Source organism: Notothenia rossii (genome assembly GCF_949606895.1).
Source record: "Notothenia rossii genome assembly, chromosome: 2".
Taxonomy (NCBI): domain Eukaryota; kingdom Metazoa; phylum Chordata; class Actinopteri; order Perciformes; family Nototheniidae; genus Notothenia; species Notothenia rossii.
The window spans coordinates 37,084,819-37,144,152 of NC_136904.1; the positions used below are offsets into that span (position 1 = coordinate 37,084,819).

Below are 59,334 nucleotides of genomic sequence, written 5' to 3' on the forward strand. Positions count from 1 at the left end.
TCCGGCGATCCACTAGCACCCCCCCCCCCCCCGAGGTGGTTTTGAAATGCTCCCGATTTCTGAGGTCTCGAGGTTGGCAAGTATGCACCTACAGCCGGAGGCTATCAAGCTAGCTAACAAGCTAGTAGGCTGGTCACCCGGCTCCCACTCTGCACAAGGCTGTCAGCCCCTCCTACAATTCTCCGCCGGAAACCACTGGAATTATGATATGCTGTGGATTATCCTTCTGATTTTACCTGGACTCACACCGCTCCTTCTTCCACGGTCATTCGGCTCCTGGTCTCTGCTGCCCGGGTCCCCAGCATTAGCTAGCTCCGTGCTAGCGCCACTTCACCGGATTATGCCACCGCTCTACTCCCTGTCAGATCTCCACTCCTTTAATAACCGCCTGCCTCCGGACTGCATGGACATCCTCGCAGATAATGAAATACGTCCTCCACACAGATGCTCTGGCCGTAAGTTTTTCTTTCATTCCACGTCTCCACACTCCATCCCGTCCATTCGGTCCTGTCGCACGTCCACACTATGCAATCCAACCCGGTATCACGGCAAGACGTGAACATGTGACGATTTACCATGCTGGGAGACGTGAAGATGTCACGATTTCGTCCCTTCAAACGTGACAGTTACACGGTATTGTTAACCCATGTTAACCAGTGGAGAAATAACCGGAAATGCCAAGCAAATGCTACCCCGACGTAATGATTTATTTTGTAATAGTCACACTTGATTACGCCGATTTTTTTGTTGCTCCAGCTGGTCGAAACCTCTTTTAGCAGAAACAAAGGCTACATTAATGTATTAAATCGATGTTAATCCATGCATGTGGATCAGAGCCTAGAAGAGTTACGACATCTCCGTTCACTCCAATGGACCAGTTTTTTACAGCAATGGCGGATCGTAGAGCCTGTAGTGCAGAGAGACGGGAGTCGGAGGTGGGGTATCGGAGGTACAAGCTAGACTTTTATTTAGCATCTGAAAACACATGTAAACAACTTCATGCCCGGGAAGCGAAGACCGGCGGAAACAGGAAGTCTGGTTCGCTAAAATGTCTATGCAGAACAATACCCCAACCCATAGATCCGTGGGTGAATAATGTCAATCACCACACAAGCCCCCCCCAGTATTCACCCACAGTCAAAATCCTCGTGCCTGGGAGGAAGTACCACCTGACCCCGGCACGTACCGACCACAGGGGCCGAGGATGGCGGGGCCGCAGGCTAGGGCGGGGACGCAAACGAGGGCGAGGGCATCTCCACAGGGGGCAGGCCATGGGAGGGCGGCCCCGACGTGGGGGCAGAGCCAACTCCAACGGCCCGGAAACGTCCACGTGAGCAGGCTTAATCCGATCAACGGACACAGTCTCAGGCCTGCCACCAGCGTCCACCACCAGGCTCTTGTCCCCGTGATGTATGACCCTGAACGGACCGTCGTAAGGGGACCGCAGGGGACCGGGGTGGGTGTTGTGGCAAATAAAAATCTGCCCACCGTAATCCGGGGGACACCCGGAAAGCTGGGTTGCTGTGCTGCGACATGGGGACGGGCGCGAATGTCCCGGCGGTCTCCAGCAGGGAGGAGCGCTGCCCGGCAGCAGACCAGGGCACAGTGGCGGTGGGAATGAATTCCCCGGGGACCCGTAGCGTCTGGCCATAGACGAGCTCCGCAGGTCTTCTTTGGGGGCACACCTGAGGCAGAGCATAACCCACGGGAGCTTATCCACCCAGTTGCTGTCTGTCAGGCCGGCACGCAGTGACGCCTTCATGGACCGGTGAAAACGCTCAAACAATCCGTTAGTCTGGGCGTGATATGCGGTGGTGCGGTGCAGCTTGACCCCCAAACCCACAGCAACAGCGTTCCACAGCTCCGAGGTGAACTGAGAACCGCGGTCAGAGGAGAGGTCAGACGGGGTCCCAAAGCGCGCCACCCACGTGCAGATGAAAGTGCGGGCGGCGTCAGAAGCGGACGTCGAGGCGACGGGAACGGCCTCGGGCCAGCAATTCATCCTGTCCACCATCGTAAACAGGTAGGTGACACCGTGAGAGGGGGGAAGCGGACCCACAAGGTCGATATTGACATGGTCAAACCTCCTCTCAGGAACCGCAAAAAGTTCAAAAGGGGCCCTAGTATGGCGGTGGACTTTGGCCCGTTGACAGGCCACGCACGAGTTGACCCAGGACCTCACGTCCTTCTTAAGCCCCTGCCACACGAACTTCTGCGAGAACAACTTCACGGACGGCTTCCTACCGGGGTGGGAAAGATTGTGAACCGCCTCAAAAACGGGTCGGCGCCAGACCGCAGGGATCGAGGCATGCAGAAGGTAAGTGGCTTGTGATCCACGAACGCTGCAAACTGCCGGCCTTCCAGCAGGAAACGGAAGTGGCGAACCGCCAAATAGAGACCAAGGAGTTCTCTGTCGAAAGCGCTGTACTTGCGCTCCCTGGGAGTCAACTGGCGGATGAAAAAGGCAAGCAGTTGCCAGGCGCCATCAACCCATTGTTCATGCACCACGCCCACTGCGTAGTCTGACGCGTCGGTGGTGAAAGCAATGGGGGCCCTGTGTGACGGGTGAGCCAACATGGCGGCTTCGCTCAGTGCGGCTTTGGTGGCGTTGAAAGCGACCTCCCTTTCAGCCGTCCAGTCTATGGCCTGGCAGGGGGACTTGTCCTTGAGGGCCTCGTACAGCGGGCGCATGGTGTGGGCCGCCCGGCGGATGAACCAGTGATAAAACTTCACCATCCCGAGGAACTTTCGGAGCGCCCGAGCTGTAGGCCAGTGATTCTCAAATGGGGGTACGCGGACCCCTAGGGGTACGTTGGGGTACTGCAGGGGGTACGTGAGTTAAAAAAAAGGTTAATTCAAAACAATACCATGCATGTTTACAAAAAGAATCTTAGTACAATAAGTGAAATAGAAAACACATTTGTATAAAAAATATTTCTAGAACCACCAAGGGGGTCCTCATATAAACATGTCAAATTTGTGTATTGTATTTTATAGTTTTTCATAATATATCATTTTGTTCATTGGTTTGTTAAATATATATATTACTTCAATTGAAAAACTCCTTGGAAAAATCATATCTGTTCTTTTTTTTCATGCACAAAGATGAAAAAATCCTTAGTTTGTTGTAATTCATGCAAATATTCGCGCTGATGGAACATCACTATATTGTAATTATGCATATAGGCTTTTTCTATCAAAAATGTTGGGGTCGGTCAGGGGGTACTCGGCTGAGAAAATGTTTCAAAGGGGGTACATTACTGAAAAAAGTTAAAGAAGCACTGCTGTAGGCAGTCGTGGAAAGGCAGACACGGCCTCCACTTTCGACGGGAGGGGGGCGGCCCCATCCTTGCTGATGAGGTGCCGGATGGAGGACAACCCGAACTGACACTTCGCCGGGTTGATAATCAGGCCGTGTTGGTTGAGCCTCGCACGAAGGACCCGGAGATGTGCCTGGTGAACTCCAACTTGGCGACTGCCAGCATGTCAAGGTTGAGCCACCGGGCCCTAGCGTAGACAGGGGGGCCTTCAGTGTCAATGTGGTGCTCTACCCCGTGTTTGGTAGAGGCAGCGGAAAAGGTGGGCTGCGTCAAGTCGGGAAACTCACTGAGAAGGTGCTGGAACTTGTCGCCCTGTGAGAGTGAGCTGGAGAGCCCGCTGAATAAGGCCTCGCCGCGGGTACACGTGAACGAGGCAAACGTCCACCAGGCGGCTGTTCTTGACGTCCACCAGCAGTCCGTGAGCGCACAGGAAGTCTGCGCCGAGGAGGGCGAAGGAGATGTCAGCCGTGACGAAATCCCACTTAAACCGCTGACCCTCGAAGCACAGGTCCACTGTCTTTGTGCCATAGGTGCGAATAGGGGTGTCGTTAGCGGACGTTAAAGGTGGGCCTTCAAGTCGGGAAACTCACTGAGAAGGTGCTGGAACTTGTCGCCCTGTGAGAGTGAGCTGGAGAGCCCGCTGAATAAGGCCTCGCCGCGGGTACACGTGAACGAGGCAAACGTCAGCGTGTCCACCAGGCGGCTGTTCTTGACGTCCACCAGCAGTCCGTGAGTGCACAGGAAGTCTGCGCCGAGGAGGGCGAAGGAGATGTCAGCCGTGACGAAATCCCACTTAAACCGCTGACCCTCGAAGCACAGGTCCACTGTCTTTGTGCCATAGGTGCGAATAGGGGTGTCGTTAGCGGACGTTAAAGGTGGGCCGTGGCCTCCACCGGCGGCGTCCTCCACGGTAGCCGGCAGGACGCTCCGCTGGGCTCCTGTGTCACAAAGGAGTCTGCGACCAGAGGTGAACAGAAGCCGGTTGGATGTGCCCACGCTCGCGGCCACTACCGAGCACAGGCCTTGGCGTTTCCCGTTACCTTGTAGGTTTAGGGGGGACGGCACATCTTCGCTTTCTCCCCGTAGCGTGCATGGTAATAACACAGGCCAGGGCTGGAGTTGCGACAGTATTATTATTATTAATTAATCGCACTTTTATTTTGATAGTAATAAGATCGGGACTCTTATTTTGAAGGAACTTTTACGGTTAAATCGGTTTACTGATAAAGATTTAGCCCCAGAAAGCACATGGCTACTTAGCATGCAAAATGACGTCATTCTGCTTGTTAAGTAGCCATGTGCTTTCGTGTTATCGGCTGAATCTTTATGTATTGATTAGATCACGTTACTCTGATGATAGTGTTCAAGACAGCCATGTCTGAACTCGATCCTTAGAGAAATGTGTTACGGAGCCTTCTCCTCAATATTGTTTCCACATAATGAGCATTTTGCGCTGCTCTTTTCCAATGTGGAAGCAGAATGTGTGAAAGCAAGTCGCTTTGGATAAAAGCGTCAGCTAAATGCAATGTAATGTAATGTAATGTAATGTAATGAAAGCATACAGCAAGATGAAGATGCAGGGTGTGTCTCTAGACATCTCTAGACTGGAATAGCGGGGCCCAGTCCGTGAACTCGCCTCACAGGTTCACATGCCAGGATAGAGGACATCAGACTCCAGAGAAAACTTGCTCGAGTCCGAGTCCAAGTCAGATCGTCAATGTACAAGTCGAGTCCGAGTCATCATGGGGGGGAAAATTCACGAGTCCGAGCCCAAGTCAGAGCATCAATGTACAAGTCGAGTCCGAGTCATCGTGGGGGGGAAAATTCCCGAGTCCGAGACCGAGTCCAAGTCAGCGTACGCAATAATTCACTAGTCCAAGTCGGAGTCGCGTCAATCAGTGCGCGAGTCCGAGTCGAGTCACGAGTCCCGAAAATCGGCACTCGAGTCCGAATCGATTCCGAGTCCAGGACTCGAGTACTCCATCTCTGCCGTCCCCCGAAGCCAAACCCCTCCTTTCTCTCCGACCTCTCTGACATTCTTACTCAGCTTTCTGCCATATCCCCATCTGTTCTCCTCTTAGGTGATTTTAACATTCATGTTGACGACCCGACCTGCAAATATGCCTCTGAATTTATGGAAACCCTTCACTGCTGCAACTTCTCTCAACACATCAACTTCCCAACACACAGCCGTGGTCACATCCTGGACTTGGTCTGCTCCACTGGTCTCACCATCCATCATCTGTCCAGCCTCAATCTCCACATCTCTGATGACCTGGCCATCATCATGGACATCAACATCCCCATCCCCGCCCAAAAGCAAAAACGCACAATAACCTACAGAAATCTGAAATCCGTCTCACCTTCAGCAATCACTGCCTCCATTACCTGCAAGATGTCTGTCCCCCCCCCCCCAACTTTCTGAAAACCCATCTGAACTTGTGGACTATTATAACAGCACCCTCTCCTTCTGTCTCAATTAACTGGCCCCCACAAAAAAAAAAAAAAACTCTTTCATACACTCCGCCCCCTGTTATACCCCCGAACTCCGCCAAATGAAATCAAGGAAACGTCAACTTGAACGCCAACACAAGAAAACCACACTTACAGTCCATCTTCAAATCTACAAAGACTATCTCCAACAGTACAGTAACACACTCAAATCAGCCTGGTCTAATCACTACTCACAACTAATTCAGTCTGGCTCCAGCAACCCGAAGCGTCTGTTCCCACCATCAGCAAACTTCTCAAACCCTGTGACAACGCCACCTCATCCTTCACCACCGAACAGTGCAACTCCTTCCTCTCGTTTTTCCAAACCAAAATCACCAACATTTACAGCAAACTGACACCCTCATCAGCACCCCCCACCTCCCCCCCTTCACCTCACAGCCCCTGTCCCACTTCTCCCCTGTGACCCCTGTGCAACTGTCCGACTTCATGACTGGAATTAACTCCACCTGCACACTTGACCCAATGCCCTCCAAATGTGTTAAAGAGAGCCTCCCTGCCATCTCCCAACTCATCGCCACCAAAATTAACTCCTCCCTCAGATCTGGATCACTTCCCCCCCTCTCTCAAACTGGCTGCTGTCAGACCCATTCTCAAAAGACCTGGGCCGTCTGTCTCCTATCCTCGAGACTTAGTCCCGCCCACAGGAGATGCGAGCGGAGGAGCCGAGGAGAGAGGAGGGGAAGCAGCAGGCGGTTAGAGAAATGAGAACTCCTCTCCTCTGAGCGGTCATTTTAAAGAGACGTCCATTAATGATGACAGGAGGCACAGCAGCCCTCTGTCTGATGGACAAATGTGTTCATGACGACTTATATATTTACTTTGATTCATTCACAGTGCGCTATAATGAGACCAGTGTTTGGACCAGACCCGGCGTCATGGGCGGGCCCCATGGGGCCGGGCCCGCCCATCCAGGATTTGGGCCCGCCCATCCAGGATTTGGGCCTGCAGTTTTAATCAGGGCTGAATACAACATTTTAATTGTTTTATTATTATGTTTATGGTTGTTATTTGTAGGGCTCTGTCCTAATATTTATTTTAGTTTTAAACTATGTTGAAAGATTAGTTTAATATCATTTTTTGTATTTTGCTATGAAATTCTGAATGAAAGGCTGCGAGCGAGACTGGTTTTTCGCTGGGTTGAGTCCTGTGGGTGTTTGAGTGAGATGCGGCACATCAGCCTGTCAGTTTACTCTTGCTAGGTTAGTTTGGCTATTATCATTTATATTTATCTGCAACAATGGATATCAGGAAGTGGTTCATGAAAGGAATATGGCAACTCAGCGCCAGATGCAGGCACATTAGAAGAAATCAGTTACGTTACCAACGAGCTAGCAAGCCAGCCAGGGACAAGGGAGGCTGGCAATCAATTATATTTTGAAGAGAAATTGACTCTCAAGCCGGCTCTCTCACAAACTCCGGCTCTGTGCGCAAGCAGACCGCTGCACACGCTATCTGCCTCGCTCAATCTCTCTCTCTCTCTCCCTTTCTCTCCATCGCTCAACCTCACTCCACTCTGTGTGCGCTCCTCAAGTTTGCCTGCGTGTTTGCCCAAGTTGGCACAGCGTTACAAATGTGCCACAAAACCAACCAATGGATGTAGCCTATAATAAGACCGTCAACAGCCTTATGGCAACCTAAAACCCCTCTGTTTCCATAACAACAATTCACGATCCCCCCCCCGTTGACAATTCAGATTTCCCGGGAAATGTAAGTTTTGGGGTGGGCCCGCCCTGGTAAGTCAAATGCCCGCCCAGAGACGTATGTCTGCCGCCAGGTCCGGTTGGGACTAACGCGTTACTGTAACGCAACTAATTTTGCGTTACTGGTTACCTATTCCCATTAAGTAACGCTGTTCTAGTTACTGTGATTTAAATGGGTGCGTTACTACGTTACATTATGTGATGGAACTGAACCGAATCTCCCTGCGGATTTAACAGGCGAATACAGTGATGTCCTCTCACAGCACCATGGAAAAGTGAAAGTAACCAGAGAGGAGTGATGATTGGTTAACGCGGGGTAACATTTCAGGGTAAGCCAATCAGAGACAGAGTTGGGCGGGTCTTGCCTTATGGAGAAAATACACACACACAAACACTTGCTAATGCTAACACACACACACACACACACACACACACACACACACACACACACACACACACACACACACACACACACACACACACACACACACACACACACACACACACACACACACACACACACACACACACACACGGCAACGCTCACCACCAGCACACACACACACACAATGGCAGATGCAAGTATCAGCGAGAGCAGCAGCGCATTTGCAACTTGGAAATATAACCACTATTTTCAATTTGTGGGGATAAGGACTAGGGATGTAACGATACCAAAAACTCACGGTACGATAATATCGCGATAACAAGTCCACGGTACGGTATTTATCGCGATATTGAATAATAAATGGAAGAAAAAAAAAATCATAATTTTTTTTTTTTCAATAAAACATTTTTTTATTCGGAAAATATTTCTTTATTACATAATACATCTGATTTTTACAGCCTTTTTGTAGGATAGCAGTATTTTAAAGTGTCAAAAACAAAGTGACAGTAACAGACTGGAACAAGAAAACCAGTGTTTTTGTACCTACTGGTACTACCCAACAAAGTAAGCATTTTCTTTATGCCACTGCATCTCACAAATAAACAAGGACATTTAATAATCAGACCCTGCAATAAAATAAATCAAGTTTCACTTTAGTTTTTCAAGTAACTCAACTCAAACTCACTAGTCACTCACTCAGTATCATCAGACAGGTTTTTAGGAATATGAGAATGTCCACATTTCCAGGTATTTATAAGCTGGGGTGTTTGGGCATTTACAATATCCCCTGCTCTGGAAACAACTCTCTCGCTTGGTACTGATGTTGCTGGGACACCAGTGGTCGCGTTAACCGAATATTTTATTTAACAATGACGGAAAAATCTGAAAGCAGTCTGTCATTTTGACAGATTAGAACAAACTCGGAACAGCGCCAACGTTTCCCCGCAGCGAGGCTCTGGTGTTATGCCGTGTTATGCATGCCCTCCAAAAGGAAATGATATAGTTCCCAAACCGTACTTTGCCGTACAGATCAATACATGTCTGGGAGGTTTTGCTTCACGCTGTGCGCGGTGCATGCACACACGGCATAACACCGCCCCCCCCCCCCCCCCCCGTTGACAGTTCACGAGCATGCTCTATCGTGAACTGTTCAGACCCGACGGGTAATAAGGGATTATGACGGATATTTTACGATCCTGTCTGTCAAAATGACGGACAGCGAAAAAGTCTAACGCCAGGCTTATTGACATGGCGAGATATAACTATATGGTTGGTACTTGTCAATGTCTCTAGGTGTGTAAATGTAGCCCTGTAAATACGATGTCCTTTTGTGTTATCTGTTGTTTTATTTTCATGTTGTAACCTACTTGCTGCCATGTTGGACAGGTCTCTCTTGAAAAAGAGATCGATGATCTCAATGGGACCACCTGGTTAAATAAAGGTTTAAAAAAAAAAAAGAGTTTAAAAAAAAAAATATTTTTTTTAAAAATTATTATTTTTTAAAAATCGCGGTAGATTTTGTCAGTCTCACGACGGTATTGGGAAATTTATTTACCGCGATACCGCGATATTCGGTATATCGTTACATCCCTAATAAGGACGCAAAAAAGCTTACGGTAAAATGTAAACTGTGTGCAGGACAGAAAGCATTGTCCACATCGAATAACAGCAATGCCAATCTCCTGAAGCACCTAACTAATGTACATGGGGCTATAAAACTAGTCGCCACAAAGACCCCACTGTTTCAACCAATGTCTAAACATATATTTTGTGTTTTATTGTTCCACTACATTTCGTAATGATAATTGCTACAATGATGGGGAGTTGTCTTTTCTCTTACTGTGCCACAGAACAACACAACAACTTGTATTTTTATTGTTATTATTTTTAAAGTAAAGTAACTTGTTACTAGTTACTTTTATAAGTTAGTAGCTAATAAAGTAACTAGTTACTTTATGAGAGCAGTAACTATAACTATTACTAGTTACTTTTTAAAAGTAACTTGCCCAACACTGAATGAGACAATGACAGGCTACAGATGCAGACACACACACACACACATATATATATATATATTTATATAAATATATACCATTTCAGAATCAAACAAGTATGAGAGCACTCTCATAATAACGTAACACTATCAGAGACTGGATATATCCCCCCCCTCCTCTCTGGTCACTACAATGAGGAAAATAAATTACAGGCCAAAAGTTGTATTTACAAGTATTAAAAGTAAGTAAGTAGAGGACACCAAAGCAACTGAGACCTGTCTGTCCGCTGCATCTACGCACACACTGTACCACACACACCTACACCTCCTAAAACATAATCAGGATACAGCCGTTGTGTATTTTATTATGTGAAGCACTAAATGGTTTTAGAAAAATATCGACTCTTTGTTTGTAGACATCTACTAAACTACAGCAAATAAAGAGAGTAGGCCTGTTATACTGAGTGATATATATTATACACACTGCCCTGCTTTCTGCACGGACCTCAAAGCTGTGCTCTCTGTAAACATCACATCGCCATAAAAGCAGTTAATACAATAATATCCAGGGGATGCATGCAGAGCTGTCATTGGCTGAGATAAGTCCAGCCGTGCGTCACGACCATAGGTCACGACTCTTTGAAACATCTCTGTTCTGTTGCCGGAAATGCATCCGTGAAGGACCCATCAGTGTATCCTCGATTATAGCTCCTCCAGAGAGCCTCCTCGACGCTCGATCCTCGGTCCTCGAAGTGCATTTAGAGAAATGAGATGTCCTTCAACATGGCGCGCTGAAATTCATTTCCGGTTCACTACCGGAGGACCGAGGATTCGAGGAGTCAAGGAGGGCAAATCTTTGAAATTAGACACGGCCCTGGACTCACACCTGACATCATGTCTAACTTCCGGCCCATCTCAAATCTCCCCTTTCTGTCAAAAATACTTGAACGTGTCATTGCCTCACAACTTAAATCACACCTCAGCTCCAATGACCTCTTTGAGCCTTTTCAATCCGGTTTCCGATCAAAACACAGCACAGAAACAGCTCTTCTGAAAATCACAAACGACCTCCTCCTCTCCTCTGACTCCGGCAACAGAAATAAAAGCATGGACATCCTGAACATCCTCATCCTCGTCGACCTCACCGCATCATTCGACACCATCAACCACACCATCCTGCTGTCCCTCCTCGAATCATCACTCAACATCACCGACACTGTATTCTCCTGTCTGAAATCCTACCTCACCGACAGAATTCAGTTTATCAACATCAACAACTGCACCTCCTCCACTGCTCCTCTGTCCCAAGGCGTCCCCCAGGGTTCAGTGATTGGCCCCCTCCTCTTCATCCTCTACATGCTCCCCCTTGGCAAAATCATTCGTCGCCACAACCTTCAATTTCACTGCTACGCCGATGACATCCAAATGTATATCTCAACAAAAACAATCACCCCCACAACACACTCCACTCTCACCAACTGTCTCTCAGAAATAAAAGCATGGATGCAAACAAACTATCTCCAACTGAACAGTGCCAAATCAGACATCATCATCATCGGCCCCCCATCCCGTACCAAAGCCATCCAGAATTTCAACTTCACCATTGACAGCCACACTCTATCTCCCCCCCCCTCACATCCGCAACCTCGGAGTCATCTTCAACGGTCAGCTCAAATTCAACCACCACATAAATCACATCACCAGGACTGCCTTTTTCCACCTCAAAAACATTGCCCGTCTCCGTCCATCACTCTCCTCCTCTGCTGCTGAAACCTTGAATCATGCATTCATCATATCATGACTCGACTACTGCAATAGCATCCTCTATCTATGGCATACCATCCAACCTCCTCAATATCCAGAACTCTGCTGCCCGCCTCCTCACCCACACCCGCTCCTGAGACTACATCACTCCCGTCCTCCAGAACCTCCACTGGCTCCCCGTTCGTCAAAGAATCAACTTCAAAGTCCTCCTGATTACTCACAAAGCCCTCAACAACCAGCCCCCCCCTATACCTCACAGACCTGCTGCACCACCACACCCCTTCCCACTGCCTCTGCTCATAAGAAGACAACCTCTTATACATCCCCACCCGAATCCAGCACCGGACCTGGGGGGACAGAGCCTTCTCCGTCGCTGCCCCCTCCCTCTGGAACTCACTCCCACAACCCATCAGAGACTGCACTGACCTCACCACCTTCAAAAAACTCACCTCTTCAATATGGCTTTTAATTTGTGATTGTTTTTGTATTATTTGACTTTAACTTTAACTATATATTTATTTGTTGTTCTTTTCTTTTTACTATATCTGTAAAGCGTCTTTGAGCACCTGTAAAAGCGCTTACAAAATACATCTATTATTATTATTATCTTTACTGGCCACAATCATGGTGAAATGCTTCTGGATGCCATTGAAAGAAGAAGTGGTCAAATGTTGCGATTAGCATTTCCAGAAAGTGCACAAAAAGCCACTATTGGGAAAACACTACCCTGTTAGAATTCACACTTTATGTATGTCAGTGCATTGTAAACAGTTTACTATATCAAAGTATTCTAATAGAGTCAGCAAAGGTTAAGGCAAGTGTAATTATAAAGAACATTTCAAAAATGGACTTCAAAGTGCCTTGCCAGAATGATTAGAAGCACCAAGACAAAGGGTTAAATCAACACATTGGAGAATGACATTTAAATGCAATTAAATCAACTGTTGAAAAGACAAAAGAATAGAAATCAAACAAGCTAGACAGAAAAAGACAAAAATAGAAAAGGCCAGGAATAAAATACAAGAATAAGAGTTACAGAATAGCACTTTGTAAGAAATTAATAATTATAGGAGTTAATAAAGGGCAGCAGCAAATAGTATAATTATTGGATTTTATAAAAGACAGTAGCAAATAGTAACGTATTCAGTCTTAAAAGAAGTGAGAGTTGCAGTAATCAAGTCTACTGAAGATAAATGCAGGAACAAATTTTCCAATTACTGCTGAGACTTCCCTTAATCCTCGACTGACCCGAGACTACTCCTAGATTTCTGGCTCTTTGTTTTGAACATTGCCAATTGAAGCTGTGCACTTACTTTTAATTGTTCCGCCTTGTTTAAAAAAACAATTAACTGAGTTTTATCTTTGTTTAATTGTAGAAGATTCAGTATAGGAATATAGTACTTGCAAGAACATTTCCCCTAGGATTTGTAAACCCTGTAATTGTAGCTTTGTGACCTGCTTTGGTCAGAAAGTTATCTCTATAGATATTCCATATCTATGGTATCTTTTTCTCAGAGCACAACTTGTCATGGCACTGCCATCCAGAATGTACTATTCTGAGACAATATGGGGTTGCAATGGAATTTGTTGACTTTCTAACAGCTACATGGCATGTTAAAATGCTATTCTGACTATCATCAACAGTTTTTTAAACATTGAGCAGTTTCTCTATATGGAACCCGAAGTTTGAGTCCTGACACTTGTCAATTTTTACTTACAGTTAGACTTTCAGATAGAGGTTTTAGTGAAAAGAAAGTACCTGCTATTGAACTGTTTCACTCCACTGAGAGATCTTTAAATGGTATAATATACTCCATAAATGTAGTACATACAAGAGTGTGTGACTACCAGGGAACTTGGTGATTTCAGTCTTTGTAGACCATGTACATGCACAAAAACCATTATAACACATTATACAGGAAAGGGAAAACCCCCCTAAAGCATGATAGGATCTCTTAAATATACAGTACTGGACTGACATTTGAAATTGGGAGCGATTTCAGACACAGCCAAGTTGGTATAATTGATATACACTCTTGTTGAGTTTGCCTGTAATATACCAAAAGTATCTTCCTTATATTTATAATAGAGTCTACAGTTATGTCCTTGTGAAGGCGTTAGGCATGCAGAGATTGGGCTGCCAATGGCCAAATGAAACAAAGCTGCTATCTTACCCAATTAGCTGGTAGGCCATTCCAGCCCAGTTCTTCTGTAAATGTGACACAGGTCCAAACACCAGGACAGTAACATGAGCTGTCCAATGACTGCTTAGCTTGAAGGGCTGCAGTCTTGGCTTTGAATGTGCCAAACAGAGCGGGGCTCCTCTAGGGGTGTGTGTGTGTGGGGCCAAGTACCTCTGTTTACCAGGCACTCTGCCTTCAGAAACAGCCTCGTCTTCACCTCGGAACAACGGGAGACATGACAGCCATACGGTCCCTCTGTAGCTAGCTAATTGTGTGCAACGTGCCTGTGGAGTACCCCAAATCCCCCCACCCTTTCGCCCCTCTCCTTCACGGCTGTTGATGATAATAGGAGGAGACGTGGTCTTATGTGTGCAATGGGTCAATGGTCAGAAATAACAATAGCCATTTAGCTATAGTTTGATTCCCTATAAGTTGTTTTCTTCTTCTCAGATGGCACACAGCAGCTACAGAACATAATGGTATTGTCCAATATTCAGGTCTGAAATAACCCAATGCTACAACTGGTAATTTTATAAAAATATTTTAAGAAGATTTCATGTGCTTTGGTTTGATCGATTTGAGCCAATCTCTTTTGACAATGCATTTTATTGATTTAGTTATTTTTCATGCAAAAATGGCAGAGCTTTTATTTAGCTTAGCCTCTCAAATAGGGAGTGTCCAAATGTATATTTTAAATATAAAATTAAAGTGAATATCATTTGGTTTTGGGACTTATACAACAAGACAATTAAAGGCATACAGTAGCTTGGAGATTGAAAAACTGGGATGTACTTTTTCCCTATTTTCTGAAATGTTTTTAATGTAACAACTAATTGATATTTATTCTAGAAACCCAGTTGTTAAAATAAACAGTGTAGCTGCTGTTCTTAAAAGGCAGAACACATTCAAGGGCCTCATCAGGATGCATTTGAATGATTTTTGTAAGTGCCCTGTTCTTCTTGTCCAACGCATCCAACAGCTTTAGTCAATGACCACACATCTCAAGAACTAATAGCTTGTTGGCTTTTCAATAGCCATGTAACTGTGACTAGTGTGTAGATATCCTGCAGAGATTCCACAGGCAAACTGGGGGTTTTCCTCATTTCCTTACTTTACACTAATGACCTGCTCTAGGCAGGTTTACGGAGGGGCCCCTCCTATATCTTATGTCAGACCGGTCAGACCGGGCGGAGCTTCAGGGGGGGCTGTAGGGGCAGGGCTCCCCGGGCCCGGGACGGTCGGGACCCAATGGGGGCCCGTCGCAGAGGCAGCAGGCTCCGCCCCCGAGATATTTGCCGGCGGGCCCTGCTGCCTCGCGCCACTGAGTGCACTGACGTTCGTGGTCATATTAGGTATAAAACATTGTAGCCTATAATATGAGTTGAATTTGTGCTGCTATTTTCACACTCACATTTAACATAAAACATGAAAAATTGCAAGTGAATCCCTTCTATTGTCTCCAAATGTATTTTGGGTAAAATCGTCATCAACAGCCGTCCATCAACATCATACGTAAATGAACGTCAACGTCATCATCAATCACTTGTCATTCAACAGAGCACTGCCTAAGCATGAGCAGTTATAAACACAAAAGTGGAGCTACAAAACGCAAAGAAAAAGATAAAAAGGACCAAGGAAAAGCCAAATTGTCCAAGCTAGATGGATATTTTTTTCGCCCTACTCCTCCTCCTGCGGGAGATGAACCTGAAGTTGTTGCCACTGCCAGCCGTGTTTCATCACCGAGCCCCAGCCCGCCAACAACGTTAGTGGGGGTTAGCCAGATTTACAGGTAGGCTACAATCACGGACACACACTGTCAACAAGAAAATGTGAGTTTGTGGTAAATGTTGATATCATGGTTGTTGCTACTTCGTGTAGCTCGGCCGCCTAGCTTATTTCCTTTTCTGTCTCTCGGCTGTAGTGATGATGATGATAATAATAATAATAATAATAATAGGGACGACTCAGCAGCTGCTAGCTGCTCGTCTAGAGGAGAGCCAGGCCTGACGCTTGACCAGCCGCACCCCTCCCCCTCCGGCTCCTTACCTGCTGCGCCGTAAGGTGAAGAAGTACCGGACACTGGGAATGAAAGCAGCAACAGGTCTCCTCCTCACGCTACTGCTACGGGTGAAACTCAGACCACGGATCATGATGTGTCCTGCAATTATCCTCTGGAGCGTCTTCCGACTGATCGGGCAAACTATTTTGAAAACATTGAGGACGCCAATATCAAAAGATATATCCTTAAAATGGGCCCATGCAAACCCAAAGGTCCATTTCCCAAAGACAAGGATAACCGTTGCTTTTCAGAAAGCTATTACACCTCCACCACTAAAGTTGGGATGAAATTTCCACGCAGCTGGATGTGCTATTCCCCAAAATTGGACTGCTGCTACTGTGAGCCTTGCTGGCTTTTTGCCAACCGAAAGGCACCGTTCTACAACAATGCATGGGTAAATGGAATAAAAGACTGGAAACATCTTTCTACTAAAATTGAGAGGCATGAATCCACTCAAATACACCTTGGTGCATGCGTAGTATATGAGCAGTGGAAAACCAACGGCACAATAGACGCTGACATGGAGAGGAATGTGCGTAATGCCGCCCAATTTTGGAGACAGGTCGTGGAGCACATTGTTAATGTAACTCTCACTCTAGCTTCAAGCAACTTGGCATTCAGGAGCCATCGAGAGGTTCTAGGTCAGGGAAAAGCTGGCAACTTTTTGTCAATAATAGAATTATTGGCTCGCTACGACCCTGTTTTGAAAGAGCTAATCAACCGAACAGAAGGGTCAGTGAAATACCCCAGTCACCAGATTCAAGATGAGATTATTTACATATTATCTCAACGTGTGAAAGCTGACATCGTTGATGAAATAAACGAAGCCCCATTTTATTCCGTCATCATGGACACAACGCAAGATGTGTCAAAGATAGACCAGTTGAGTCAGGTTTACCGCTACATAACTGTTGTTAAGAACGACATGGATATTGCAACAGATATACAGATCAATGAAGTCTTTTTGGGGTTTGAAGTGACTGAAGGTTCATCAGCTTCAGAGCTTGAAAACAAAATCCTTGGTTCTATAGAGAAAAACGGATTAGATCTGTCTAAATGTCGCGGACAGGGCTATGATGGGGCGTCTAATATGAGTGGTGTGTATTCAAGCGTGAAAGCAAGAATAGCCGAGAAGGAGCCCCTTGCCCACTATGTTCATTGCGCTGCTCATAATCTCAACCGAGCACTCAACGACACTGTAGAGACGCTCTACAACCTTTTTGGTCACAGTATCAAACGATGGGCATTGCTCAGTGAGTTAATGACGCCAGAGAGCAGAACTATCACATTAAAACGCTTATGTCCCACTCGCTGGTCATCTCGCCATGATGCGCTTGTTGCGTTAAGGCACAGATATGGAGACATTATAAAAGCCCTCGTCAAAATATCCCTTACCAGTGACAAAAAGGATGAGCGCAATGAAGCAAGTGCACTCAAGAATGCCATAAGCAAATGTAGCTTTCTATTTTTGGTCAACATGCAGACCAAGATTTTGGAAAGCATAAATTGTGCTTCACAGTTACTGCAAGCAAAGGACGCGGATATTCTCAAAGCATCTACTCTACTGCAAAATGCCATCAGTGTTTTGGTGGAGTATAGGGGACAATTTGATGAGGCGAAGTCCGCCACTCTTGCCCTGGCTACTAAATGGGGAAGTCAAACACAGTTTGAAACAACCAGGGCCAGGAAAGTTAAGAGACACTTTGATGAACTTTCTGAAGACAGCCGCCTCACTGACGCAAAGAGCAAGTTTCGGGTGACCGTTTTCAATGCATGTCTCGATATAATCATCCAGCAACTGTCCCAAAGATTCACCATCTTAAGTGCAACTGTGAACATGTTTGAGGCAATTCACCCCAACACACTACTACAAGCAAAGGATGAGGATTTACACCAAGCTGCCCAGCGGCTTAGAGAGCACTACAGTCGGGACATCGCCGCCAGCTTCCCTGGCCAGCTGCTTTCTTTCAGAACCTGTTTCAGGGACCAAATACAAGAAACTAAAATCTGTCGCGGATCTGGTAAAAATGCTCATTGTTTACAACCCAGCAGTAACATCTACATTCAGTGAGGTTTGCACAGCCTTCATCTTATTTCTGACTCTTCCTGTCACCGTGGCAACCGCCGAGCGCTCTTTCTCCAAATTAAAACTCATCAAAAACTATTTGAGGAGCACGATGGGACAGGAGAGACTGAGTGGACTGGCCTTGCTGTCCATCGAAAGTGACCGAGCCAAGAAATTGGACATACAGCGGATTGTGGACGAGTTCGCGGAGCGCAAGGCTTGCCGAGTGCCCTTAAAGTAGTGGTGAGTACACTTCAAATTTAGTTTGGACAGTAGCCTACTTGTACGTGAATGTATGGGCCGCCGTGCCAATTTTACACTGCTGTGCTCTCATGGTGGCGGCTGGCTTTCCATGGTGAATGGTGTGTCAGAAATGTAGTCATTTTATTAGGCTATGTTTTCGTTGTCCTTGTGGTTTGTCGGACTTTATGTCATATTATATCATTATTATCTCTGATATATATTTTGTTTCTATACCCTTTGCAGAAACGAAATCTTAAATATTACACCTTTTCTTTAGTTACTTTTCTTTCAAACATTGTTTTAAATTGTAATCTTACTGACTGAGCGACTTTTTACGCATGAGCGTCAGATTACCACCCCGGACTCCCGATATTTTTGTCAAGCTTTATTGGGTTTAAAGGGCCCGGTCATGTGACCCCGCCCCCCGGCCCGGGTTTGATATGTGCCGCCAGTGGTCAGACCTTAGCGCTGTCCATTTGTTGTCTTGAAGATGTTCATGTCGTACTCCTGATTAGTACTTTTCCAACAGAGGTCCAGGTTTGTTTGAAATATTCCCTTGTCTATGTGAGCTGAAAAACCAAGAGTACACACATGCAATCAAAATGAAACTTGTGAAAAATAACGTTTTGTAACATCTTTTAATAGAAATGTCTGTGATTAGTTATTTGAATTTGCATTTTAGCAAGATGTATTGGAAGATGTCATTTTCCTTGGACTTGAAAAGGCTGTTCGATAACAATCTAAAGAATAATATACAAGTGTAGCAATTTGTTTTTGGTTTACTTGGATCTTTATTATTTTATATATTCACAAAAACACATACATATCATAGACACAATAATAATGAACGACATTTGGAAGCACAAAATTCAATTAGATGCATTTTGTAACGTAAATGTAGATTGCCTTTTAAAAGAAATATAGTAACATGAAAGCAGTGCTTATGTGTTTATCTCAATAATGTATAAATAGATGTGGATACAGCGTTGGAGGCGGGGCCCAGTTCATTCCTGAAAGTTGATCAGTGGTGCATTAAGCCAAAATGGCCTACCTCGAGAAATAAAAATACCTACATTTTCGAGGGAACTTTTGGCAACGGGGACATAGAGCATGCGCAGGCCATTCAAGTGTTTGGAATGGGCATTTTATTAAGCTCAGAGAAAGTTATACATTGCTTTACAAATGTCTCTTTCTCAATGTTAGTTAATGGAAAAAAAGTATGTTTGGGCCCAAATACGAAAATGTGTTTTAACAACTGTGTCACAATCTGTGCTCTTGTTTATCGATGTGGTGGAGAACACATTTTCATAACACTGTAGAGTGGTGGAAAAGAAGAAAGAAAAGGTGTAGCCGTCCGAAGCTGCTGGTGGTTTTGTACCCGCCTCAGGTTTAACCTTCACACTAACAAAGCATAAGACTGGTCAAAGCCAATGACCTACTTTGCCTTGCCAAATTCAATCAAACCCAAATGTACCTTGAGGGTAAGGAAAGGGAGTCCCGGAAAGAGGAGGAATCCTTGGGGAGGAAGTGTGACGTTAGCGAAGATGCTATAAACATCAACAGACAGTGAAGAACAAGGCAACTGTGGCACAGGAATCACCCCTCAACCCCCCCAACCCTTTATTCATCAGACATTAACAGCAAGGACAAATGCCATAGAGGAATATGTTGCGCTTGGAGGACGGTGATGATGAAAAGCCCCCAAATGCATCTGACAAGGAGTAAATATTGAATTGAAAGATAAACAAGGTGAATAGCCTTTATTATTCATGCCAATGGGGAGACAAAGCACTGTGACGGCACGGAAACAACATCCTGTATCTGTCTGGTCCTCTCATAAAGCAAAGCACCCTCAGATACACTGGAGGCGAGGTCAAGGGAAATTCACACAACAGCGTAGATTTACATTGTGTTGTGTTTGTGTTATTTCCCTGCTTTACAGCGTCCAAAACTGGCAGAAAGTACTAGTATTATCCGTTTTTCAATTCCCGCTGAAATGATGGCCGTGCACATGGGGGCCTCTTTATGATTGGGCCATGGAGCGCACTCCATCTCTATTCATGCGCACCTTATTGCTAGCTGCTCTACATTCAGTGGGTCCATTATCCCCACAGATTCATGCTTGGGATGCAAGGCCTGTGTACTTTGATTTCAGTCGTCCTCCATCTTTCAATAGCTACGTTACACAGTTGAGTAAAAACCAGAGTCTCTCTTTCTATTTGGACTTGGTTGTATTTGAAGGCACACATAGATGGTTATCCCAGTGCATATATTTAAATACGTAACTAATTATGTTTGTGCATTGAGTGATTTGCATTGTGCAGACAGCACATTTACTTGGGCTTTACTGAGCTTTAAAGTGAGTTTCAGCTCAGTATAAAGCTGAGAGACCAATAAAAAGAGCATACAGAATAGATGGCCCAATATATGCATTTTTGCCCTACTTCAACTTTAAAGAGCCTGTGACACGATTTCCCCCCATCATCCAAACCCATCAATTTGAGTAAATATTGTCCCCTTGAAAACCGTTACTGAACTGATTTTGGATATTTGTACTTTGATAACCATTAATCTGCCCTTCAATGTTGACCATTTCCTGGATCTTCTCGGGGATTCTTCAAGTCCCGCCAAATTATGGGTGACGTCAATGCGGGCACAGCGCTCCAGCTGCACCGTTCAGGATCCCAGCATCTGCATGTAAACGCACGATGGCGCACACAGCAGCAAGCTCAGACAGCGATGATAGTTTAATTTTGAACGTGTCTGAGAGCTCATATGAGGCTGAAGGATCGGTTTATTTTGTATCTGTTAGAAGTTTAGGAATTAGGTGCGTCAATATGGGCGATCATACGGTCATGTAGCCAGTGGTGGACTGGTATAAAAAATCAGGCCGGGACTCTCGACCGGCCCACTTCGGTACCACTAGTAAATTCTCAACGGGGGGAGTGGGGGATGTGCTAGTGACTTATCCGACCGGCCCACTTCGGTACCGGCCCATCGGGATTCGTCGGGAGACACTATGGACGCGCTCGTGAACTGTCAACGGATGCCGTTTAGACAATATAATAATAAAGGGCGGTACCGGCTGTCAGCGAACCGATCCGGCCTTTCTGCGCGACTATCACTCAAATGCGGGACATAGTCTCAATGTGTGGGACGCGGGACAAATAATAAAAATGCTGTGTGTGCAGTCCCGCACAGTGCGGGACACCTGGTCACCCTACACACACAGTTCTGCCCCTCACACACACACGCTTCAAATCAAGTTGCATAAATGCTTGAGCTACGTTTTTATTATAATTACTGTGAAATCTGTCTATTATGTTTTCGTCATTATTACAACAAACACACACTTGCAACTGATAACACTGGCAATGATTTTAGATGTATTAGACTATTAAAAAAAGAAATCATGCTTCAAATAAGTGGGGTTACGGCGTCCAACGCCCACTACACCATTGACTGCAACTACAAAAAGCTAAGGTTTGTTTTCTCCTCAGGAAATGCAGACCGGCTCAAACAAAAGATTTTTAAATCATCAGCCTCACGATCATTTAATGTATCATATGTTCGCCGAATTGACATGAAAGCACTAATAAATGTAGTTTCATCCACTTGAGTTTACAAAAATAATCGATTTGTTTTTATATCACATCCGACGGGAGGAAATTCAGCAGCTCTCACTACCGATTTTTAATCCTAATTTAATCATCATCTTCACCACGATCATTTATGTTTATGTTCGCCGAATTGACATGAAAGCACTGACAAATATGAATATACTGTAGTCAACTTCATTAAAATGTTATTAACGTGCCTAAACTCAGTAATTCACCATTTCTACGCATGACAACACACTTTGTCCGTGTTTGGCTCTCTCACCGCACAGTGAAGCGTTCCCACATTGACGTCACTTCCGGCTTCCCCCAAAACCTCAAAATGAGTCGAAGGAATTTTCCCGCGATGTTCGAAATTATTGATATTTATCGGAACGGTATCGCTTTTTCTTTTTTAAACTGACGGTTCGAGATTACTAGTAGCCCACTATTTCATTGCACAACAGTTATTGGGTTCGTGTCACAGGCTCTTTAAATTAAATGTGTTTCAAGTGTGCTTTCTAAAGAAGATAAGATAAGGTGACCCTATATCAATCCCCAAGGGGATATTCAGTTTTCCACTCTGTTGGGCCTTCGGTTCCTTGCTCAAAAAACACCTCGCCAGCTACCAGTCCACTGTATGGGGCCTCTCACTTGACGCACACCTGCACACTTGCTCGCCTATTCCACTCTTCGTTTTCCGAATGACAGGAACTATTCTTGCCTTGCTTCTGAAGCAAGTGACTCGGAAGACATATGCTACCAAGCAAGCGTACTCGACATTGAGAAACACCGTCTTTATAGGAGTGCTGATTGCATGATTTCAATAATTGACTGTCAGATGTTAAATTAAGATTTTTGATGAATCATTTCCATTTAACGGTAGCTCGGAAGGTTTGAATCAATACAGTTATGTGATGCACAGAAGACATATTGCTTCAGTATATGTCAGTGGGAGCAATCTGCTGGTAATAGCATAGTTCATATTTACATTTGAGATGCTGTATGCAGTACATTAAACATTAAATTAATAGCATGTAGTATGCAGTACAATGTTATGTCAATGAAGGCACAGAAAGCTTCAAGATCTTTCAAGTTTTTGTAGAAACATTAATTGTTTTTACTTGTAATAAAAAAATAATCTACTATTCAGTCGTATTTATTGACATAAATACGATAGTGGATAAGGAAACTATTCAGTGACCAGTTCATTTACTTGAGCTTTGATTTGTGAAAATATGGTTAAAATGACTTATTATTCCAGTTTAGTTTCAGGCTTTTTTTCCTTCAAGACAAATATACATAATTCACTATCAATACAATACTTGGATTACACTTTTATTAAAAATGATACAAAACACAGTTGCCGCACAATATATTTTTCTTAGCGTTAGCATTACGATAACTTACATAATTGGCAGTTGACTAGTGAAACCTTTCTTCTTAATGATGTCCATCAGGCAGGGACAGAAAGCAAAAGCAGAGATTGATTCAATTACATTATTAAATTAATTATTAAATATTTTTATATTAAGTGTGGAATGCCTTTATAGTTTAATTCAATTAAATTACATTTGTCAAATAAGCGTAAACTTGCTGAATGTGGAGATATGAAAAAAAGGTCAAAGGGAGAAAATGACGTTTCCTTTAACTTCTTTGTAACGGGCGTCAAACTGGTCCATGTTCATACAGTAACCATGAAGAATTGTTAAACAGAGAACATTTACAATTTTCCCCCCTATTATTAGAAGGCAACTTCATAGAAAACAGTTTTCGTGCCAAGACAAGTTAAGTTAACAAGCCAATGAGAAGCTAGCAGTGGTGCAGTGCTGATATTGGTGTGGGGTCAAGGCTAAAAATTGATGTTTGTATTGTAAGTCTATTAAACTTAACAATGCAGGTGCAGGAGGCTGCTGTCTATCACAACCTAAAACATGCACCATCAAAACAGTTTCTTCCCATGTGCTACTAGCCTCAATAGTCAATAATTCCAGGGGACCCCCATTGTCACTTTGCGTTCACATCATATCTTGTTCATTTTCTTATTTTTATTTTTTTTAATTATTTATTTATTTGGGGTCACATTATATTAAGAGTACAGTTTTGCAAATCATATATTTTTAGAAACCCGAAAATGAAAAATTCAATATCAAACAAAATTAGTCAAAATTAGTAAAAAATAAATTTTGAAATGACAAATATCTACACATGCACTCACACCAACACACTTGGAGAGACATGCTCTCGCCGATGCTGTTCAACATATATGTATACAACCTACCTCACACATCATCCAGAAAGTACGGCTATGCAGACGATCTAGCCATCATGCTGAAACGACCAACATGGAAGGCGATGGAAGATGGCCTTAACGACGACATGGGCACCCTGGTAGCATACTTTCAAAGGTGGCTTCTACAGCTCAACATCGGAAAGACAGTAGCAGCGGCATACCATCTTAGCACCAGAGAAGCTAGGAGGGAACTTGAGTTGCGCATCAATAACAAACGTCTGGAAGTCCAGCAATCCCCGAAGTACCTCGGCGTGCGTCTGGATGGGACACTGCCCTTCAAACAACACCTTGAAGAAGTCAAGTCCAAGGTAACATCAAGGGTCGCGCTGATCCGCTGCCTTCTCCAACCAGCGGGGGAAGGACTCCATCACCCCCATCCCAAACCCCAACGTCCAGATCGGCCAGAGAAAGGGCATGTCCTACTGGGACATCGTGAGGATCAACAGGCTCTATGGCTGCCAATAAAGATGATGCAACAAATTCAAACTTTTTCTGTCCGTCTGTAATATATCAAATGTTCAGAGAAGACATTGCTGTCCCTTTTGTTCTCTTTGTGATCCTGCAAATGTTTTACATGCAACCTCTTAGGAATAACATGCAATCACTGACCAATTATTGCTCAGTGATTGTTGTATATTCTTTTAATTCAAGGGACTGACACAAAAGCTGGTTGCCCAAGCAATAAGCAACATTTCTTACCTGAACCACAGGTAAATAAAAAGCATTCATATTCTTTTTCAACTTTTTTCTGTTGAACTTCAATGCTAATCTACAGCTCCTTTTACACATGAACTGCAAAGTTAAAATTATCCAAAAAATAGGGTGGTGCAGTGATGAGGTCATTGTGTAGGCCGACCTGGAAGTTTGCATCGTATTGACTCCATTTCCAAAAAAGGAATTCAATGTTCCCCCTTGGATTTAGGTATATTGCACAAAATAAGCTTTGTGGCCAATATTTTTGTAATACTGAACACATTTAGTTCAAAAGGATTATCTCCACGTCAGTGGTGTAAGAACTTAAAATCAATGTTTATATGGCGTAATTTAGATTAAATATTACGGTTTTAATTAAAGCTGTTTTATTCTGAAAAACCGGAAGTTCACACACACTCTTAACTTAAAGTGGACCTATCATGCTATATTTGAATAATATAGTGTAGGACCATACCTATATAAGGCATATTTATACTTTTTATTTTTCAAAATACCAAACAGATCATGCATTTTAGCCACTCCTCATTTCGCTCAATTTAACACTGTCTTTGCATGGGCTGATTCTGTGAGAACAGCACCATCTACAGGCCTGGCATATGTACTACAGCGTCTCCAGTGCTTTCGAACGGCAATGTCCGTTGCTGTCTCCTCCTGATTGGTGGAGTTGGCCCAATAGCCGTAGCGCCACTTCTGTGACGTCATAGAAGTGTTCAAATCTGTATCAGTCTGTATCAGATCCGTTGCAGCCCCTTTTTTAGAGATTTGGGTATGGACGAAAATAGAGAGGGTTGTGTTTTCTGACACTTGGTGAGTTCCCTGGAACACCGGGGACACATATTCATGTATAAAAGACGTACCAAAGTGCATTTCGCATGATAGGTCACCTTTAAAACTTTTATTCTGAAAATTCTTCAACTCCGGTTAGCATTAGCATGTGGCTAATCTTACGTTTTTGAGAAAAAGTGAATTTGAGGTGAAAATGACACGTAGTGTTGCACACTAAAACACACTGACTTTAACACAACATTTATTGATGGCGAGATGTTATTATAGCTGAATATTTAATGAATGTACAGTGTATTTCAAGAAGCTTTATTGAAAGACAACCCCGTTGTTTACATGACGTCACTTCCGGCTTCACGTTATCAATGATTAGAGCCATTAAAATGAATTAAATAAAAAGTCATGAATGAGAATATGAGGATAAAAGGCGTGTGGAGTTATACAATGAACACACAACCTCTAAATCCTCTTATTTACGCGATATCAAACACAGAAGAACGAGGGGGAGGAAGACCCCCCCCCCCCCATCGTCGAAGCAGCTAATGAGAAGAGAAGCCAGGAATCGCATACAGTATACAGACGCTGCATGGAGAATCGGCCTCTCTCCTTCCTCCTCCCGACACGGCGCCGTGTGTGGTTTGCTCTGTCTGTTTCAAAACCACGCTACTTCATTAAATTACCCATTTTGAACTTTATCGGGACTACATTGTCTCTTTTTAACTTCCTCCTGGGTTCGAGAACAACGATCACGATCTACAGTGGAGAGCCGTGACTTTTCTACCTAGGCCTTCTGACCACCCCTTCCCTTGAAAAAAAGTTATTACGTCACAGCGTATACTTCAGCGGAATATCAAAAAAACGCATAACGGCCCGGGGTGCAGAACGCATCAATGACACACCAAACAACACCATTTATATAAACACATCATGACAGGCACCCACAGCCAAGTAACAATTAAACGGCGGCCCACATTTAAAATCACTTAGGCCTGCCTTTGATGATCAAATCACCTAAACACAAAGTCCATCCTCCTGTCCTTTTTTATGAAGAATTTAATGGCGTTGTCATGCAGCCGATCCTTTGCTTTTAAAGCAATCAGCAATTCCTTCTCGATCGAAATTAAGGCCAAGTCTGACAGTTGATGATGCATGAGAGGGTGTACACTTGTTTCATGCTTTCACTCAGTCCTTTTTTGAGGAGAAACTGATGAATGTCGGCTGGGCTTTTCCCCAAAAAGTCAGACATGCCGTATATCACTGTGAGTTCCGTGTCCAGTTGAGGCTGCTCGAAATATCCGCCATAGCTCTCCATCAAACTGTTCAAGGCAGCAGTTGGGAAATAGTTACAGTAATGCCCGAACTGTTGCGGGTCCAGAAGGGCCAAGAATTCCAGCTTTTTGTGGTCACTGAAGCAGTTGGCAATCTGGGTTAGCAGGCTGTCAATTACGCTGCAGTGGAGCTCCCTGTACCGTGCATGAACGTCTCCTTGAGCTCCACGGCCACGTGGAGGGCCAACCAAAGCCTGGGTTCCATCGTAGACGCTGTCAAAGTTCTCCTTCTCCTGTTCAATTTGTCGCTGTAGCTGATCCACTCTGGCCAGGCAGAACTGCATATCAAAACTTTACCTTCTTGTTTTTATGAGTGGGTAGTTTCCAACACTTTATCATTTCTTCATTATTGTTAATATTTTTATTACGGTCATTATTATTATCTTACCCCTTCAGCAGATTTTTATTTGCATTCGTAACACTTAATATCTTGGCTTTTAATTGTAGGCTCAACTCGTCTTTTCACAAAAATCACATTAGTGAGTTTACCCAACTCGTATAATTGCTTGGAACCACTTGACACATATTTTTTAAGTTTTAGCAAATTAACACATTCTTGAGTAGAGGAAAACAAAAAAAAGTATGTTTCACCAACTCAAAAAATGCAAAAGTTGACTAAACTCTTAAAATGGCTTGGAACCACTTGACACATATTTTTTAAGTTTTACCAAAGCAACAGTTTTTACAGTGCATTTTTACGACACGTAGAAGCTTGGGACATTCACAAGTGGAGTTTTTACTGTCATATCTCCTAAGCTTAACCAAAAACACGTAAATATAAATCAACTTCGAGTCAAGGCGACAGGAAGTGGTAAAATGCTTAATCTTTAGGACTCTGTATAGTGCACGATTCTATACCAAAACAAGCTGTATTTGAGAGTGCAAATGTCTGAATCGCTCATTCGAGACATTAAATTGACTTTGCCCTACTAGCTCACTAGTACTTCATCATAATGTTCGATGAGCTCATGAGAGAACATAGCCTTGCTGTTCCTGAGAACGAGGAGTAATGTTGACCTGCCTGATGCTGAAATTGTCCAAAAAATGTAAGGATCAGCAAGAGCCTTGGTAGTTTATGGTTAAACCATGAACAGGTTTTGTGCCCGTATCATGTCGTGCCTACACATGCTTTACCAAATGAGTATTTCTAGTAAGTAAGAAAGTCAAGACAACTTCCTATTGTGAGCTACATGTGGAGTTTTTACTCCATGCTATTATGCTAATCATAAATCTATCGATTAGATTTATGATTAGAACATTATAAAAGTAGGGTAGACGTGTAGATATTATCTGGCTGAACAAAACGTGCATTCATCTAACAGGTTTGTTTTCCAAAGACCTTATTTCAAGCTATTTTCCAAAATCCTATGGAGAAATCCCATTGCTTTTTGTCGAGGTAACCCATGCGCAGCTTACTTCCGGGTTTTAGGACGCGTCACTGTGCACCAGTCTATAACACACACGCATCAACTTCACAGCGGGTTGGCCTGTCACGATAATACATTTTGTTGGATGATACATTTGTCGGCACCGATCATTTTAGACCACTGACATAATGATCAAATATAATAATAACACGCGTACATCCTTTCAAACATAACTTTTTATTGAAAAATCAACATTGCAAATGAAATGTGAAATAATATTATAAATTATATATAATAAATAAAACAAATTAATGAAATTATAATAAATTAATGAAATCACAGACAACCAAAACAATAAATTAAATAGACTCAGGCTGGGAAACAGAGCTCTATATATATATATATATATATATATATATATAAATATATATGTATATAAATAAATGTGAGCACACATTGTCTCACAATCAAAAAAACCCTCCATAAAACAAGAGTCAAGTGTACAGTGAGTCCACTGTCAAAGACCCAGATGCCTAAACAGGTCATATGCAAATCTGTTTTTCGAAGTTTTCGAGCAAGGAACACCAACATGTTTGCATTGTCGGGCAAATGCATCTTTGATTGTAAACTGTCAGGAAGGTGGGGGCTCTCCATCTCCAGAGCCTTGTTTGCTACCAGCTGGGAAAACGTAATGAGTTGGTTGTGTTTTAGGTGTAGTTTAAAATGCGTGGTATTGCCTGCTTTTGTCGCTACCTTTTTTAAACAAATGCGACACACCGCCCGGCTCATTCAAGTCCGTTGGTTCGCCTCGTTGATTTGACTTGAATCCAAAATAATGCCACACCGGAGAATCGAGATGTGATGTTAGGTTTTGTAACCAATTGCATTTCACTTTATTTAATTCCCCGTGAGTAAGTCACACGTTGTCTCCCGTTTGTCGCTATATTATAATTTGGCTGCTACGCTGCTGTACGTGCACGCGGAGTGTCCTGATCTGGCGGCCACAGCGCGCGCCTGGTGGCCACAGCGTGCGCCTGGCTAAAATGCTGGTCACATCCTTATGTAAACGGCAATTTATCGAGCTCAGAAAAGTTATCGAGTCCATATTTATTTATCGTACGATAAATCAATTTATTGATTATCGCGAAAGGCCTAACAGCGGGCGGAACTTGTAATAAAGTCCGCGAAAATAAAGTACACCCATTTAGAGGGAAGATATGATTGGTCAATTGTACTGTCATTTGACATTACTCTCTCGTTGAGTTACTTTAGCGGGCCCTCTTGTAGCTTGTAGCCCCTCTCATTTCAAATAAACAAAGTCTTGGCTTTCAGAATATTAAACTTGTTTCAGCAAATTCAGATGATAAATACAACTTTGAAGCTTGTAACGGCACAATTACAAGCGGAGAATGGAGTAACTTGACGTCACAGCAGGCCCAACAACAGCCGGTGTTTCTTGTGAGTGTTTTCCCCGGGAAACAAACACAATACACACATACACAAGCACACACACACACACACACACACACACTCGCGAGCTTCCCCCAGACCAGTAATCCAAACGAAAATATTTTCCCTCCGTACTACTTTGATCATTTATTAGCCGCTAATAATCAATCAGATCGATGGATTTCAGAGAAGAGGAAACTTTGAAGGCCTTTTTCTCAAAATGATGACTCAGTGACAGTCATTATATAATGTGACATATTTTGCTTAATATTTGGAGTACAAAAACAATCCTGATATCATTGGGCGCTTTCCCACCGGAGTACTTTTCCCAGGAATAGATCCGATAGTTCCTGGGATTTTGCGTTCACACCAAAAAGATCTGGAACTTGAACTTTTTTTGGCAAACCTTTTCACCCCTTTTTAGTCCCTGCTAGAGAGCAGGGACTTTCCTGGGGAGAAAAAAGTTCCAATATCTGATTGGCTGGGCAAATTGCAAACCACGCCCCGTAAAACTCAGAATTCTTTTTGTGAAGCCGCCTTTTTCTTTGCTCGCATCAGCATTATTAGCAATAGCCTAGCGCACCAACGGAGAGAGACTAACTTATGGCAACACAAACGAAAACATGGGAGCGGTGGAGTGATGAGGAGGTGTCGCCGCTTCTGGTGATTTAATCTGAAGCCAGTCCCCATCTCCGGGGACTTCCGGCCAGGGACTTCGTATGGCAGTATACGCCGTGAAGTTGTTTGCGGCCCGCCAGTAAACAAGAAGAAGAAGAGGAAGAGGAAGAAGAAGAGGAAGAGTCAGCGGCTTCCTCAGGGACTTATTCCGGTGTGTAGGTGATTTACTAGATAGTTCCAGGAAATACAAGTTCTGGGAACTATTCCTGGGAAAAGTACTTGGTGTGAAAGCGCCTATTAGAAAGCTAGCTATCTCCTCTTTCCAACAGTGTATTTCATTTCATTTCAAACCTTTATTTATCCAGGTGTATACAACTCAAAATGTATCTTCGGGTCAATGCGACTGATTTCAATAGAGCAAGTCACATATGTTATGTTAGCATACAGTCGTTAGCATTCAGCACAAAGCACTGATGTGCCTAAATGCAGATTTACACTCATGTCAACATTCTTTAGTGGATTAACAACTTTGTATGGGTTTTTCATTCATCAGCTCATCTTCTAGTCATTTTTTTATGTAACGCAAGGCAAGGCAACCTTTCTTATCCAAGTTTGAGTAAAATGTACAACTCTATTAAAACTGGTTTAACAGCAACCACCCTTGAGGTTATGTTAATACATTCATGTTGAAGATTTGAGGTTTGCTGAACCGTTTATCTGACCTTTCATTTTCACACACTGTTAGTGATATCCAAGAAATAATAGAAAATTAGATTTCAGTAAATGTCCAATGGGGCAGCACACGCTTTGACAACTTCCTTCACTTATTTCATTTAAAATACATGGACGTCCCACAGAAAAAATAAATTAAAAGACTGAGAAAGAAAATCTTAATGCATCCATATGTCCAGTTTGCATTCCAATTATATTCGTAAGTTATATAAACAAAATCCAGTTATAGCATGTGTGCATATGCCGGTTGTGTGAATGTGTGGGAGTGCATGGATTGGGCGGATATTGTCTGCCAATCTATTTCTCTGATGTGGGGCCAGATACCAAGGCATCTAACAACCCCCTGACGTACACACTCTCTCAAAGACGCCTCACCCCTATCCAACTTCAACTTGGCAGCCATTTACAGAGAAGCAATCTTCCTCATCATTAGGCCAGCCACCTTCTGTGAGAATACCAGGGGCAACGTGACCCATGCCTGTGCCAGCATCACCTTCTTCCTCCCATCATTCCCACTGCACCAACAAAGTCCAATACTCATTGTTTTTACCTGGTGCCATAGTCTGCCGCAATGTGCCCAGCAAGCATTTTACTGTCAGGGATTTACAAGAAGTGGCCAAGTTCAACACCAACCCGAATTAGGACACATTAAAAAAAATAATAAGATCATGGCAGGGCAAAAGCTCAGATTAGAATAGTTTTGGTAACCATTTGTTTGGAGAATATTTAGGTCATGATAGCAGCCTGTCCTCCTACAAAAAAACGACCAAATAGGTAGATTGTTTAAACAGCTTAGATTACGACCCATAGCAACGTTTTAAAGTGTAGCACCTCTAGTGGTCGTGTAAGAAACAACATGCTCCCGTTTATTTGTTTATTCACAAATAACCCTCTCTGGAAAATCCTAAATTGTAGAATAGTTTGGCCATTAAAATGCTTTTTGATTAGATTTCTAGCGAGAAGTGTATATTGTACTTTTAGAATCCACGTCCAGTGGAGTTGTACGATCTATAGTTTGATAGATATTTACGAAGATGATCTGAGGTCTCGTCAGGATAACGTGTATGCAACTTCCATGTGAAGTTAGCATGGGTGAAAACAGGAGCAGCACTAGTAGCACCAAAGTCCCTACTTGTAGGCTTTTTGATGAACTAGTGGCCCTCTGACCGTAGTAGTGACACTAAAAGTTTTACAAGTTAACTAGTGCGCTGCAAAAGCTCTGACATGTTAACTAGTTAGAAAAAAAAAGCAGAACTAGTTAACTAGTGGCATACATTGTTCTGCACTAATTAACTAGTAGCATCCAGAATCACTCACTAGTTAACTAGTAAAGGCAAAAAGTGAACTAGTTGACGCCTCTTTTGACCTTACTAGTTAACTAGTGGGGCTCAAAATGTCTACACGTTAACTGGTGAACCCTTTGCCCTTTACTAGTTAACTAGTAAGATACATTTAAATTCAACTAGTGAACTAGTGAGGCTTAACATGTTCACTAGTAGTAATAGTGGGTCCCAAGTGCGCACTAGTCACACTAGTTGCACAGAATGCTAATGGAGAGGAGGGGAAATAATACATTGAGGTCTCCTATTGGCCCTAAGCTAGAGCACTACCCAGCCCAAATAGTTTCTTAGAGCTTAAATGCACTATGTTTTAAAATACAGTCATATGACCATATTTACATAAATATAAAACAAAATATTTTTGTAATTATGATCATATGACTGTATATCAAATTAGGGAAGAACATTGAAGACTTTGTTCAAATTAGAAAGTTGCCTTAGGATTGCAGACACAGACAGGAATATAGATCCTCTTCAAAACATTTTATTAAGCTGCAATTTGAAAGGTGCTTGGATTAGAATAGCTCTGTGATAACAGAGGGAAAGTGATTGATATAAATATGGAAAAAACCTCTTCGGATCACAGCTTTCCTGAGAGGCTGAGAGATCGCCGTGACTTCTGTAAATATTCGCCCAAGGCACATTGTATAAAACTCCCCCATTACTTGGACTATTCCTTGCACCCCCTAGCATATATGGGCTCAGAACAGTCTCATAATACACACATGCACACAGAAGGATTCACACTTGTATTTCATGATCCGCAAAAGGATTCACACTTGTATTTCCGGATCCACACTTGTGTTTTTCAATGCACACACAAATCTGTTCCGTTTCATATACATGTAAATAAAATCCAAACACAGAACAAAGTTTTACATTTGTATTTTTGATCCACACATATTTGTTTTCCGTTTAAATACCCTGAACCTGCAAACACAAACCACTTTCTGTGCATGGATCGATGTGCATTCGTGTGTGGGTTTTTTGAGACTCCCCTGACGCTCACCCGATTCGTACTTGTAATTTCTCTCATCTAAAGCCAATCTACGGTGGCCCTGAGAGGCCAGGGTGCTGCAAATAAAAGAACGCTGCAAATAAAAAGAAACAGAAACGTCGTGCAAATAAAAATAAAACGGATACAACGGAAGTGAATTACCGGGGACTATTATTGCACATGCGTTTTTTTATGCGAGAGAAGAAGAAGGCTGGGGGATCTCCAGGAAACAACTTATGGGTAAGTTTATAATGTTAAAGTTACACAGGATGTAGATAATATCTGTCGCTGCCGTATTTATGACTTTAAATGACGTTATTTTGTGTGTGGGAGCAGATTATGTGTGTAGTGTATAATGTTAGTAGAACATAGCTTTGATCAAAACTGCAGAAAGCTATTTTCAAGTTGTTTGCTTGTCTGTGAAAACTGTTTGATTCTGCTCGATTTATCCGTGCAGCTTGAACCGTTTTAAATCTAGACTCACACACACACACACACACACACACACACACACACACACACACACACACACACACACACACACACACACACACGTACAATCCGCAAGCCATATCCGAAAGTACTTAGTACAAGAGCTGCAGCATTTTGAATCAGCTGAAGCGACTTGACTGACTTCTTGGTACACCCTGATAATAAGGAGTTACAATAATCCAGCCTTGAAGTAACAAATGCATGGACTAGTTTCTCTGCATCGTTTTGAGGCAAGATATGCCTGATTTTTGCAATGTTACGTAGATGGAAGTAGGCGGTCCTTAAAATTGATTTTATGTGGGTGTTAAAGGATAAATCCTGATCAAATATAACACCAAGATTCCTTACAGTCTCACTGGAGGCCAAATTAATGCCATCCATAGTTAGTATATCTTTAGATAATTTGTTTCGTAGATTCTTCGGGCCAAGTACAATAACTTCAGTTTTGGTCGTGTTTAACATAAAAAAATGTAAGGTCATCCACGTTTTTAAGTCCTTGAGGCAGTCTTGAATTTTATTTAGATGATTAATTTCATCAGGCTTGATTGATAAATATAGTTGAGTATCATCCGCATAACAATGAAAGTTTACAGAATTATTCCTTATAATATTGCCTAACGGAAGCATATATAGTGTGAACAAAATGGGTCCAAGCACTGAGCCCTGTGGCACTCCATGGCTAACTTTGGTTTGCATGGAAGATTCATCGTTGACACGTACAAACTGAGAGCATTCAGATAAATAGGACCTAAACCAGCCTAAAGCAGTTCCCTGTATGCCAACTACGTGCTCTAGTCTTTGCAATAGGATATCATGGTCGATAGTATCAAATGCAGCACTAAGATCGAGCAAGACAAGAATAGAGACAAGTCCCTTGTCTAAGGCTATTAGAATGTCATTTGTGACTTTAACCAGAGCTGTCTCTGTGCTATGTTGTGTTCTAAAGCCAGACTGAAAATCTTCAAATAAATCATAGTTTTTTAAGTAATCACACAGCTGTTTTGCGACTGCTTTCTCAAGAATCTTTGAGAGGAACGGAAGATTAGAAATAGGTCTATAGTTGGCTAAAACCTCTGGATCGAGGTTGTGCTTTTTAAGAAGCGGTTTTATCACTGCTACTTTGAATGATTGTGGAACATAGCCTGATAATAAAGACATATTCATAATATTTAATAAAGAAGTGCTAATTAATGGAAAAACTTCTTTTAACAGCTTAGTTGGAATCAGGTCTAAGATACACGTTGATGGTTTAGAAGAGAGAATCATTGAATTTAATGGTTCAAGGTTTATGGCTGAAAAGCATTCTAGTTTACTATCAAGTTTAATATTAGAACTTACGTTTCCGGGAGCTGTTGATAAAACTATACTGGTCAAAGGCAAGAGGTCATTGATTTAGTTTCTAAGAGTAACAATTTTATCGTTAAAAAAGCACATCAAATCATTACTACTGAGTGCTATGGGAATAGAAGGCTCAGTCGAGCTGTGGCTCTCTGTCAGCCTGGCTACAGTGCTGAAAAGAAATCTTGCATTATTCTTATTCTCATCTATTAATGAAGAGTAGTAGGCTGCTCTCGCTTTACGTAGTGCTTTCTTATATTCATTGAGAGTAATATGCCAAATTAAACGAGATTCTTCAAGTTTAGTGGAACGCCATATCCTTTCAAGTCGTCTCGACTTTTGCTTTATTTTGCGGGTTTCGGCATTAAGCCATGGAGCTAATCTATGTCGGTTTATTTTCTTCTTTTTCAAAGGAGCAACAGAGTCTAATTTTATTCGCAGCGCATCTGTAGCACTATCAACAACATGATCAATTTGGGGTGGTGTACATTTTGTATAAGTTTCCTCCCTTACATGCAGACATGCTATCGAGTTAAGTATTGGTGGAATCTCTTCCTTAAATTTGGCTATAGCACTAACAGATAGGTTTCTGCTGCAGGAGCTTTTGACTAATGCTTTGTAGTCTAGTAACAGTATTTCAAAAGTTACTAAGAAATGGTCGGATAAAGCAGGATTATGCGGTTCGACTAATAGTTTTTCAATTTCAATACCATAAGTAAGAACAAGGTTGAGAGTGTGATTATAGCAGTGGGTTGGTTTATTTACACTCTGACAGAAACCAACAGAATCTAATATAGAGTTAAATGCAACAGTAAGGCTATTTTTATCATCGTCAACATGAATATTAAAGTCACCTACGATAATTACTTTATCTGTTTTAAGTACCAAAGTTGATAAAAACTCAGAGAATTCTGATAAGAATACTGAATAAGGACCTGGTGCACGGTACACTGTAACAAATAAGATTGGCTGCAAAGTTTTCCAGGTCGGATGCGTAAGACTAAAAACGAGGCTTTCAAAGGAGGTATAATTTAACTTTTGTTTAGGATTGATAAGTAAACTTGAGTCAAAGATTGCTGCAACTCCACCTCCTCGGCCCGTTCCTCGGGCAATATGAGTATTGATATGGCTGGGTGGAGTGGCCTCATTTATGCTGACATATTCTTCATGTCTCAACCAAGTTTCAGTGAGACACCATATATCAATATTATAATCTGATATTAAATCATTTACCAATATTGCTTTAGATGCTAGAGATCTTATGTTTAAGAGACCACATTTAATCTTCCTGTTTTTTTGCACTGTAGTAGTTGTTACATTTACTTTTATTAGGTTATTATGTATGACACCTCTATTAGGTTTTACCTTAAATTGTCCTTGGGCAGACACACACACCGTTAATATTGGGTATTTTATCGGGTTCGGGATTCCTATGGATGACTGCCTAGGAGAGAGCGCAGAGAAGCGTGTAAGACTGCGACTCTGCCTCCTGGTCTCAACTCCAGTTTGTCATGGATTAAGTCCACAAAGCCCTGAAATGTTTGCCGAAATGAGATTTGCACCTTCCAAAGTAGGATGAATGCCGTCTCTCTTAATCAGACCAGGTTTTCCCCAGAAGGCTGTCCAATTATTTACGAAGCCCACATTGTTTGCTGGGCACCACCAAGACAACCAGCGCTGAAATGATGACATGCGGCTATACATGTCATCATTGATCAGATTGGGGAGGGGACCAGAGAAGATTACGGTGTCCGACATTGTTTAAGCATAACTACACACCGACGCCACATTAAGTTTGGTGCATTCTGATTGGCGTAAACGAACATCATTACCACCGACGTGAATAACAATCCTACTGTATTTACGTTTATTTTTAGCCAGCAGTTTAAGATGCGCCTCAACGTCGCCCGCTCTGGCCCCCGGAATGCATGTGACTGTGGAGGCTTCGGTCTCTAAATTCACGTGTCTCATAATAGAGCTACCAATAACCAGAGTTGGCTTCTCAGCGGGTGTCTCGCTGAGTGGGGAATATCTGTTAGATACGTGAACGGGTTGGTGGGGACCTGCGGGTTTCGCGTTATGCCCCTTCTGAACAGTCACCCAATCTCCCTGCTGCTCGGGAGTTGCCGGGGGACGGCTAAGAGGAGCTACCTTTTGCCGGTCTGCACCGGCTAACATGGGCTTTACTGTAGCTGAGTTATTTTCTAAGAGGCGGAGCCGGGCTTCTATGGCTATGATTCCCGCCTCCAATCTAACAACTATACTACATTTAACACATGTATCGGTACCAGTAAAGGAGGTAGGGAAGTAACCAAACATGAGACAGTTAGAGCAGGAAATAGCACCCGAGGGTGGGGAAAGAGCCATGGCTAGCTATCAAGCTAAAGTAGCTACCGTTAGCAAACCCAAAAAGAGTGTAGGCAACTGTGGAGTTACAGTCGTTAAGAGAAGGAGAGTTGTGAGTGCTTAAGCTGTAGTAACGTGTGATTACAACGTCAGGCAGTTGCCGTGATCAAGAGTTTTAAAACGATCGATTAAGTTAAGATAATAAGCTATCAGCAACAGAACAGGCACACGGGATACCCGGAGATGACAACAACAACCGGAAGTTACAACATGCTTACCGCAATAGTGGTCCGTGTAGAAACAATGGCAAGTGGATGCAGTTAACATTTAACATGGTCATAATTTATCTGATGACAGGGTGGACCAGCAATCACTTTCTGAGATAACTGCAAACCTGGCCCTAGAGATTGACCATCGAGCTGTCAGCAGATTTAACATCTGTCGCTCGAACATCTGGGATGGAGCAGTCAGAGGATTCAAAAGAGCAACATTCTCAGAAAAGAAAGACATCCTGGTGAAATTCTCTGACGATGAAGGATGGTTTGAGGAAGGTCTCGATACAAGTGGCCCCAAGAGAGAATTCCTCTCCATTCTCATGAAAGAGCTGAACAAACGGCCCATATTTGATAGACCAGTGGAGAGCCGCTACCTGGTCTACAATTCAACAGGTTCTGTTTTGTGTATAATGTTTTAAAAGAACCCATATTTCAACCTTGCAGTGTTTAAAAATATGGAAACTGATTTAATATTTCTTTATTCTGCATTATCTTGGACAGCTATCAGAGAGGATGAGTATTATTTAGCAGGGAAGATGATTGCTGTGTCCATTGTGCATGGTGGACCTGGTCCTAATTTTCTGTCAGAGGATCTGGTCAGCTACATCTCAGGGCAGAGCAGTTTCAAGGCATCTGTCGGAGACATTACAGATGAGGAGATAGGGAAAGTCCTACAAGAGGTATGAGAAGGGTGTGAAATTCTAGAATAGGTAAAGAGAGAGTTTTGTCCACTTAAACCATTCTTTCAAGATATACTTCTGTCATTAAAAATTTTTATAATTACGTGTCATATTTGAAATGTGTGGGACTCTGTTATCTCTTCTTTTAGATTCAGAATTCATCCTCAGTGGAGATCCTTCAGGACTTGATGATACGGAACAGTGCCATGTTGCAGACTGCTGGGTGCTTCAAACATGTCAGGTCATGTGAAGAAAAAAAAATGATAGTAGAGGATTACCTGAAGTGGTACATAATCCACAGGAACAACACTGCAATCGAAAGGTAGGTTTTTGTATTTCATTGTTATTGCTAAAATAATTATGAAAAACGTGCTGCTGTTGTCCCATTTTCTTGCTTACTTACTTCTACATGATGCACATGTATCTTTGCATGCATCTTTTAATTGTATTTTAGATTCAAGGCTGGACTTGAAAGTTTGCAGTTTCTGAAAGCTCTGCAGCAGCATCCGACGGTCCTGACCCCTGCTCTCTGTCATGCCGATGTGAAGCTGTCTGCTGCAGAGATGGAAAATCTGTTCCAGCCTGAATTTAGTCAACAGGGAAGCAACAGAAGGGCTCAGGAAGAGAAAGCTATGAGTTACTGGGCAGACTATCTTCTCGATTGTGAAGGTTAGTCAATTTGCTCTTGTCTGATTTTTATACACACAGATTATAAAAAGTTCCGGTGTTGATGTAGATAGTATTTACTGTCAATTGATTCGAATGTTCTCTACTTTTTAGAAAATGACAGCTCAGTGACCTTGGAGGAGGTGTTAATGTTCGCTACAGGTGTGCCATGTGTGCCTCCTGCTGGTATGAGTCCTCTGCCACGCCTTCAGTTCCTATGTTCAACAACATCAACATTCCCAATGGCAAATACCTGTGCCAACATTTTAAAGCTTCCTCTTTTGGACACTTATGGTGCCTTCAAAGCCAACATGAACTTTGGCATTAATAATTCCCCCGGCTTTTGGTGCCTTTAAACAATTAAATAACTAGTGGTAAAAGTTAATGTTGCCACACACAGTACACAGTCCGTTGTTTTAATGTTGCGGTCTGTCAGACCAAAATGTTGTGACGTAAGAGAGATGTGAGTATTTTTCATGACAGATTTGTCCTATTTCATATCTAACATGTGAACAACACCACACATTTGTATTGTATTGTTATTGTATTCTCGTTAGGTAGGTAAGGTAGACCGTGGTTAAATCAAGAGTTCAGAACATGTGTTAAGATGTTTTACAAATATTTACATAAACAGTAAATAAAGACTGCAAAAGGCACCTTGTCGTGCAAATGTGCCAATTTTGTTTTGCCCATTTTATCAACATGTTTTTACATGGACTTTGTGAAAGAGTAAAGCTGAATGACTCTTCATTAAATGGTTTAAAAGTGTTTCATTTTAAAGTAAGGACTTGTTTTTCTACGTATAGCATGTATGTTACACACTCGCTACAAAGATGACACGGCTGTAGCTGGTTCACAAGATTTTATTCTCAGATCCACTGTGAAAACAGAAATAACAGTAGCATATGTGACTGATGCAATGAATGAATGTTATTGTTGATTCATCAATTTGTTATAGGCTGTGTCTGAAATCACTCAATACTCCCTATATAGAATTCCCTATATAGGGAGTAGGGAGTAGTGAATGAGAGTGATTTCGGACACGCCTTGGTCTTTAAAATGTCAGAAAGTGAAGCCTCACAGAGAACAAATTAATCCAGCAAATATTCACATTTTAGAGGCTGGAACCTGCTTATATTCAAAACAAAATTAAAATCAATTACCAAAATATTAGGTGTATCATTTTCTGACGATCGACCATTCAACTGATAACACGGATGTAACACTAAACATGTTTTACAAAATACATGAATATGCTGTATGTTTATTTAAACAAAGAAAGGTTTCAGTCTAATGACTTATGCAAAGATACAAGCTGAATATTTCACTGGACTTATCTACTCAGAATTGCAGCATTCTAAATAATATTCAACCTACATTGGAAACTCTGGGGGGCTGGTGGGGCAATGTATTCTACACTCCAGAAATGTTTTTCATGGAAATGTAATTCTGAACAGCAGCTGTCCAGTTCACTGGTGGAGCCAACCCACTCCGTCTTTGCAAGTCCACAAAATGCATCTCCAGATTCTCATCACCACGCAAATTGTACTGGGATGATGCTTGCATGATGCCATCAAAGTGGTGTAGGGCTTCCCAGGACACTGGAAATCCACACTCCCTTCCGCCAAACCTAAGAGCAGTCATAAATTGAAACATTATGAGTCAAGTGATTACAAATGGATCATTTAACCCCCCAAACATGCTAGATAAGCATAATAACTAAAACTCCCTTGAGTCAGTTCTTCGTTAATTAAATCCTAAACAAAGAGCTTCGACTTGAGAAGTTAATCTCAGGTTGACAGCAGCTCTTTCAGTCAAATATGGTCCTTCTACTCACTTTCTAACACAACGTACTTTTTGGAATTGAGTAAGATAAATCGACAGAATAGCTTTGGACATTTTCTGATTTAGGTTTTGTGTTGGAATCCATTTTTAGTCGTTTAAGACTTGAAATCATTTTTGAAATAATGAGTTTTCAGACTAAATGAATCACGTTATTTATCAAGTGACAAACTTGTCATATTGGGCTGATACACCAAATTATATGAAGTCAGATATATTTTAAAGTAATATTACCAAACAATTTGAATACAAACCTGTGAGGCAGGTGGTACATGGCATCAGGTTTACCTGATGGACACTGAGACAAGCGAACAGGTCGGATGGGGTAGTTGTTCCACAGCTGTCTGTACTCATCGAGGTCTTTTTGTAAGATGCCCAAAAACACATATCGCAGCAGACATTTGTGCTCATGGCTCCCATTGAAGAGGTGCCTCTCTCTAAGGTCACTGAAGAGCTCGATCAAGAACTGAGTCCTAACGGTGGAATTCAAAACTTTTGTATTTCATGAAAAAAAGACAACTTCAAGTAAAAAGTCACAATATTTTGCTAAAAAGTCACAATATTTTTAGAAATGTTGTACATTTCTTGGTGCGCTCCTACATTATTTCATTTGGGAGCACATAAACTCCCTTGGGAAAATGTTAGTGTACAGCTCTAATGTAATTTCTCAATTTTTTCAATTTTTTTCATCCAGATAGATTTAAAGTATTTGGGCACCTCTGTACTATATACAAACACACACACACACAAACACATACATTATTGGACCTGACCTTAAAAGGCTATACCTTTGCTTTCTGAAGAAAGATCACCAACTCTCGATGCGCTGGTTTGCAGTTGAGGTACCATACATGTGACTGAGGGCTCCTGCAAAATTATCTGTGTGTTGAGATCGTTTTCAGTTCCACAGTCAGTGCGAAGGCGGGCTGGAAGTAGTCCAAACTCCGATACACACTGCAGGTAATACTGCGCAATGATGCCCGGATCGTTGTTAGTGCTGCCACTCCTGAGCCACATAACTTTCCTTGAAAAGCCGTCGATGCAGCCACTGATGGCAATACCAAAGGGTTTAAGTTTATCATATCCATCAGCGTACCACACTTGGTTTGGTCCTGCTGTGACGTATCCCTTTCGGACAAACCTTCGCCTGGAACGAAGTTGAACACCAGATGGATCCAGTCTGGAAATCGTCTGTCTAACATCCTCCCTTTTTACTGTCAGGTGATACTTTTGTTGCAATGTCTGCCACATAGCTCTGTAACCCAACAGCCGACCCGAGCCTCTCAGTTCATGTGCAACAGTTTGGTGTACAGTGCCAATGGGAGTGTAGTCTGTCCTTCTTATTAAGCCAGCGTTCTGTAGCCTCCTCTTTAAGGTCCTCAGACTAAGAAAAATGTTGTGTCTTTTTTCTAGAAAATCAAGTATCACTTCATAAGCATGTCCCTCCGTGAAGTACTTGTGGATGAGGCCTGCCTCGATTCCTTCATTAGATTATGTGACTGAAGGGAAAAGACAACAGTTTCATTAGGAATGAAACTTAATAACAAAAAACCTATTAAGAAAAAAATGAAAATGTATCAGTAAAGAGGAAAATACCTGAACTGTTTGATGCATAAGTGTATGTTTTCAGTATGTTCAATGCGTGAACAATTCCAGACATGAGGAGCAAAAAATAAGAGAAATAAACAGGCAAAGGACAAAATATTGGGATACTTACATAATTGGTAAGGATAAAAATACATATCAATCTAGAGGTAGCGAACAAAAAGGTACCCTTTTAATGCCTGTATTTGTGCATAAACGCATCAGAAGGCTCAACCCTCAGCACATGAAGGAGCACATAATTGGTCAACTTTGGTATTTCACCTGATTTTTTTACTTGTTGGCATTTTTTTTTATCAGTAGTTCTAAATCATGTTGAAATTGCCATGACTGACAATAATATGTGTATAGCATATATTAAAATGGCAACAAATCATATACAAATAAGACATTATCACTGTAATGGTGAAATTCTTGACTTTTAAGGAGGAGCTTACCATCTTCGAGAAGGGGAGCCAAACATTCAATGTTGCTGCCACAGGAGCCGCACAACCTCCCAAAACACCCACCAGTCCAACAATATGGACAATACATTGCCTGTGGAAAAGGAGCAATGTGAATGTTATTCATTTGCAATGAAGTAACAGCTACTTGGTAAGCTATTGCAGCAGGTAATGTTACCTGCAAACAGCTGACACTAATTTAACAGCAGATATCAGCTGCAATCACTTAATATCTGAACCATGCATCTACAATGTCAAAATACATTAAAAAAAAGAAAGAAAGATTTAAAGCCAGTAAACTTTCCAAAGGAAGCACGTCTTGGACAGGATAGAGACCCTTCTCTATCTCTAAGCAGGATAAGAGACCCTCATTTATCTCTAGACAGGCACATTTAGATGACATGTTGATGGAGTCAAGATTGACTACAGGATGTTAGTGAAGATCTATACTTGTATGTATTCAATATAGGGCTGGGCAACGATTATAACGCGTTAACTTGCCCAGCCCTAATTCAGTAAAAGTTGTTCCTTCAGAGCATGTTGAGGAGAGGACCCGAGCTCGTCTGTTGAATAAAGGCATATTCAACTTACTTTGTGTGTCTTAGCAACATCTTTAAGTCCCGGTCGGCTCAGATCCGTTTGTTTAGAAAACAGCTAACGTTAGCAGATAAAAGTAGCTATGTTCTACTAACATTATACACTACACACATAATCTGCTCCCACACACAAAATAACGTCATTTAAAGTCATAAATACGGCAGCGACAGATATTATCTACATCCTGTGTAACTTTAACATTATAAACTTACCCATGAGATGTTTCCTGGAGATCCCCCAGACTTCTTCTTCTCTCGCATAAAAAACCGCATGTGCATCAGCAATAATAGTCTCCGGTAATTCACTTCCGTTGTGCCTTTTTTATTTGCATCGCAGCGTTTTTATTTGCGCGGCGTTTCTGTTCCTTTTTATTTGCAGCGTTGTTTTTATTTGCAGCACCCTGGCCTCTCAGGGCCACCGTACCAATCAGATGTCTCCTCCAGTCTAAGCCAATCACATGAGCGCGCCCCCACTAGGGTATGATTTCTTGCGTTCATGACACTTCATATACGCATTTTGCGCAGTCCGGTCAGCTCGCTAAACAGAGGGCGGAGCTTCAGGTGATCATGCAGAGCTGCGTGTCTCCGTCAGACTCTGATCTCTCTCTCGCGTCTGGTTACATTTCACTCGCGTTTATGTCCATATCGATCAGATCCAGCTCTCCTGATCGGCCTTTATAGGGAGCACCGATCAAACTATTTAGAGTGAATATCGGCCGATAATGACCGGCGGGGCTCCCCCCCGTTGACAGTTCACTGTCTAGTACTGGCTTCGTAGTGCACTGATCGATTAGGCTAAGCTAACCTGTAGCTGCTCCCTCAACACTCACAACAACTTCATACAGACATAAATAAAGCAGCTGTATTCGCCACACAGGAAACACAAATTTTAAATGGTTTTGCCTGCCATTTTTGTGTACACACAAGCTTTCATCAATGGTTCGGAAAGTGGCGCTGTACCTTAATAATATAAAGGCTTGTATTTGCGTGCATTTCCTGTTCGGAAAGTGGCAATGTACTGAGAGTGGAGGTGTCCTGAATGAGATTAGCGGCTCCATGGACCTGTCAGCTCCGGACTGCGCAAAATGCGTACATGAAGCGCTACGTCATGAACGCAATACATCTACCCTCGTGAGGGCGCGCTCATGTGATTGGCTTAGAATTGAGGAGACATCTGATTGGCTATAGATAGAAAAAATTACAAGTACGAATCGGCTGACCCTCAGGGGAGTCTCAAAAAACCCACACACGAATGCACAGCGATCCTTGCACAGAAAGCGGTTTGTGTTTGCAGGTTCAGAGGTTTTAAACGGAAAAAACAAATATGTGTGGATCAAAAATACACATTTAAAACTTTTTTCTGAATTTGGATTTTATTTACATGTATATGAAACGGAACACATTTGTGTGTGCATTGAAAAACGTGTGGATCCGGAAATACAAGTGTGAATCCTTTTGCGGATCATGAAATACAAGTGTGAATCCTTCTGTGTGCATGTGTGTATTATGAGACTGTTCTGAGCCCATAAGCATAAGCCCGAATGGTGAAAACCACAGTGCAGCACTAACTTGCACTTGTTGTCATAACAAGATCGCCAGGACACCAGTAGCGATGGGAAAATCGGGAGTGTTGTTCAATTTGTGTGTTGTGGACATGTGTGCGTGCATGAAAATGTAAGTGCCTTTGGTCAATAGAGGGCAGCATAGGCCTGCTAATTGTGCCATTTCTTTGTCTGCCTGGTTTGCTGCGTAAGGGTGTCACTAGTCATTGTCCCTCTGTAGGCTATTACATGTTTGTTCATACCTGTTTATCTTTATGTTAAAGATACCACACCCATTCACACACCCATTCAATTACCATTGCATGTATATTCACTACACTTGAATCAATAAAGTAGTTAAACTGGAACAGCCTGTGGAAAGCCAATCTTCCTTGCACATCCGTCGCCAACACCTTCTGACACAGGACTGGAAAATCTAGCTGCAGCATGACCTGTATACTTTTGCACGCCGTGTTCCCAACACACATATTGAGAGGTTGTTTATCTTCATAGGGATCTATCGTTACCCTGATTTTAAGATCTGTCCAGTGTGTCAGCTTTATTAATTTCATGAGCACCGCTGATAAAATGTCCCATGATCATATCCGCTAATTTTGTGTCTTCAGTGCCGGTGTTCTCACACACAAGCATATGCACACTCGCACCAACAAAAACACACACACAAAACGGAGCAAAGCAAAAACAGAAACATGTATTTTTCTAGGCAAAACATACACTGACTGATTTCCACGGACAATAGTTTAACAGTATACATTGAATACCCGACTGATGCACCTCACGTCTTCGAGACGTTGCTAAAAACATTGCGCTCTCCCTCACATATCTGAACTCACCAATCAGAATCTGGGTCCCGCCTGCTTCATTTGCACATGGCTCGCTAGTGAACCACGTTTAGGCCATAAGAAATGTGACTAGTTAACTAGTGGATACATATGAAAGCTTACACGTTAACTAGTGAAGGCAACAAATAACATATATATACACAATATACGTATATATACATGGTACTAGTTAACTAGTTGCCGCCTCTTTTGACCTTACTACACTGAACAAAAATATAAATGCAACACTTTTGTTTTTGCTCCCATTTTTCATGAGATGAACTCAAAGATCTAAAACATTTTCTACATACACAAAATAACCATTTCTCTCAAATATTGTTCGTAAATCTGAACAAATCTGTGAAAGTGAGCACTTCTCCTTTGCCGAGATTATCCATCCCACCTCACAGGTGTGGCATATCAAGATGCTGATTAGACAGCATGATTATTGCACAGGTGTGCCTTAGGCTGGCCACAATAAAAGGCCACTCTGAAACGTGCAGTTTTGGTCAGGGTAATGTTGTGAATCGAGTGGCCCATGGTGGTGGTGGGGTTATGGTATGGGCAGGCGTATGTTATGGACGATGAACACTGGCCACTCGATTCACAACATTACCCTAACCCTAACCCTCACACCAGATACTGACTGGTTTTCGGACCCCCCCAGACCCCCCCAATAAAGCAAAACTGCACGTTTCAGAGTGGCCTTTTATTGTGGCCAGCCTAAGGCACACCTGTGCAATAATCATGCTGTCTAATCAGCATCTTGATATGCCACACCTGTGAGATGGGATGGATTATCTCGGCAAAGGAGAAGTGCCCACTATCACAGATTTTTTCAGATTTGTGAACAATATTTGAGATAAATGGTTATTTTGTGTATATAGAAAATGTTTTAGATCTTTGAGTTCATCTCATGAAAAATGGGAGCGTCCACTAGATACACTAGTACACTTGTTTTTACCTTACTAGTTAACTAGTTACACACACTTTCTCACTAGTTAACTAGTGAAGCCTTAGAGGAGTCACTAGTAAACTAGTGACACAGATTTTTTTCTTACCAGTGAGGTTCTGTTATAAACATGTTAGACTTTGGCTTTTTCTTAAACCACTGAATATTTTGAGCCCACTAGTTGTGGTTATCTTCTCTCTAGTTCAACACAATGACTTGTGTGTGCAACTAGTTGCACGCACATGTCAACTAGTTGCCGTTTTTTAATTATAATCTGACATAAGAGATTAGGGATAAAGAGTTAGTTTCAATAAAAAAAAAAAAGAGGCTGGAGCCAATCATACAAATAATTAAACCTCTCTGGAGTAAAACAAACAAGCAAGGTTCTAAAAGGCTTAAAAGGCTAGAGAGCACTCAAGGGTGACGCCGTGTCAGTAAACACCTGAAAATCAAGCACTGAGCAATAAAACCAAGGGCTTTAGATACAAGGCTAAACGAGATTAGTTTCAGGTGTTGCTGGGACTTCTCCGTCCTCTGTGTAGCTATGTAGCATATGTAGTTCTAAAATGTTGCCAACACTATTGAATTTGAAATATATTTCGTAAAGTATTATCTTGATTTTTTCTCAAAATGCGAAATTTAACAATTAGGTGGAGGCTTTAAATAAGCCCAATGGATTTTCTGCCTCTCCTTGCATTTTGTATTCAGTTTTGTATACATTTTATAAAACAATAAACTAAAACTGAAATAAGTGTGTGGAAGTGTTAAACTGTGTGTGAAAGTGTTAATCTGAAGGATCCATTCTGATGACATTTGTTGTGTTATTGTCTCATTACTCTACTCTGATTCAAACTGAATTCGTCCAATAGTGTTTTCAGAAAGAATTCTTATAAAAAAATAGAACATGGTGACCATCTGTTTGTTATCCTTACACTGAAAACCAATATGTTTCTGTTTAATTTAATAATTTGCATTTACCTTTGTTTTACATTAAGATTGACATTACTTGAATTAGTTAATTCTATAGAGCTGTTACAAATTGCAGAACAGGAAACAGGAGTGCTTTAATTTATCTTCCATGCTACCAGGCTCACATCCCTGTCCAGATCTCTCAGATATGCTCCCAGAGAATCTGGGCCACTTTCCCAACATTTCCTCCTAGCCGTCAAACCCCCCGAGAACCACCCCTTTAAAGGACACCCTTGCGATATATATTTTTCCCTTTTAACATCTTTATGTTGACTCTCTCACTTGCTCACGGTCTCTCATTCCTTCCCAGATCATTATATGTGTCCTCATGCTCAACTGTATGATCCTGGTGATGAAAACAAAAAAATATCGTCACTGTTTTTCATCATATCCCCACATCTCCCTTGGTGTTTCATTTGCCGCCAAGCAGAGTTTCGGGCCATTGCTTGTATGTAGTGCGGGGCTTCTCTCTGAGCAGCAGTGGGATATCCATACAGCACAGAGCTCACACTGTGTTTTGTTTTCCCCCTTTTCTACGAGGCTGTTTGCATTCATCTCCCCCGCCTAGTCAGCGCGCCGTCGCCCGGTTGTAGCTGAGAGAAAACGTACTCCTGCACCCTCTCAGGCCAACTAATTATGGACTTTGATTATTCCCATTTTGTTTTACTGAGTGCGCCGCCGTCGCCAACAGGCGGGCCGGCAGAAAGGCCAGCACCATTGATTGTCTCAGTTTCGGGCCTAATTGAGCCAAATGGGAATGGCTGTTGCCAGAGTTCACTCTTCTCCAGTGTTTACATGCTGATCCACCAGAGAGACATTCATTACCGGCTCGCTGAAAACTCCTCCAGACAAGCTCACACACACACACACTCACATTTTGTAGTCATATTGATAAAGGGTTGAAGTTCTCAGAGGGCTTCGCATACAGCTGGGCCTGCAGATGCTACTGGGAATTAATGCTGTTTTCTAATGGTGCTCGGGTCTACATCACACAACCATTATTTCTACTTTCTCTCTTACATCACAGCCTGAATGTTAGCTTCTGTTCAACCCACACTGGCTTATAATTGCATACAAGTGTGCATAGTGTAAGATTCACGCTCTGATTGAATCATTAAAATTCACGCATGTGAGGTTGCTTTCAGACATGGTAATTGTGGTCAATTTGTTTGACATAACAGACAAAGAGCTATTTTCAAGAGTTTCTTTAAGGGTAGTGCCCCATGACATGACTTTTAGTAAGATGTAGTCCTTGTGATAAGAATGCAACCACACTCCCTTTAATCAAAGCGGAAGCAATGTATTTGTACGGATTTAAAGTGGTGATGATTTTTAGATAAGGGTAATTAAATCTTTTGTTTGTGAGTTGAAAACAGTCTATGGTTGAAAATAGTTATTGTCTATTGAGTATTATAATTAACTTATGGTATATAATAATGTATTTAATTTTGGTTTCTCTCCATTTATTTTAAGATTCTTAATGATAAAACTGTAAATTGGCAGAGATGCAGAAGGGAGAATTTAAGCATTGGTATTGAACTGTTTACTGCAGAGTAAAAGCACCAGTTACATTAACTACATTTCAGAGGCAATACAAGGAACAGCACTCGATTGAAAGAGATGTTTGAAGATAAACATAATATTAAACACCTATGAGCCTTAAAGTGTGTTCATGGACCCCATTTCACTCAGTGCCACCTGGTGGTTGTTAGTGGACGCCACAACTCCTGCACACTAGAATCAGAACGCAAATTAAGTTAGGTGCCCTTTTGCTGGTACCCAGTGGCGATTCTAGACTATGTGGGGGCCCTAGGACAACATTCACTGGGGGCCCCTCGAACCAGCTTTTCCTCACCACACAATGTTTCCCATTGTCTGCTGGATATGACTAAATACACAACCCGCAGTGTTTCCCCTAGGATGGAGTCATAACAGCGGTGCTAAGGCAGGTGGGCCCAGCATAATGTGAGAGCGGAGCTCGTGGATTTATTTAGTGTGTGCGCGTGCGAAGTGCGCCCCGCCAATTTGTTTCTATGTGTCTGCCAGCACAAGAAAGGCTCTTGAGGCCTAGTACCAGGGCCGGTTCTAGCCAATTTGCTGCCTTAGGCGAGATTTTATATATAAAGAATAAATGAAAAATCTCTACTAAAGACAAATACACTACAAAAACAGAAACTTATGGACATAGGTAATAGACATCAAAATGGCTTGAAATGTATTCAGTATTGTGTATGAACATGCGTGAATTGGGGGGTGGACGTCACATCCTCTAGGGGGGTCCGGGGGTATGCCCGCCGGCAGTAAAAGGCTTCGATCTGGTGCACTTTGAGCACACAATTACTAGAGACCAGGGGCTGTATTCACAAAGGATATTAGGGCTAAAAGTAGCTCCTAACTGGCGAATTTAGGAGAAACTCCTAAACATAATGGGCGTGTCAGTCTTAAATTTAGGACTCCTAATTTTATTCACTAAGAGCAATTCACAAAGTATTTTAGGCCTAAAAGTAGCACCTAAGTTTAGGAGAGCTTAAAAGTCCCCGAGAGGACTCCTAATTCAGTAAGAGCTATTCACAAAGAATCTGAAAATGGCTGCGAGACGAAATCTTTTGGAGACAATGGAAGACTGTGAATTGATCAAGAGATATAGGCAAAATCGTGAGGGTATCAAACTTGTTGTGGAATTAGTGCGGGATGCAATAACATCCCCGACTAACAGGAATAACCCGATTAGTCCGGAAATAAAAATTTTGGCAACACTACGATATTTAGCAACAGGGAAAATGCAACTTTGCAATGCCGACGATTTAGGAATATCGCAAACATCAGTCAGCCGTGCCATAAACCAAACCATCAACGCGCTCTCTAGACCACATATCATCCAACAGTTTATCCGGTTTCCTTTGGACAATCAACAACTACACAGGATCAAAGCCAACTTCATGGCAATTGCAGGTATGCCCGGTGCGGTCGGTGCTATTGATGGGACGCACATAAAAATAATTGCGCCCTTAAAAGATGAGGACGTGTTCGTCAATAGAAAGAAAGTACATTCCATCAACACGCAGATTGTTTTCATTCATCATGATAGGGGGGCTTTAACGGCGGTATGGGCTGTTATTGAAAGTGTTTAAGTGCTGGAAATATGCTCATTGGATAATAGATTGCGGGGTGCTTTTAATTGCCTCCTTGATTTAATGCAATTTACGTATTTTTATTGTTTGCTCTCTCTCTTTAACGTGCATATACAACGTCATTATCGTGGTCTGCACAAACTTGTCATCATGCGTGTATTCTGCTAACTGCACTGTCCATAACTATTTGATAGGAATACATTTCTAGCCTAGGCTATTTCCTTGTTTTAGTGGGCTCGTTTGTGGGATGTTGCGGATGAGTTTCACCGAGACCGCCTGATCTGAACAACCAATCACCGTACTGACCGCTTCTAAACTCATGCACGAGAATCGACGTAATCCATAGCAACGGCGCGTCACTCTTAGTTCACTCTTAGTGATTTATCCTTAGTATGAGTAGGTCTCAGCGGCTTGGTGAATAACTTTTAAGAAAAAACTCCTACGTAAAATGTTTTAGCGCGAGTTAGGAGCACTCCTAGCGGTAAGATAAAATGCTTTGTGAATACGGCCCCAGATCTAGGGGGTACAACTCTAAAAAACACCCATATGAAAAAGATTGGTTTAAATTTTAATAATCAATATGTATGTGAACATAACCAATAACCTACCATAGCCAATAACAAATACATGTAACTTATCTTATTTCTATTGTTCATTCATATCTTATTTTACCTTGTTAACATTTATTTATTCATGCATATTTTTGTATCTCTCCAACTTTAAACAATATTTTTTGGTTTACTGTCCTATAGTATATATTGGAATGATTTAAAACCTGTTTTTATGTATCCTAATAATTATAAGGGAGTGCCTTGGAAATATGTGTTTACATAATTTGTGGTCAAAACGTTTGAGACCCACTGAGATAACTTAGACTAAAATTAACTATCTAAACACTCAGAGTCCTTTACCTCACTGAGCCTCTCAGTCTGACAGGAGAGCTCTCCTCCACCCTGGTTGTAAAAACATCTACGTCTTATATCCGTTAGCGCAGCTAGCACCAGATTCTAACAACAGCGTCGGTACCGGTGCGCCCTCCCTCGCTCGCTTCCATGCTCGCACTTTGGCTGTGAGCTGCGGGCGCCTGATAAGCCAACATCCCCCAATTTCATCACTTACAGCGCCCATTGTACAGGGCAAATGAAAAGTGTAACCGGGATGAAAATGGTGTTATATTTACTTAATTATGAATGTTGTTACATCAAGGCCGAAAATTAGGATGAGTGCCAATGGTCCAAAAAGTTTTTTCCCCTCCCAGAGCTACCAGAGCAGCGCCCCCAAGATCTGGCGCCCTATGCGACCGCCTATGCAAAAAATCGGCCCTGCCAGTACATACAGTGGCAAAGTCTCAAGATTTAGCAAAAATACACCTTTATTGTACATACAGTAACACAATACTACAAATCCACATAACAAACAATCAAAAATGAAAAAGGGTCGCCACTTATTATTATTTTTAAAAAAAAATGTTGGGTACCTGACTGGCGCCCCCTAGCAGCGGCGCGCATATTTGAGCAGCGGCGCTACACCGCCACTATTTGTATATAGGGGAAACACTTCTTTGTTTACATATCATACATGACCCTTTTAAAAGGGTGATTATATGTCATTGTAGTGTTTTACTGCATGTAATTATGCCCCCTAGTGGCCAAAAAGAGGAAACAATTATTTATAGCTGCTTCAACGTAACATTTCATAACGTGACAAATACAGAACAATAACTGGTAACATCAGCCTATTGTAAAAAACGGTCTAATGCTATATGAATGGTCATTTTTGCCTGATCTGAATAGTAGTCTCTTACTTAATTTGTCGCTGTGTACATCCCTTCTTGATAAACATCTAAGTCACTTCTTTTGCCATCACTTAGGCTAATGCTACTCCATGTATTCACTAGATATTTCTTTGTTACATTTACATTTTCAGAAAACCCTCAATTCAGTAGGTCAATGTTCAACAGATTGCCATCCTTCAGAGAAACAAGCACCACGACATAATTTGCCTCCCAGTGCCCTGTTGGACTAACACACTTTCGGCACACGGGAACCGTCTGAAAGCCTTCAGAGATCACGGGGAGAGAAATATAAATCCTGTGAGATAAATCCATGCCACCATCGAGCCCGCGACAACGACATAAAGCCGTATTTCATACAGGGGCTCCTTCATTGAGGTCGGATTATCCGGGAGAGTAAGTGATGCAAACGAAATACAATACCACCGCTGCTTACATATGGATGATATGATTAAGGTGCTATAAGCCAGGCTTTGACACTGACACACAATCCAGGTGGCAAGTGCATGTTTATGGCACCAGTATCTTTGTGAACACACCACAAATGTGAATGTCACACTCCGGTTGCGTGTCTTGCAGTCGCTATCTGATTTGATTGTCTAAATATTCTTGGAGGGAGAATGGATGATAGGCTGGGTGATACGTGGGTTGATGCATCAAGATAATTCACTTTACATCTTTTTGATAGACCTCTTCTCAACACAGTCATCGTTAAAATGAAAGATCCCTTTCATAAGGCCACCACAATGTTCATTATGTCATTATGTGGGAGTGCAACATTTCTTTTTCTTATAACGGAATTTTTCTTCTTTGACTCACTTGGCAGGCTTTAATAGAGTGGAGCTGCCAGCCAACTTTAAAATAGACCATTATCCTGGTGCGCTGTCTTCATAGAAAAGCGTGAACATTGACTCTGATAACCTGAATGGCAAAGGCAGAAATTAACACTTATCATACCACATGCCTCCGCTGCTATTGATAAAAGGACCTTTTTTTAATGGGGGCGGTTACTGTAACCATGCGCAATTGAACCTGATAGACTCAATAGGTGATGGGACTTTAATGCCAGAAAAACTCTGTCCACCTGAAAGGCTTAGGCCTATATTGATTATGGCAGCATTAAACATTTAAGTAATCACTGCACTTAGTTAAATGATTGCGTAATGAATAATAGATGAGATGGAAGGCGGACAGGGTAATAAATGGTCCGTGGAATAATATCTGGCTTTGTGATATTCAGCCATGCTCTACATCCATGAGGACGCTTGCATCAACTCTCTCTGCTTTCTAATGATTCAGGGTGTTTACACACACACACACACACACACACACACACACACACACACACACACACACACACACACACACACACACACACACACACACACACACACACACACACACACACACACACACACACACACACACACACACACACACACACACACACACACACACACACACACACACACACACACACACACACACACACACACACACACACACACACACACACACACACTCGTTGGGGCTTTAATCAATTCACATTACTCTTGTGGAATGTTCAATGTGAGTGCAGCACTTATCCCCCAAGAGTTAGATCGCTATTGGGCTGTTTGATTAATTATTGCAAAGAACATAGATTTTCTGAAACAAATCAGCCTTTATTCTATTCTATTCTATTCTGCTCTATACTGCCCCACAACTCCACATGCACAGAAGCAATAGACATAATCAAAGGAATAACACTTTAACATTAATTAATTGTATGTTGCACAGTGTACAACAGTGTTATTTAAAAGGGACTTTTGGGGTTTTCCCTTACCTGTAGTGTGTTATATATAGGTTCTTTACATCTCAATGGTCTGCAAAAGCTGAAATCCCAAATCGCCCTCCATAGTGACATCACTATGTAACACTTCTGAGCGCTCCAACAAATTGTACGTGATAGGCTAAGGGGTGGGACATCTCTAAGCGGTTAATCAATCGCAACAGAGCCAGCCAGGTAACCAATCAGAGCAGGCTGGGCTCTGGTTTCAGACAGAGGGTGAAAAGAGGTGCTGCAGCACAGGCAGTATGAGACAAATAAAGAGCTTTTTGAACATTGAAGTCTTCATGTTACAGTAGAAGCACAAATACAAATATGAACCTGAAAAGGAGCATAATAGGGACGTCTACCTGTTTTCAACGTCTACCATGAGTAAGAATTCAGCCTAGTACCAATGCAAAAATGTTTTCTTAAAATCACAATTGGGACCCTCATCTAGGGTTGTCTAGGGTAAATTATTTAAAGCAACCCGAGTTACGTTCCCTAGCTGTTAGATTGGGTGTTTATCCTAGCAGGACTGTACTGTCCACAAGCTGCTAATAGCTTAGGCTAATTTGCTGTCCGGTCGATTTCAAAAGTAATTGGATGTTGAAAATGTAGCATTATCATCATAGGACTTCCTACCCTGTGCCGTTACCAAAGATCATCTGTGCCCTTAAAACCCTTCTGACTGGGGACCATTTATTTGAGGAACACTGACTTAATACCAAAATAACACACAAGTAAATACAAAAATGCGCTAAGTACAAATTCTATTGTATTCTATCTTCTAGGCTGTGTTGTTGTCGACTTACGTATCAGCTGTCTGGGAGAGTGTCAGGTCTATATCGCACACACTTACACACATACTGTATGCACTCACACATCATCCTGTCTGCAGTATGTGTGTGGGAAGGACACCTTCTTCAATCACTTGATGTAAATGGGCTGAGGCCTGTTGCAATTTACAACACAGTGCTGTCTTGTCTGATAAATTCAGCTCTGTCTCTGTGTTTATCATGTCAAGTTGACTTCGCTCTTGTCCCTCTTTAGCCCCGCTGTCGCTCCAGTTCAATCGCCTTTCGCTCGAAGCCCCTCATTTCCTTGGTGAGTGGGGATGGGATGGGGGTGTGGGGGCATACGATTGAGACAGCTTGGTAATTAGTTCTCGAGCATGCTCTCGCTAAATATTCCTGCTTAATGACAAGGCCAGGCGTTCGCAACAGCCTGGGGTTCCTTTCGGGTCTTACAAGCTCTGATCATAATCCGAACTTGTACTAAAACTACAGCGTGATGTAAGAAATAAATAAATAACTCTATGAATAAATAAAAGAACATTGCTGTTAGGGCACACTTTGAAAAGTACATCAAAAGCGGTGATTTGTCAGCCATCAATAGTCTTTCCAGAGGGATATCTGTCTCTCTTTCTCTCTCTGTCTATGAGTCTCATTTAGTTAGATGATTGCCTCCTGCAGCCCCGGGGAGCGATAACAACCACCAAGTCTATTACTTCCTACAGCACTTTACTCCTACCAATATGAAGAACTCGATAACAACAGGACCTACCCCATGTTAACTCCTATAGTCTATTAGCCAAACACCAATTCTATCCAGCAGCAAGCGTCGATATGAGGGAACCCCTGAGTAACATTATCCACGTCGGAATGACTCAGAGGAGAATCGTGCAAAGTTGGTTGCATCGAAATGGGCGTGATGAAAAAAAAATTCTGCATAAAGGAAGCTAATAAAGAAGCAAACAAACACACACAGCATGGTTGATGGGGGATATTTTTTTTAATGCCTCCTTTTGAGATGAGGTGATGTGGCACATACAGGTACACACACATTCACGTAGAGACCGCTGCGTTGTCCCAGTGTGCTAATGGCCGGGTACTGTGCATCCAGATGCTAACCTCGCTTTCTTCCCCCTTGATGCAGCATGGTACAGTGCATTCCAGCCTCGCAGGGCTCAGGTGTTAATTTATGCTACTGCACCACTTTTCCCCCTGACTACACATCCTGACCCTGGCCCTGCATGTCCCCACAGCGGGGGCTGCACCTCTGCCAAGCAACCAGATGTATTCTTCAAAACGGGCAAAATCACATTCAGCTGCAGAACAAAAAAGAATGGGTGGAACAAAAAAGGGCCACAGTAAACACAATGAGAATGTTTTCTGACAGATGTTTGGCGGCAGTTTGTGTGCATATCAAAAGTGCAAGTGCTGGGATAACTGAGCCACGGTTGTAAATCACAGATGATTATCAGTGTGGAAATACTTGCATCATGTAGCCAGAGGAAGAAAACAAAGGAGTCGGTGGCGAAAAAAAGCAAACACAAGTGGCACGAGGCAAATAAGCAACTCACAAATTATGTGCAAGACAAAGATTGAATGTATTGCATCAAAACATTAGCTGTGAATCCGCCCAGGAACAATGGTTTCATTCTGTTGGAATAATCTTTGTTTTGTACCAGAATGAGCATGCTTAATTGATGATAACTACTCAATGCACCGCTGGTTTTTTTCTTCTTCTTGAAAGATGAGTAAATGTGTAGAAGAGAGAGGAAGGAGATGCATTTTCAGTCACGGGGGGTCACATCAGCTGATGGCCAATATGTTCGTGGTTGAGAGAGTTTCTAGGGCAAATCCTTCTCGGTTGTTAACTGGACCTCTGTATGGCGTCTGAGAGCCCAAACTTTAATTCATTATTAATGATCTGTCACTGAAGTCCATTCACTTCATTGTTGATACATCACCTGAGACATTGCGCACGTACACACGCGTAAACAAAGATGAAAGCTTCCGAGCACCTGCCTCTTAAGCGCTTTTCTTATTACTCTCTGTCACTCCGCCGGGCGGAGGGCACTTTGTAGATACCCTGAAGATGTAGATAGTGAGTGGAGGAGGAGGAGGAGGAGGAGAGCTTTGTGGTGGCTAAAAGTAATCTAGGGACCCGGCAAAAGGCGGCGCCTCGCTTCGTTTCATGCACAAAGCCCCTGCGCTGCCAACAGGCTGACAGACGGGAAGGCCTCGCACAAGCAGCGAGCCCTACCTAGAGGCAGGACCAAAAAAGAAAAAGACCCCAGGGAAAATAAAAGGTGTAAAAAGAAAAAGAGGGAGTAGTGGAGAAGAGACAGCCTTTATAATTCATGTCTGGAGAGGATGAGTGGAGCATGATTCCCTTTCTTGTCCATCTCGGCGGTCAGTCGAGGAACAGAGGACTTTCAAAGAGTTCAAAGACAGTCAGCCAATGCGCCTCTCTTACAAGCCTGCAGGGACTGCGCCATTGAATTTAGATCTGTTTAGAAACAGATTTCATCACATTATCCCTGTTTAGGACCTTTGTACTTGGTGCCAGAATTAGCATAGCGGCCTGTGTGTCTCTCTTTTAAGCCCGAGCCTGGGGTATGAAATATATTTAGAGGACAATTCAATACACATCCACACTAAGCTTATTCACTGCAATTCAGCTGGAGCCAAACTTTTCTGAACCTGGGCAGACAGGCGTTAATATCGGTCCATATTACTCTTCGAGTCAGCCCTGTAACGATGGCGCCGGCATTGGGGAGTGAGTCGTGGATTGGCGGGGGGGATCAGGACTCAAAAGACGGCCTGGAAAACCTAATACCCAAAGCTTTTTTTATTAAAATATTGATACAGGTAAACTCACTGTATCTGTGCAGCTCCATTTACAGGAGATATGCGTCAGACCAAAGCCAGAATCGATAACACAATTATAGCAGGACAACCCAATTGCTGGATCTTGAGCGATAGGAAGGTGGTGGATTAAAGCGTTAGAGGCTAATGCATAGAATAGGGGACAGAAATGTGACTGGCACTGCTGCATGGCCTCGCTTCCTTACCGTGGGGTTTTAGCAGCTTATTGCCCTCCTCGCAATGCCTCATTATTCACCCCGGCCTAGCTTTTCTTTTCATTTATCCATTGATTACTGATACTCCTGAGCTTTGGCAGTAGTCAATGTGCTAGATGTGCTGTATTACTTGAGCTGGAATGGCAGGGCTATTATGCTCCTTGTATAAATGGCTTAAACCCTGGGAAAATAAAGGCCTGAGACAAACAACAACCTTGAAAAACACTGCCTAGAGTTTCGGCTCACATTCACATTCAGGGCAAATGCCCTCAACAAATCAAATGACCAACAAGTAAACAGTACTTATTCTGAAAAGGAGCATCTGGAGAAGCATATAGCCAAGGTCACAGGCCCAGGAGATGCAGGGTTCAAATGTAATAGATTTGAATTGCATTACACCTGACTGATCTGCTACATGCCAACTTTGATTCTCCTATATGCATGCAATCAGTTATTACACAAACCTTGAGGAAATGTCAACTTGACTCCACATGTGTGGCGAGCTACCCATGTGTTTACGTTGTCAGTGGGTATGTGAAGTGTGCAGTCGTGTGTGCTTTGAGAAAAAAGAAACGGGAAGCGGGAGGTGAGTAAGTGGTTGGGGTCTGTCAGTGTCACCGTAAACCTTCTGAACCACCTTCCGCCCTCTAATAAGATTGAGCACCAAGCCGAGCCGAACAACTGCCAGACGCCGAGACACCACCCG

At 42.5% G+C, this 59,334-nt stretch overlaps 2 protein-coding genes across 8 annotated transcripts; one reads left to right on the forward strand and one right to left on the reverse strand.

Annotated features, from left to right (window-relative positions):
• Window positions 1-219: 219 nt before the first annotated feature.
• On the forward strand, window positions 220-40,008 carry LOC307029087 (G2/M phase-specific E3 ubiquitin-protein ligase-like). 2 transcript variants are annotated; one of them, XM_079664695.1, is made up of 4 exons: window positions 220-455; window positions 38,724-38,896; window positions 39,029-39,243; window positions 39,355-40,008. In XM_079664695.1, the coding sequence occupies exons 1-4, from the start codon at window positions 423-425 to the stop codon at window positions 39,594-39,596; spliced, it is 663 nt and encodes a 220-aa protein (XP_079520821.1). In that variant the 5' UTR covers window positions 220-422; the 3' UTR covers window positions 39,597-40,008. The 2 variants fall into 2 exon arrangements, 1 of the variants encoding a protein (XP_079520821.1); XR_013805218.1 differs by lacking the exon at window positions 220-455 and adding an exon at window positions 32,408-38,287 and having other exon boundaries at window positions 38,396-38,896.
• Window positions 40,009-40,472: 464 nt separating this feature from the next.
• LOC307029531 (uncharacterized protein) lies at window positions 40,473-44,169 on the reverse strand. 6 transcript variants are annotated; one of them, XR_013805373.1, is made up of 5 exons: window positions 43,937-44,161; window positions 43,122-43,221; window positions 41,871-42,581; window positions 41,371-41,555; window positions 40,473-40,870 (listed from the first exon to the last, which is right to left on the reverse strand). XR_013805373.1 is itself a non-coding variant. In XM_079665618.1 (5 exons), the coding sequence occupies exons 3-5, from the start codon at window positions 42,331-42,333 to the stop codon at window positions 40,654-40,656; spliced, it is 918 nt and encodes a 305-aa protein (XP_079521744.1). In that variant the 5' UTR covers window positions 42,334-42,634; window positions 43,122-43,221; window positions 43,937-44,169; the 3' UTR covers window positions 40,473-40,653. The 6 variants fall into 6 exon arrangements, 2 of the variants coding, with proteins under 2 accessions (XP_079521744.1, XP_079521743.1); XR_013805374.1 differs by having other exon boundaries at window positions 41,337-41,555; XM_079665618.1 differs by having other exon boundaries at window positions 41,337-41,574; window positions 41,871-42,634; window positions 43,937-44,169.
• Window positions 44,170-59,334: the final 15,165 nt, after the last annotated feature.

What these genes read in the sequence shown, in the direction of transcription:
- LOC307029087 (XM_079664695.1), top strand. Translation starts at nt 423, where the DNA reads ATGAAATACGTCCTCCACACAGATGCTCTGGCC. An exon ending in AACAACACTGCAATCGAAAG is followed by an intron (nt 38,897 to 39,028) that starts GTAGGTTTTTGT and finishes ATTGTATTTTAG; the next exon opens with ATTCAAGGCTGGACTTGAAA. An exon ending in CTATCTTCTCGATTGTGAAG is followed by an intron (nt 39,244 to 39,354) that starts GTTAGTCAATTT and finishes TCTACTTTTTAG; the next exon opens with AAAATGACAGCTCAGTGACC.
- LOC307029531 (XM_079665618.1), bottom strand. Translation starts at nt 42,333, where the DNA reads ATGTGGCAGACATTGCAACAAAAGTATCACCTGACAGTAAAAAGGGAG. An exon ending in TCTTTCTTCAGAAAGCAAAG is followed by an intron (nt 41,575 to 41,870) that starts GTATAGCCTTTT and finishes GAAATACAAAAG; the next exon opens with TTTTGAATTCCACCGTTAGG. An exon ending in ATGTACCACCTGCCTCACAG is followed by an intron (nt 40,871 to 41,336) that starts GTTTGTATTCAA and finishes GACTGCTCTTAG; the next exon opens with GTTTGGCGGAAGGGAGTGTG.